Source organism: Gopherus evgoodei, chromosome 4 (genome assembly GCF_007399415.2).
Source record: "Gopherus evgoodei ecotype Sinaloan lineage chromosome 4, rGopEvg1_v1.p, whole genome shotgun sequence".
In the NCBI taxonomy this organism is placed as follows: domain Eukaryota; kingdom Metazoa; phylum Chordata; order Testudines; family Testudinidae; genus Gopherus; species Gopherus evgoodei.
This window is the reverse complement of record NC_044325.1, coordinates 21,141,144-21,213,232: the sequence shown is the minus strand read 5'-3', so window position 1 is coordinate 21,213,232 and position 72,089 is coordinate 21,141,144. Positions and strand designations below refer to the sequence as shown.

At 42.2% G+C, this 72,089-nt stretch overlaps 1 long non-coding RNA gene across 1 annotated transcript; it reads left to right on the top strand.

The window, feature by feature from the left end:
* Positions 1 to 21,961: 21,961 nt before the first annotated feature.
* LOC115649742 lies at positions 21,962 to 55,566 on the top strand. The gene is made up of 4 exons (XR_003999899.1): positions 21,962 to 22,041; positions 22,360 to 22,421; positions 53,372 to 53,464; positions 55,366 to 55,566. It is a non-coding gene; the product is annotated as an uncharacterized LOC115649742 (long non-coding RNA).
* Positions 55,567 to 72,089: the final 16,523 nt, after the last annotated feature.

The window sequence follows — 72,089 nt, the reverse complement described above, 5'->3', positions numbered from 1 at the left end:
CTTGTACTGGAGCGCCCTCTGCTGTTTACTGCTTGAAATGCTGCTTTTCTGTTGCCTTCTTCAGGTTGCTTAGCTACAGAGTCTTTTTTTTTTAACTCCTTCTACCTAGCTATTCCCGACAGAGTTAGAAAGAAAAAAAACCCATTCATTTGCAAATGTGTTTTGCTGGAGAATGGTGACTCACAACTGGAGTCCCTTTGAACAAAAGACCCTTTTTAAACTTAATGCCTATGCTTTCAGAGTACTCAGAAGGGAGAGACCAAAAAAAACTTGCAGACCTTTGCTTTTAAAACAATCTCCTCTAGCCTGCTTTACACACAGCTAGCAGGAAAAGAGAGAGAAAAAATCCTACTGGCTTTTGCTCCTAAACCCAAACCTCTCAGTCTGCCTGCAGATAGCTAGTAGGGAGAGAAATAAAAACCTCACCGGCTTTTGGATTCTATCTATCTATCTATCTATCTATCTATCTATCTATCTATCCCACACACTGCACACCATGTTATGGTACAATTCCCCACTCTGAACCTTAGCATCCAAAAGATGGGGTACTAGCATGAATTCCTCTAAGCTCAATTACCAGCTTAGTACCCGTAGCGCTGCCACCAACCAGGAATTCCAGTGCCTGGTACACTCTGGTCCCCCCAAAACCTTGCCCGGGGACCCCCAAGACCCAGTCCCTCTGGATCTTACCACAAGGAAAGTAAACCCTTTCCTTCACCGTTGCCTCTCCCAGCCTTCCTCTCCCTGGGTTACCCTGGAAGATCACTGTGATTCAAACTCTCTGAATCCTGAAACAGAGAGGAAAATGCACCTTCCCCCTCCTTCTCTCTTCCCCTCCCAGATTCTTCCTGAGAGAGACACTAATCCTAACACAGAGAGAATTTAGCCTCTCTCTCCCCCTTCCCTCCTTTCTCCCCACCAATTCCCTGGTGAATCCAGACCCAGTCCCCTGGGGTCTCACCAGAATAAAAAAAACAATTAGGTTCTTAAACAAGAAAAGCTTTTAATTAAAGAAAGAAAAAAACAGTAAAAATTGTCTTTGTAAATTTAAAAAAAATGGAATAGATACAGGGTCTTTCAGCTATAGACACTGGGAACACCCTCCCAGCCTAAGTATACAAGTACAAATTAAAATCTTTTCAGCAAAATACCAATTTGAACTCCTTTCAGCCAAATACACATTTGAACTTCTTCCAACCAAATACACATTTGCAAATAAAGAAAACAAACATAAGCCTAACTTGCTTTATCTACCTAGTACTCACTATTCTGGATCTATAAGAAACTGTATCAGGGAGATTGGAGAGAAACCTGGTTGCACGTCTGATCCTTCTGAGCCCCCAGAGTGAACAACCACCAAAACTAACAGCACAGCACAAAAACTTCCCTCCCTCAAGATTTGAAAGTATCCTGTCCTCTGATTGGTCCTCTGGTCAGGTGACAACCAGGCTTACTGAACTAGTTAACCCTTTATATTCAAAGAGATATAAAGTACTTCTGTGCTATTAACTTTTCTTATCTGTTTATGACAGAGGCAAATAGTCTCTTTGGTGCAGAGCCGCAGACATCTTGCTTCTGCGGCAACCCCACCTCCCCTGCCAAGAGCCCCGTGGATACTTCGGGTAGGGGCTGGAGTCACAGGCCACCTGAGTGAACCCTGAGGACGAGGTGCTGGATAAAAAAGAGGAGGAGGATGGAGGACAAGCAAGAGGGAGATCTGATGGCGTGATGAGCCAAGACCTTTTTTTGACTCCTGAGCAGTATAGCCACTCCCAGGTGAGTACTGTTTTCTTCAAGACTGCAGGGATACATCTTCTCATGCACTACTTTTTTTAATCAGGCTAGAAGAGTTAGTGAAATAACCAGTACAGGTACAGTTGCTATCTGCTTCCCATTCCCTGTACAGCTAGGCAGAGGGGGCCCTGCAAAATCATTTGTTTATGCACACTGGGATGTCCTGTGAATCCTACATAGAGATCTGTAAGAAACTTTCATGGAAGTAATCTGAAATCCCCTGCTGAAGGTTTCTGGGGAGGGCTGCATTGTTTCTTCCCCTGTGGTAGGACATTTTGCCATGCCACTTGGCAATTACTTCAGCAGGCACCCTTGAAGCACACAGGCTAACAGCATATGGACCTTGTCTGCAGCCAGATGCATGCAGGAACTGCTCCCTTTAAGTCTCAGTTACACCCAGGAGTGAGAGATCAGCTACAATCACCATCACCTGTGGAGAACGGTGCCAGTATTCTATACAATAGCCCTATGTGCTTGTACTGATGCCCCAGTGCTACCCCTTCCCCCTGGGCCGTACTCACCATGGCTGGCTGAGAGAGACTGAGACAAATAGAAGGACATCCTGAACAAGCATCGTGAATAGCCCCTGAAGAAGCCAGAGAGAGGGTTTCTGGTGCTGGCTAAAGCAATTTGGGGTGGTAAGCAAAGATCCTCTCCTCTGGTTTTGGTTCCTTCTGCATTTGGAGAAGCAGGACTTTGTACATTCCCTCTAAATAAACAAGATTTCATCAAAGAACATACCAGACTCCATCACCAACGTCTACCCCCAGCTGGAACAAGCTACAGGGCCCTGCACTTTGACTAGCATCTCAGGATGAAAAGGGGGTAAACAGTAGTAACGAAGTCCTGAAATACGATAGTGATTTGTAATTAGGAGAAAATATGCTAAGCAGATTCCCTCTGCAAACTATTATTATCATTGCATTATTGCGAAGATTCAAAGACCCTAATCAGAATCAGGACCCCATTGTGCCAGACATTGTACAAACACATAGGTCTGGATTGTGCTTTGTAGGCGCTGCCCAGACCAGCGTCAGCCCAAGGAGCACAGCAAAGGCTTCCCCAGAGTTTGGGGAGTACAGAAACTGCTACATCTCTTCTGGCTGGTATGTAGTGGTGGAGGGGGGAGGCAGAGACATGACTGCACCATGTATCCCTCTGTACCCCTCCCTGCCTCCTTTGAGTGCTGTGCACTCCCAGGTGGCAACTAGAGATCAGCTCCTGGACATGAGGACTACATTTCTGCTTGGGCCTTACTCAGTGCTCAAGGGAGGTGAAGAAGTTGACTCCCTTCCCCTGCACTACACACCCACTAGGCAGAATCTAACCCCTGGTGAGAAACACTCCCTGCCCCCAGGGGCTTACTCTCTGGTTCAGCCCGGAGAGTTGTTCAGGCGGATCCCTGCACCCACATGGAGCCCCACAAATGTCAGTGGAGTTCTACCCCAGTGTGGGGGTCTCACAGGGCTGTTCTCAGTGTAGGATCAGGGCTTACTTTAACATGAAATGTAACAGTAATTCAGAAGGAGTGAGGGTGGGAGGCAGAGGTATCAGCCACGTGAGATTCGTGACTGTGTAGACTGACTAGATGGTTTTGAGTCTATCTTTTATTTTTTTATCATTTCTAAGGGTGTAAGTAAGCAAGCAAATAATTAGATATCTGCAGTCCCTACTGGCCTTCTACTTAGCTGTCATCAGCTGGAGCTGGCCATTTCCCATAGGCATGGAGCAAATGGCCTGCATTACCCTCCCCTTCCCTCCTCGCCCCCCACCTCTACACCTTTCAGCAGTTCCTTCCCTTGCTGCCTAAGCCCTTCTTCCTCTCAAGGAGTCTGGCTTCTTTTGTGTGGCAGAGAGGGGTAGAGATGAATGGAAACCATCCCTGTAGAAAACAAAAGTACTGTGCCTGTGGCAGTGGGCTGGAGAGAGGAGACTGTCAAATGGGAAATGGAGCGTGAGGATAGAAAAGAAAAGGGGGGTGGGTTGTATTTGTATTGGCACGTGGCAGGCAGCTTGCATGCTTAAGTGATGCTAACTTCCTTCCCATAAGTGCTTCTGGCAGCCTGATCCTGGCAAACACAAACAGAAGTCCCTGGGCAACCCAGCCCTTCCAGTTCCCTGCAGTATCAACATCTCTTGCACACAGGATTTTTCTGAACAAACAGGATTCCCTCCACCCTCCCCCTTGTTTGTTTACATTTTTTAAAGCTATTTTGTTTTTTCCCCTCTCTCCAAATCAAACTTGAGACAGATTTAGGAAGGCAGAAAGAGGCTTGATACAGTCTAGCTCACTGCCGCCTCCTGCCATTGACTGGCCAAGATTTTCAGGCTTTGTTTAGGTTCTTAAATAAATGGCTTAATAAGCACAAATGCTGAGCATCCAACCCTTTGAAATCAGTGGGAGCTGTTTTGGTGTTCAGTGCTTTTGAAAATCAAGCCAGTCAGGTGCTCATATATGGACTTAGGAGCCTAAAGTCAGGCTTCTATTCCTGAAACTCCATCAAAATTTCCCACAGAAACACATTTGTGGGGAATTAGAGAAACAGAATGAAGGATAAAAATTTCCAAAACAGCTAACTGCCGTGGAGCCCAAGTCAGAAGTGATGTAGGCCATGGTATGTCCACACTGCATAAAGAAGACCTGCGGCAGCAAGGCTCAGAGGTGGGGACAACTGACTGGGCTTGTGCTATAGGGCTAAAAATAGCTGTGTAGGTGTTCCCAATTGGGCTGAGACCTGGAGCAGGGAGAGGGCCTGGGCCTAGGCTCAAGCCTGAGCTCGAATGTCTAAAAGGCTATTTTTAGCCCTATAGCCTAAGCCTCATTCAGTTGACTGGGGCTTTGAAATCTGGTCTCTGCTGCTGGATCCTTGGTATTTTTGTTGATCAGGCCATTTGTTAAGGATCCTAAACCAAGACTGAAAATCTTGGCCTCTCACTAGCATGAGGTGGCAGTGGGCTAGATTAATACCTGTATCAACCCACTTGCCCTGTCTTTCTTTCTGTGTCTGTCTCAAGTTTGAGTTGGAGATGGGGGGGAAATGAAATAGTGTAAAATAATTGTCAAAAAAAATAATGGAGAGTGGAAATCTTTTGATGACCTGGGTTCTCAGGTTCCCAGCTGTGGGTTTTTTGGTTGCTGTTCTTTTGTAGTGTAGACATCCCCCTAGGCACTTAATAGCCTAAATCTAATCAAAAGTCAGTGAGATTTAGGCTTTTTTGAAAATTTTACCCAGAGTCTCCACAATTGTTCAAGTATCTCCTCTTTATTCCACCACCATATTGCAGCAAGAGTTATCAGGATCAGGTGGATAAAATAAAGTGAATCATTTTAGCCAATCGTGTTGCCAGCTTTGTCACATGGAGAGCGAGACCTTCCAATTTTTTTTAAGGAAGTCCACTCCTAGGGGCAATAGTGCACAGAATAAGGGAGAAAGCTCTAGTTTTTGTGAAGAATCTGACTCAAGTACTCTGCTTACACAAATGCTGATTGGTAGCTACAATAATTTTCAAACATCATATATTCCTTTCCAAGTCCTGCAGGGGAAAGGCGAAAGCATCCAGCGAAAGGGAAATGGGAGAGGTGGTAGTCTTGTTCAGCTGTTTAATGATACACCCTTTCATCACAGTTCCTTCCTCTAGTTGAGATAAGTAATGTTAGAAGCCAGTGGCAATATGTGCTATCTAAGCTATGAATAGGGGAGAGAAACAAGATAGGGTGGTGCCTCAACCCTAGAGAGATGGATGCCCCAATGTTGAGATTAACACATTTTTTATCTCTTTGGAACATTTGCAGAATTTGCCTTGGTATGTTCATGACCACTTTTGAGTTCTAATAATAAATCCCTTCCTTAACCAGCCTGCAGGCCTTGTGCATCAGTTCTCCTCCTTGTTTAGAGATACCAGCATTTTTGGACAGACTGGTATGTGTGTGCTTTCTCACTGTTGTTTTTCTGTTGGACATACAACTGGAGAACTGCTTAAAGCTTGTTGCTACATTTTTATGCACAGTTGTATAAACCTTAATTTTGTCTGAGTATTTTACTCTTAGAACCCCATTCTGCTTTCTTTCATGTACCGTGGAGTGTAGATTTTCATGTAATTTAAACAAGCTAATGGTGTTTAGTATCTATTATTTAAAATATGCCAAATTCAATATTTTGCTGTCAGTAATGTCAGCGTATTTCTGTTTCCCTTTGACTTTTGTATGTATGGTAAAGGGGGTAGGGAAAAAAAAAGATGATTGCAGATTTTGCCTGTGTGTCTTTTTACCATAAAAGAAGAAAAGTGGCTTTCCCTCTATGACAATATATAAAATTGTCTTAGATGCAGAACTGGCATAATCAGGGCCCTGTCATTTATTTTCTGCCTTTTCTCTAAGAAAAATCTATAACCCAGCAGATAACCCGAAATCTACACTTAGGGCCAGATTCTGATTTAATTTCCCATTTATTGCAGTGGGACTTCTTGCACTGCTTAGCTTGAACAATGGTAGAAGAACCTGTCCATTAAAACTAGCGTAGTGATATCTAACCAAGATAACACTCTGTTTGGCTGTATGTGAGAATGGAATAAATTTTACTTGCATTATACATGAAGTTAGGCTTAATGAAGTCAAAGGGACTACTCACATGAATAAAGGAAGCAGAATTTGGTCCGTCAGTGCTAATATGTTTTTATATATAGAACACATCCACTAGAATAACTGAGTTTTTCCTATTCTTTCACATCCTTCTGTAAAATGTCTCTGAGTAATAAGCTTGCGTATTACTGCCGCTTGCAAGTAAGTTATCCTTCATAGCTAGCAGCTTGAAATATTTTGCACTTCAACATTTAAAAAAATATATACATTTTCACCCAGGTCTAGTAGTAGTAACTTTGGCCCAGATTCTCAAAGGTATTTAGGTACCTAACTACAGTGTTATATCTTTGAGGATCTGGGCCTTTCAGTACAATTTTCCCATGATCTTATATAACAGGAAATATGTACCATAAGTCTGTTCCTTATTGATAGACTGTTAGAGAGACTCTTTAATTATTTTAAATAGACCCCACTGGAATTCATTTCAAAATTTCCCCATCAGTTATGTATGTTTTTTCTTGTACCTCAACTATCCATAGTCCTTAACTGGTAAACATTTAAAACTGGTTGGAAAACAAAGTAATTTTTGAGAGAATTTTCACAAAAAAGACTCTCAGTTTGGCTAGAGATTTTGACATTTTCCCAATGGCCTTCAATAAAATTAGGGCTGCCAAGCAATTAATCATACCCTTAAACAATAATAGAATACCATTTATTTAAATATTTTTGGATGTTTTCTACATTTTCAAATAGGGCTGCCGATTAATCGCAGTGAACCCCCTGTGATTAACTCAGAAAAATTAATTGAGATTAAAAAAATTAATCACACTTTTAAATGCACTGTTAAACAATAGAATACCAATTGAAATTTATTAAATATTTTTGGATGTTTTTCTACATTTTCAAATATATGATTTCAATTACAACACAGAATACAAGTATACAGTGCTCACTTTATATTATTATTTTTATTACAAATACTTGCACTGTAAAAATGATAAACAAAAGAAATAATATTTTTCAATTCACCTCATACATGTACTGTAGTGTAAATCTCTTTATTGTGAAAGTGCAACTTACAAATGTAGGTTTTTTTGGTTGTATAACTGCACTCAAAAACCAAAACAATGTAAAACTTTAGAGCCTAAGGCCTTGGCTACACTTGTGAGTTACAGCGCAGTAAAGCAGCCCTGGGTGCCCTTGCCCACTCCCCATCCACACTGGCAAGGTACATAGAGCGCTCTGACTCCACAGCTACAGTGCTGCTGGTGCTCCACCTCGGTGAGTGGAATAACGTTTGCTGTGCCCCTGCTGGAGCACCGTGGTGCCAGTGTGAATGAGGTGTTGCATTACTGCACTCTGATCAGCCTCCAGAAACGTCCCATAATCCCCTTAAGTCAAGTAGCCACTCTTGTCATTGTTGTGAAATCGGCTGCAGGAATGTGGAAATGCCCTTTTGAAGCTCCGTTTCAGAGAAGCCGACTGCTTATAAGCTCTGAGAAAAAGCAAACATTTACTGTTTGCTTTGAGTGAGGGAGGGAGGGGAGAGGGGTCTGAACTTATAAGACAGCATACTGACAGACTCTCAGCACCCCAAAAACGCATTCTCTCTCTCCCTACTTACACACAACACACTCCCTGTCACACTCCACCCCACCGCTCCATTTGAAAAGCACGTTGCAGTCACTTGCATGCTGCGATAGCTGCCAATAATGCACAGCTCCCAATGCCATTGCAAGTGCTGCAAATGTGGCCACACCAGTGCGCAAGCAGCTGTCAATGTGGACAGACTGCAGCATTTTCCCTGCTGCGCTCTGCAAAGGTGGGTTTAACTCACAACGCTCTACATCTGCAAGTGTAGCCATGCCCTAAAAGTCCATTCAGTCCTACTTCTTGGTCAGCCAATCGCTCAGACAAACAAGTTTGTTTACATTTGCGAGAGATAATGGTGCCCTCTTCTTATTAACAATGTCACCAGGAAATGAGAACAGGCATTTTCATGGCACTTTGGTAGCCCGCATTGCAAGGTATTTACGTGCTAGATATGCTAAACATTCGTATGCTCCTTCATGCTTCAGCCACCATTCTAGAGTACATGCTTCCATGCTAATGACACTCATAAAAAAAAGTGTTAATTAAATTTGTGACTGAACTCCTTGGGTCAGAATTGTATGCCTCCTACTCTGTTTTACTGGCATACTGCCATATATTTCATGCGATACTAAGCTTGGATGATGACCCAGCACAAGTTGTTCATTTTAAGAACACTTTCTCTGCAGATTTCCCAAATGCTAAGAAGGTATCAGTGTGAGATTTCTAAAGATAGCTATAGCACTTGATCAAAGATTTAAGAATTTGAACTGCCTCCCAAAATCTGAGAAGGACGAGGTGTGGAGCATGCTTTCAGAAGTCTTAAAAGAGCAACACTCCAATGCAGAAACTACAGAACCCAACCACCAAGAAAGAAAATCAGCTTTCTGCTGGTGGAATCTGACTCAGATGATGAAAATGAATATGTGTCTGTCCCTACTGCTTTGTATTGTTATCGAGCAGAACCCGTCATCGGCATGGATACATGTCCTCTGCAATAGTGGTTGAAGCATGAAGGGAGATATGACTCTTTAGTGCATCTGGCACGTAAATATTTTGCGAAGTCGGCTACAACAGTGCTATGCAAATGCCTGTTCTCACTTTCAGGTGACACGTAAACAAGAAAATATAAACAAATTTGTTTGTCTGAGCGATTGGCTGACCAAGAAGTAGGATTGAGTGGATTTACAGGCTCTAAAGTTTTATATTTTTTAATTTTTTAATGCAGTTAGTTTTTGTATATAATTCTACATTTGTAAGTTCAACTTTCATAATAAAGAGATTGCACTACATTATTTGCGTTAGGTGAATTGAAAAATATGATTTTTTTCTTTTTTACTGTGCAAATATTTGTAGTAATAATAATAATATAAAGTGAGCACTGTATACTTTGTATTCTGTGTTTTAATTGAAATCAGTATATTTGAAAATGTAGAAAACTTCCAAAAATATTTAAATAAATGGGATTCTATTATTCTTTAACATTGTGATTAATCACGTGATTAATCGCAATTAATTTTTTTAATCACTTGACAGCCCTATTTTCAAATATATTGATTTCAATTACAATACAGAATACAAAGTGTATAGAGCTCACTTTATATTTATTTTTGATTACCAGTATTTGCGCTGTAAAAGAACAAAAGAAATAGTATTTTACAATTCAACTAATGCAAGTACTGTTAATACTGTAACAGAACCCTCCAACGGCATTGATGCATGTCCCCTGGAATGGTGGTTGAAGCATGAAGGGAGATATGAATCTTTAGTGCATCTGGCATGTAAATATCTTGCGAAGGTGGCTACTACGGTGCAATGCAAATGCCTGTTCTCACTTTCTGGTGACATTTTAAATAAGAAGAGGGCAGCATTATTTCCTGCAAATGTAAACAAACTTGTTTGTCTTAGCAATTGCCTGAACAAGAAGTAGGACTGAGTGGACTGGTAGGCTCTGAAGTTTTACATTGTTTTGGTTTTGAGTGCAATTATGTAATAAAAAAATCTACATTTGTAAATTGCACTTTCATAACAAAGAGATTGCACTACTGTACTTGTATGAGGTGAATTGAAAAATACTATTTCTTTTATCATGTTTGCAGTGCAAATATTTATAATAAAAATAATATACACATTGATTTCAATTACAACACTTAATACAATATATATGAAAATGTAGAAAAACATCCAAAATATTTAATAAATTCCAATTGGTATTCTCTTGTTTAATAGTGCAATTAAAATGGCGATTAATCGACAGTCCTAAATAAAATATATGAGAGAAAAATAATTAATCCATAGTAACTGCAGTGTGGGTGAATAATAATGTCCTCAGTCTGAGTCATCCTCCAAACCTTTATGAGGGTGGATTGCATCAGTCCCTATAGGCCATGAGATCTAACTGAGGGCAATGGAATTTCATGAGACATCAGTTAGCATTGAATTTGGCTCTTGTGTTATAGAATGGGTGTTGTGAAATCTCTTTCATGAAAGATTGTTTAATTTCAAGTGATAATATGGTTGCTTGGTTAACACTGCATACCTGAATGGATGAAGGGACTTCAAGAATTTTCATAATTCTTTGGCTTTAAATGGTCATACCTTCCACATTCTCTGTGGTTTCACAGTGTTTATAATAATTCTTTCTTGGGATCCAACGTATACAGTTTATCCAGCTGTGCCTTTGATGTCAGTCCTGTGGCCTCAAGGGACAAAAGCCGTGAACGAGTGGTTAGTGATAGATACCTCCGGGGTTATGACATCTTTAACTTATACTCATCAGCATAAGGGTTTTCCACTGCAGTGGATTAAGCAATTTATTTGGCTATAAAACAGAAAACTAGTTAAGTGAATTTTACTGATGAATCAATAGAATAATAATAAGTGGGCTTTAGTATAACTTCAGCTGAGTTAACGAGTTTTGTCCCTCTTCCCTTTATAAATCAGGTATTCTATCCTTTCTATCGTATTTATGAATAGCCACAAGTTATGATGATGAGCAAACTGAAAAAGTATATTAAGAATTCCTTCAGAACATAATTTCTGTACTGTGAAATCTTGCTGTCTTTGCCTTTGCACAGACATAAAAATGAACCCATCCAGAATTTCATTAACTCAACATTTAACTCAAACTCAGCTTTTTGTGTTCTGCTAAATTTTCTCCATTTATATTTAATAGAATAGCTCCCTAATCCCATTTGAGACATGCCTGTAAGCTAAAGATAAAAATGTAAAACTTACCTTTGAATCGAATGGTGTCTAAATATCACCTCTTTTCAAAAAATGATGATAATATGAGGCCTCTTAAGATTCTATCCTTTACAATGCTTTAGATTTTACACCCAGATTTTAATTATTGTAATGTTGTATGTAATGATGATTGGAGACAAATTAAATTTAAAAGAGATGTAATTTGTCAGTTTGTTATAAATATTAAGGAGTGATAAATTGTTAGGCTAAAGTAGGCCATCAGACATTCAGTAATTCATTTTTGCATTTTAGAGTGGATTAGCTAGCTTTAGCAATGTACACATTTAATAATTTAATATTACATGATCTTCAAAGATGTTTCTTTCTAAATCATTATCAAAACTCATCAGTCAGAGCCAAGTTATTTTTCACAAAAACGTGCTCTCTTTGAAGGAAAAAAAGCGCACTTGCACTAAATACCACATTGCTAATAATTGCAAGAAGTGCTAAAACATATTGTCACTGTTCAGACAGGCTTCGGTTTGTGTGTACTGTAATGTCTACATATTAACATCCTGGGTTACTCTTTAAAAGGGCAAAAAATAATCAAAAATCCAGAACAAAGCTAAAACAGGGAACTGACAGGAGAAATCTTTAAATGAATTTCCCTCTCTTGCTATGGACTTGAATGTCTGGAGGAAGGCAAGCTGTGGCTAATAAGAATGAGAGTAAGGGTATGGCTACACTTGACATTTCAAAGCGCTGCCGCGGCAGCGCTTTGAAGTGTGTGTGTGGTCGGAGCGCCAGCGCTGGGGAGAGAGCTCTCCCAGCGCTGCACGTAAACCACATCCCTTACGGGTGTAGCTTGCAGTGCTGGGAGCTGCGTTCCCAGCGCTGTGGCACTGATTACACTGAGGCTTTACAGCGCTGTATCTTTCAGCGCTCAGGGGGGTGTTTTTTCACACCCCTGAGCGCGAAAGTTGCAGTGCTGTAAAGCGCCAGTGTAGCCATGGCCTAAAATTTTGTGGTTAGTGATAAAGATAATTGCAGTGGAAATGATGCTGCCCTGGAATTGGAAAAAAACCTTTGTCTTATCAATGATGTAAGATAGATCACATTGGCAATCTACTTGTTTGAAGAGTGATTTGGCAGTGGAAGAACACAAGTAATTCTTTTGTATTTCTGATGGGGCCTGATTATCTTAGGAGGTATTTGTGCCTGTCTCCCGGGATAACTGAACTACAAGAATTTAGTAAGCTAGGATCAAGAAAACTAACAGCACAATATATCTTGGGTAACTTGGTGATTTGGGTAGAAATTAGAGCTCGTTGGAAAATGGGATTTTTCCCCCCATGGAAAATGATAATGAAACGTTTCATGAAAATTTTCCATGGAAAATTCCAACTTACTGGCAAAAATTAAATAAAAGGAAATATTTTGGCTGAAAGCTGAAATGTAGAAATGCTGTTGTGGTGCCTCATGGGAGCTGCAGCTTGGGTGCCTCATGCTACAATTCTCTTCTATAGGTCAGGCATCCAGGTTGGGCTACATCTCTCATGCTGTACCAATCTTCTCTTATGATGAGAGGAAGCTATTGTATGATGGGAGTCTCTGGCTATGATATATCATGGGAAATGCATTTCAGATTGACAACTCGACCTATAGAGGAGGATGGAAACTGAACTACAACTTCCATTAGGTACCACCAGTGGTCAATTAGCCACTGTGCCCACAGGGTCTGTGCCCAGGGGCCCCTGCCAACTAGAGGGACCCCAGAAAAAATCCTCTGCCAGCTGCTGAGTGGGTGAGGCGAGGGAAGCCCCTGTGCCCTGACCCTGCTCTGCAGCAATGCCGGGCAGAGGAGCAGTGCCCCTCCATACCCCATGGCTCCTGCCCCAACAGAAGCTGTAGGACAGGGGAAGCCCAATCCCAGAGGCTTCTGACTCCGTCCCTAGCCGAAGCCATGGGATGGGTAAGCCCCCTGCAGTGCACCCCATCCCAAGCTGGGGGATGGGGGAACACCTCCATGCCCCAGCAGCCTCCGACTCCAGCCCCAGCACTCAGACATCACTGAGGCCCTGATACTGGAGGAGCTGTCGCTCCCCACTGTGCCCCAGGGCCATGGTGTGGGGACAGAGCTTCTCTGGACTTGGGACCACAGTGTGGAGCGGGAAAGAAAGGAGCAAAATGGTGGGGCTGCAGAAGGGGGGCAGAATGGGGGAGATCCTGGGTGGAATAGGGGTGGGCACCCTTGGGGAAGGGGCAGAAGTTGGTGGGGCTGGAGGCAGAAGGGGTGGAATGGGAGCGGGGCTGCAGGCGGAAGGGATGGGGAAGGACCCCCCCACTTGCTCTGGCCCCAGGGAAACCTTAATCCACTTCTGGGTATCGCAACAGGATATTCTAATTGATATATGTAGTTCTTCATCCAAAATATTTAGTTTTTAATGAAAAATCAAAATTGTCTATGGAATTCAGATACTTCATATGGAAAATTGGGTTTAGTTGAAAACCCAATTTTTCATCAAAAATCAGTTTGGATGGGAAATGTTTTACCAGCCCTAGTGAAAATATGTGGGCCATAGTGAAGGTAGAATAGTTACCTGCAGAGAAGAAGAAATGTGTTAACATTGCCCAGCTGTAGGATGAGGGCTTGAAAGATGCTGGTGGTGGAACGGCAAAGGAACCAGGCTAGCCAATGAGTGACCAAATTGGAATTGTGCCAGAAATATGCACCCCCGATGAAACTGATGAAAAATCCTGTTACTTTGGGAAACGGGAGCCAAATTTTTCAGTATGGCAATATGCAGTTTCCAGAGCTGAAAAGGGTTTTTGCTTCTGTGAACTGACTCATAACAGGAAACTGTGATGCAAGCAGCACCATGATTGCTGGGTGGCTGAAATAATTGGAGTAAAAGGTTGAGCTCTAGATAGAATATATCATGCAGTGGAATTTCCCATTAGATCACTGGTATGGAGCATTGCCAGGGAAAGATATTATCTTGGGCCAGATCCTCAGCTAGTGTAATCTGGCATACCTCCATTGAAGTCAAGCTAGCTACCCCAGTATATACCACTTGGGAATCTAGTCCTGTGTGTGTGTGTGTGTGTGTGTGTGTGTGCTCGCGCGTGAGAGAGAGAGAGAGGTTGGCTTGCATGGGCCTACAACTGTGTCAGACTAAATACAATACAATGTAGTATAAAATAATACAGAGCATGGACTGTGTGTTGTTTTTCTGCTTGCAGGATGTTGGTCCAAAACTTTGCCTTGGGCCAAATTTATGCAAGAGCCGTTTTCGCTGTGAGAAATGCATGAAGCAAAAAGAGAGAGTTTTGCACAGCTTGAAGCCAACAACACAGCAAGCAAATTATGACACTAGTGTTAGCAATCTGCCAGCTGGAGCCATCACTATGGAGAGTGCTCCTGGGGGAATGGTGGCCACCTAATGTGCCAATAACCCCTGTGTATGTAAATAGTTCAGGGCTCACTTCTGCATGTGTATAGCTCTGAAAACAGGAACGACCTATGCTCAATTTCTTGTGCTCCTAAAACCATGTTAAGATGGCTATGATGGTCTAACTTGTCTGTGGCTCAGGTGTCCTGAAGGGACGTGATTTCCTCTGAAGTGGGAAGTTTCAGCCTGTGCATCAGAATTCATGTACTGCTGCTGCAGACAAGTGTTGCAGTGACCCATTTTATGAGTGCAAGATACTCCACGTGCTTGCTGGAATAAACAACACAGGGGTCTCCTCAGATGTGTAGCCCATAGGGAGCTGTCTACCTAGCTGTGATTCTACATATCTAGCAAACTCAGAAATCTAAATGTAAAATTTGGCACTTAGGGACATCACATGGATTTGAGCTGCTCTCTGGGGGACTCTGGGTCTATAAAACAATGAATGGATTACACAGTGCTCATCCATATATGTAGTTTTTCATCTGTGACAGATGTGATAGTGATAATAATCTTCATTCAATGAGTCATCCAAGCATAATTCAGTGGAAGTTGCTAATCTTCATTTGAATTAACTGTTTCAGAATACCTGTGGGAAAGAACACGTGAATAGAAACACAGTATAATGTGGGGCAAGGATGGTCTTGGGGCTAAGGCACAAGGCTGGGTGTCAGGAGAGACAGTTTCTGAGCTTGGCTCTGCCACAGATTTTGGGACTGATTCTCCTTTCACTTAGACCAGCTACCTCTGATTTACACTGATGTAGCTGAGAGGTAACTCAGGTACCTGGCTCCTTGGTAGCTGGTGCCCTGTGTGCCCCCTGCCCAGGTGTCAGTGCCTTTGCCTGTAACTCTGGATAAGTCTCACAGTCTTTGCTATCCCATGTTTCTCCTGTGTAAAAGGAAGATAATACTGACCTATTTCTTTGAGAGGGATGTAAGTCTGACTTGGGCTCAGAGAGAGGCCCATAGTGAATGTGGTCAAAGGCATGGGTTAAACACCATCTATATTTGGCAGAAGAATGGATATAGAAATCCTGGGCCAGATCCTCAGCTGATGTAAACTGGCATTGCTCCAGTGCAGTCAATGAAGCTACATACGATGTGCAGCTGACAACACCAGGCCTGTTGATGCATATCTGTCAAAATAAGCAGCACTGTTGATGATATAATTTGTGCTGGCCTTAAGGCTCATCAAGATGCACCTGATTTCTGCCAGCTCTGAACAAAGTTTACAGTCAAATTGGGTGTGTCAAAAACTGTATAGAGCTTGCTTTGACATTGCAGCTCTTACTAGTGCTTGGGCTCTCAGCCCCTTCCCCATGTCGCCTTTGACTTGAGAGCCCAAGCTCCAGCCTGAGCCGCAACATAGACACAGTTATTTTTAGTTTGCTAGTGCAAGCCCATAACCACAACTTTGTGGACCTGGGCTGCAGAGCTCGCTCCCAGATGTAGTGTACACATTGGTGGAAACAATTCCTTTGTTATGACTAAAGCAAAGATCTGTTATGAGAATCTCAATTTACATCAATAAACAGACTTTCACACTAATCTCTGTGTGAAAGATCGCACTTTAAGTTAAACAGGTGGGGCATGTATGACCTTGCCATAGCAGAGGATGATGCTCAAGAGAAATGATGCATCACAAGAGAAATTGTGGCTAATGGCGCTAGGAGAGAAGTCTATGAACTCATTGTGCAAACTGGAGCTGTTGTTCAGTGGCCAGCACATTGCAGGTGTTTAAGAAACAAACAAATAATAATAAAATGGAGACCTATATTGGAAAAGTGTCTATATCTGTTGGTAGGAGAAGGGAAGGGGAGACCCACAGAGTGAGGATAACCTGATGAGTACTTCACAACTTGCCAAACTGCGCAAGGGACCAAATTCTCAGCTTGTTTAAATGACGTGGCTCTATTGTGTTTACATGGCCTTCAACAGAGTTGCATCATCTTGCATCAGCTGAGGGTGTGAACCAAAGTTCCTTATAGATGCTCATCCAGTTATGGGGATTTGTACATATCCATGTGCTGAGAGTTGATACTAAACCATCTGAGGTGACTGAGCACTGGTTTGTTTTGCTGTGTGTTCACCATGACTAAACCGGTGTGTAATCTCTATTCTGGTGTAAACTGGTATTTACATTAGGCTATTTAAATGGTCTAGATGAAGAAACTATCTTGGAGTTTTTTTCTCTTTTATCTTGATGGCTACTAACTAGTTTCATTAAGTCCACTGTTCATACAATGTAATTTTAAAATCTGTTCTTTCAAGATTAAAAACAAACAAACAATAACTAAGTAATGTCTCTTTTAAATAATATCTAGTTTGGGGAGTGTAAGGAGGGTAGGAATCTATCATTCCTTTCTTGGCTAGAAGATGCACAAAAGAGATGGTTACAGAATCTAGGCTGTCAAAATAATAAAAGGAAGTGATAACGTTGATAATTATATTATTCAAATAATTCATAATCCTTTGAGAATACATTTTTAACGACATTGTAAACTGAATTGCATTTCATCACATTGGAGAGTCATAAAACAATAAACTAATTAAGACCCCTATTGTCTCTGCTGCTATCTGCTGATGTGTGTGGTCAAGTGGAGCTCTGTGGGCAGCTCAGCCTTAGCAAAATATTCGTTTGCAATGAATATTGCCATTGCCACTGTGTTATTGCTGTTTGAATAGCAACAGCCTTGATCAACACACAGTTGTGTTCCTGCATGCTGTAAGTTCACCAGCCACTCTCCATTCAGATTCTCTTTTCAACAGCTGAGATAAACCGCACAACCGTTTAAATTGTGCTACATTTGAAGCATGTGGTTTTAGGTATATCAACTGGTTATGCAACACCCTGACAGGGGGTGGGGGTCAGAAGCTCCTTGTGAATGGTGGGGGGCTGAGGAATAGGAGGGGGAGTGAGGGGAGTTACTGAGACTTGGTTGGAGGTAGAGTGTAGCTAGCTCCAGGCTGAGAAGGGACATCCTGGTAGTTCCTACTGCCTTTCCTATGGCAGTTCCTCCATGGTTGGTGCCCTGTGAGCCCTTGTCTCCCATCCAGTGCCCTGTCCTATCCCTGCCCTGGTGACTGGTGCATATGCTCCTGTCTCTTCCCCAGGCCAAGTGCCTCCACTAGGACCCAAAATGCCTGGAAGTCAGGACTGAGCTGGGCTGGAGAGGCCTACCTGCTTCCCCCCAGAACCTGCACAATCTCATGTGTCATGATGGCTGCTCTATCTCCATCTCTGGGTCATGTTCTGATCTTGGTCCTCCCTTCCCAGAACATATTTGAGTCCTGCTGTTGCCTCTGTGAGAATTGGGATACGGGCAGGAGGGAGACATAGATCCATCCCCCAATATTTCTATTGCAGGGGTGCTAGTTTCTGTCCCCGCTTGTTTCCCACTCCCATTCCGCCACCTCTGCCGAGGGTCAGATCCACAGCTGATGTAAACTGACATAGTTCCATGAATTTCATAGCCGAACATTGTACTTTTCTTGACTGTGTGTTTGGAAAACAGTTGAAGGTAATACCTTCCTTTGATAACCAATTCAATACTTGCATCATTCATATGCCCTATTTAGAACTGTCATGGTGTAAAATGTTGGCATAGAGAGGGGAGTGACTCAGGTTTGTGTAGAAAAAGCATTACACTTATGTACATTTTCTAATATTCTGCTTCTGTGATATTTCTGAAATACTTGGTCTAACTGAAAATGAATAAAGCAATGAAGGAATGTCAGTGGACCTACACCTATCTGCACTAGCTGCAGATCTGGTTCTGAATATTTTGGGTCTGATTCTCCTCTCTATTATACTAGTTTTACACTGAATGGAATTACAGTGCAATTATGCCAGTTGGCAGAACAAATCTAATTAGTCCTATGTTAGATTTGCATGGTGTTACAGGGGTGAATGTGGGCTTTAGTTATAATACCATTGAAATCTGTAAAGCCAGAGAGGTGAATTTGGTAGTTAAATCAAGGGACCAATACTGCTTGCCTTACTCATCTGAGTTGTCCCATTGACTTGAATTAGTCTCATCACGTGAATATAAGGCAAACCAGATTTGACCCCAAAGCATATCTGGGCTTACTTTATGCTATTAGTATCGAGAAAGCATCCTTTAAGCTTCTAGATAAATTCTGTTTTGCCACTTTGCAAAACAAACCTTATGCTCCTGTTTGAATCAAATAACTTCCCTTTGTATCCCACTGAAAAAATCAAAAAAGGTGACTTGCCTGCCATATTTCTGCATTTCTATATTCACAGTCAGTCCAGGTCTTATCAATTAAGGCTTCTTTAAGAAGAAGGGGTTCTCAACTTTGTATGAGCACCTGTGTACCCGCTAGGGATAGAGCTATATGGATTAGGGGTATGGGGATCTCTAGGAAATTATCTTTGTTCTGGGATCAACCAGTAATAGGGTTTTATGTAGAAGGAGCGGGGAAAATTCCTAGGGGATTCATTCCAATTATATCCCCAATTAGCAGAAAAGAGTTTTGGTTTGGTTTGGTTTGGTTTCTGCATTCTAAGCAGTTTATTTTAAACATTTGCTTTCTTGGTATCTGAGGCATCAGTTAATATTGTTAAAATTTACTACCGCACCACCCCCTGATAAATAAAAATGTTCTTTGTTCACAATCAACAGTGAATAAATTGTATTTTTAAAATGACATCTTAGTACCTTAAAGAAACAATCACAGTTTCAGGCTTGGATAGGAAATGTGGAGAGAGTCCTAGCCATTTACCTCTAAAGATTCCCTTTTAGGTGCTTGTCTATCATTTGCATGGTATGAAGTCTTCCTTTAAATGTTATTTTTCAGTGTTTTCTAGAAAACTGTTAGTGCTTCTTCCTCCTTTACTTAGACCTCCAAACTAGCCAGTTATAGTGTTGGGGTGGTCTTTATTGGCTCCTCAGTGAGCAACAGCTTGGGATCGTTGCTCAGCACCAGGAAATTCTCCTCATGAGTCCCTCAGCATTTTTCTCCCCAGCTTTTCTAAATAAAATATAGCTCTTTGATGGACCATTAAATATAAATTTGAGGTGCTGTGAGTTTAGTTTTAAACCTAATTGAGTATTTGTGAACCAAATGTAAAATTGCTGGATACAAGTCAGTGCTTCGGTGTCACTTTGATATCTCTTTTAAGAGATTACATTCTCCATTCTGAAGTGCATGCGTGTATGCAGTGTTATTTCTCTCTGCGTGTACGTGTAAATTTCCAGGCAAAAAACTTGATCCAGCTTCACTTAAAGTGATCAAGATCTCTCAACTACTAAAGGGGGAAAAAATCCTTAAAAGAATATAAGCATTTTCTTTAAAAGACACACATTTTAGTAAGCCTGATTAAAAGTTGAAAGTTCCACTTAAATGTTAGGAAGTATGGAAATGCATAATTAAGGCGACAAAAACACCTCAGCTCTGCTCCATAGCCCCGCTGACCTTTCCTTCTGTCCCATTAATCAAGCCTCATTGATAGAAGAAGGAAGTCTGATGGACTTTGGTTCTGATAAGTGCCTTGAGAATTTTGCAGTCTGCAGCTGTGGGCAATTAGCTCACATTCACCAGCAGGCTGCTTAAACCAAGTCTATGGCTGCTTTGTATGGTGCAGAACAGCCAGAAAGTATTGGTGAATCTGGGCTCTTAAATACACTAAATTGTGTTTGCCTCTGAAGCAAAATTTAAGCACACTCATAAGTGCTTTGGTGAGTCTGGGCCTAATTTATGAAGTCAATATGGGGCTTCATGAAAATGTCGGGATCTATCCACATAGCTCTTGCTGCAGGGTCTGGCTCTAAATTATTAACAGTGAACTCTCCCTTCAGCTCTGTTAACTACAGTGAATGCTGTGTAATATATATTTATTAGTGAAATTCCAAGTGAGTTGATCCGCCCTCCACTGAAATCTTGAAGCCGTGGATCAAGGAAAATAGAGAGTAGAAGTATACATTAAAATAATAATAATGCAAGTCACAGAAAAACATATGGAGGAGAGGAGGATACATTCCCTAGAATGAGAAATTATTGAACATTTAGAGTCAAGAGGTTTTTGGACATTTTGAGCAAGAGACTAGATCATCTAGGGTCCGATCTTGCTTGTTTGCATTGAATTCAACCTGTGCAGTAAAAGAGAGAATCTCCCAAGCTTTCCTAGTGTAAGTGCATATCTCTTGCAAACAATTTAGGACAAATCCTCTGCTGAGCACCTGGTGTGTGTGTGTGTGTGTGTGTGTGTGTGTGTGTGTGTGTGTGTGTGTGTGTGTGTGTGTGTGTAAAAGAATCCTCTGTCTCAAGCTGTGGAGCAACTGCGTGAAGACTATTCCAGGACAATGACTAGAGTAAGGATCTGAGGTCCCATATGCCTCTGCACACAGTAGAAGATTTTCTGACTCTGCCCTTTCTCTGGTCCATTCATACTCTAGCCCCGCTTGTCCCCATACCAAGAGGTATGCATGCCTTATAGAGCTCTTATTAATTTCTACCCCACCAGTCTCTTGCTCAGTAGAATCACATTGGTTCCACTACCAAGGGGGAACTCTCTGTTGCCTTTGAAAGAGGGAAATGATTTGTTCCTTAAGATCAAATCCTACTGTTCATCTGGGCCAAAGAATATACAATATATCGGCAGCTACATACAGTCTATTGCATGCAGTGGTTTATTTTTAGGAGGGAAAACTAGGGGCAATTATCCCTTAAGGTTTCTGATTTCAGGGGGAGTGGTGCCTGAGTAAGGTCTGCAGGATTTGACTAGCTATGTAAACTGACCTCCAAACGCAAGATAATGAAGCATTACACAATCTGTACTAATTATCAGCACTGTTCATATTTTATTTTCTTCAACGTTTATCTCACTTGCAAAAATAAGTTGCCAAATTATTCCCTGCAGTACCCTGGCTAACTGCCTCCTCCCCCCACCCCAAAGCTGCCCCCACATTTCATTCATTAGATGTTCCTGATTTATTTCCTTCCCCTGAGGAAAAGCAATAAAACGACTGTTATCTAGGGTTATTCAGAAAACCTGTTTCTGGTTTACTAGATGAAATCACAAGTCTCTTCGTTTTAATTAAATATTTATTTAGATATCCAAGGGGGAGAATTAAAAAGCCAGCCCTGAGACTGCACTTCCAGAGAACTTCCACAGTTTCAGTTTTTAGGTTGCATTTCTTTAGACCCAGTTGGAGGAAGAGACTATCCAAGCCGAATCTGAGGCAAGCTACCTTTGGCTGTCCATGCCTCAGAGCATGTCAGTCATGCTCTAAAGCTGTCGGCACAGCTGGTACTCTGTACACAACAGGGAGTATTTTTAAACACTAAAAATATGAGCATGACAGGTGCACATTTTATTAGAACTTTTTTGGGGGGTAATTGTGCATTCGTAGAGAGGAAAAAAGCTAGCAGCACTTTTTAACAAGTCTCCAAGTAAGCGGGGAAACAAATGAAGGTCTGTGGTACATATTGACATTTGTTAACCAAATATGGGTAATTCAGAGCAGCCGATTCTTTTCTCTGTTTCAAAAAAATCTGGATGAATTTTGAGCAGCTTGCACAGCCAGAACCACTCATTCTTTTTTATGAGCTTCATTTGCATTTATACTCTTTCCTGCTGTTGCTGAGTACGCCCCTTTCACTTGTCCTAAATCTACGACTGCACAGGGTGCATTTAAGTAGCTGCTTCCTACTGATATATTGATTATCAGACTAATTACACCCTGGATCTGTACTTGGGCTAACAGAACCGATTTATTTGAATTTTTTATAGGGAGAAAACTCTGCACAGCTAATTAATTCTACAGGGACGCAGTGAACTCTTCTGTTTTGTTGGTAAGCCACCATTGTAAGTTTCTGATCAGATAAGACTTACTCTTAAAAATTAAATAAATATACGATGGGGACTTTTTAAATGCACAGCCTTGGTGTACAATAAATTTCCTTTTCTGTGTATAGGACTACTGCTTTATTAGGAGCATTTCAACCACTTCACGGTATTTTCTTAACAGTTTATTAGCCCTGCTCCTGCAATGAACTCCATGGGGACAGACCCCTATGCCCAACTGGAGGCCTATTGACTTTAGTGAGGCTCTGCATGGTTGCGACAGTCTGCATGAGTCTTGCTCTTTGCGGGATTGGGGCCTGGCGGTTACACCTCACTATAGCTAAGGTGACATGAACCCTTTCACAACCGTTGTTGCAGACGTGCTGTATTCAGCGTGACGTAGAAATGGATAACATGGAAACAGCTTTTTTTTTTGATTAGGTGCTGTTGCTCAATAAAACTTTTCAGTGATGATTTGTTTTTTAAATTACAAAAACTTTCTGATGCTTTTCTGACCAGCTTTATCTGAAACTGCCTTACATAAAAACTCCAGCTTTAAAAGATGCAGATCATTCAGCTGGGCCTTTTTGCAGTGTGAAAAAGGATGTTCTAAAATGGCAATGAAATTGAAATTTCAGAGCAATCTATCAGGGGGAACTGAATAGCTTGAAGGATTGTCAGTGTAATGGGACAATAGAGCCTTTCACATCTAGGGCTCCAGTTTGAATCCAGCTTTGAAAGTTGCTATCTGATGGCAGTTTGGTGGCCTGTGTAAGCAGATCTACCACAGCCAAGAGTCTGCAGCTAATGGATTCTAATGGTTACCCATATTGACAGCCTCAGGCTATGTCTACACTACAGCATAAAATCGAAATAACTAAAACCAGTTTTATAAAACCGATATTATAAAATCGATTTTATGCGTCCACACTAGGGCACATTAATTCGGTGGTGTGCATCCATGGTCCGAGGCTAGCGTCGATTTCTGGAGCGGTGCACTGTGGATAGCTACTGTAAAATGATGAGGCCAATAACTTCGATTTCCGTCCACACTAACCCTAAATCGATATAGTAATATCGATTTTAGTGTTACTCCTCTCGTTGGGGAGGAGTACAGAAATAGATTTTAACAGCCCTTAAAATAGATTTAAAGTGTGTTGTAGTGTGCACGGGTACAGCGTTAAATCGATTTAATGCTGTTTAAATCGATTTAACTGCGTAGTGTGGACCAGGCCTCAGTAAAGAGGGTATGGACAGAATGGAGCATGGAGGTTGTATTATCTTCATAGTCTAAGAAAGTTCTGTGCCTTTCTCCTGGGCTGCCAGCCTAGGTTACCATTCATGAACACAAAATGTAGTTAAACAAAACAATGACTCTAGTGCACTCAGTTATTTTTCAAACTTTTTTTTTAATGGTGCCTTAGACAAGATAACTCGTTTGCCAGTTGACTTGAGAGAACAAAGAGAGCTTGGAGTTCTTTTCCAGTTCAGACACGTCAGGGAGAAGAAAGCCATAAAGATACTTCACTATCACAGGAAGATGTTTAAAACTGATACAATGATATAGCATTGGAAGGTAATTTAATGAGTACAGCATGGGAAAATTAGGTCACTGAGTTTGAAACAAGTTCAGTGAGAGGTTTTGCAACAGCATTCTGGATGTAATTTGATCTGATAATTTAGACTTGGGGATGGGCATCTTAAAAAATATTACATTTGTTTAGGCTGAAAGACACCAGAGTATAAATCAGAGAGTTTCCATCTCAGAGAAGCTTAAACAGCTCCTAAGGTTAAGTAGAAGATATAAAACTGTTATGGTATGTTCGTTATGGGTCTTCAAAGAAAGTGGTGAAGAAAGCAGGACAGCAAGGTTACTTGAATATCAGTGGGAAAGATCCCACGCAAATTAAGTGCAGCTGGTGGGAAGATCTAACATTCTGGTGGACTGGGCACTGCAGGTGGGAAATTCCAAACAGATTTCAAAAGTTATTCTAAGAGCTGTACATAAGAATAATGTTGTTTAAAGCTCAGTGCTAGGCTTAAACATATTGTGAGTCCATAAAGCTAACAGAGATACCTGTGAGAGTCTTAAACTCATTCAGATGAAGGTGCTATATGGAAGAAGTTCACTTGAACAGTGATTTGACTGTACAGCAGGTTGCGATCATAAAAAGTAGAGAAGTGGAAAAAAAAAAAAGAGACTGCTATATGATCCATGGATTCCTACTGTCATTCTGCAAATGGTTTCCTGTACAGAAGGGACTGGAAATACTTTTAGTACCATGGAGGCTATTGTAAACTGACAGCCGTTGCGTACTCACAATAGAGAGGAAGAATGGTTTAGTGACTGAGACACTAGAGTGGGACTCACGAGAAATGTTTAATTCCTGGCTCTGCCACAGAATTCCTCAGTGACCTTGGACAAGTCACTTAGTGCTTGTCTACACGGTGTGACAAATTGCTCTAGAAGGGTGTGATTTGAGAAACACTCTAATGTGCCGTGCTCTACCTGTCCTGTGTAGACCCTGCTGAAGTGCTCTAAAAGATACCTGTTTCAAACACGAATGTCAACATGAACAAATTACCTTTAGTAGCAAGCCAATAGGAGCTACAGAGGCCAGTCAGAGCTCAGCATGTTAGAATTGTGCAGGCAAGTTCTTGGGCTTGGATTTTCATAAGAGCCTACTGGACTGAGGTGTCCAGTCTGGACTCCTAACTCCTTTGAAAACCCTAGGCTTAATCTCTCTGCTCCTTAGTTCTCCATCTGTAAGTAAAATGGAGAGAATGCCTTCCTCCCATCTGTTGTTTATCTTGACTATGTAAGACTATAAGTTCTTTGGGGTGGTAACAGTCTCTCATTACATCTATGTACAGCACCTATTATGGGGTGGGCAAACTATGGCCCGTGGGCCAGATCCGGCCCGTGGGATTGCCCCTTTGGTGCCACAGGCCCTGCACCGCTCTCAGAAGCTGCGAGCACCACATCCCTGTGGCCCCTGGGTCGGGGGGTAGAGGGCCCATGTGTTGCCCTTGCCTCCAGGCACTGCCCCCTGCAGCTCCCATTGGCCAGGAATGGGGAACAATGGCCAATGGGAGCTTCAGGGGAGGTACCTGGAGGCATGGCAAGGGCAGTGCATGCAGAGCCCTCCACCTCTCCTCCCCCAGGCACTGCAGCGCTTCCTGGAGTGGCGCAGCATGGGGCCAAAGCAGGCATGCAGGGAGCCTGCCCTGGCCCCTGTGCGCACTGCTGCCACCCCGGAGCTGCTTTAGGTAAGCAGCACCAGGCTGGAGCCCGAACCCCTCCTGCAGCCCGTCACTCAGCTCCCTGCCCTAAGCTTCCTGCCTGCACCTTGCATTCCTCCTGCACCCCAACCCCCTTCCCTGAGCCCTCTCATGCCCCTCCTCCACTCCAATCCCTTGCCCTGAGCCCCTTCGTGCACACCGCACTCCAACCCACTATCCTGGCCCTGCATACAATTTCCCCACCCATATGTGGCCCTTGGCCCAAAAGGTTTGCCCATCCCTGACCTAATACAATTGGCCCTGATCTTGTTTGGGGTCTCTAAGCACTAAAGTAATACAAGTAACTCAAACAAATGATAATTAATAATTGTGGTTGATAGCTGGTTCTTGGTTTTGCATGGCAAGCAGGTAAATTATTTGCTGGAAAATGATGGTAGACATGCAAACAGCTGAAGAAAATTGAAGGCACTCACTGCCACATAACTATTTTTTTACAGTGATAGTGTGGTATAAGTACTTAGCATGATGGACAGGGATTTGTCTGCACTAGTTTCATTAAGATTGTGGGAATCATGGAGCTAAATCTTAATGCATCATGCTGAAAACTAATCCCACAATAGTTGCTTATCATGGGCCAGATTCTCTAACGCAGATTTAAGTTGACTGCTACCATAGTCATCCTGAGAGGGTGGCAGAATCTCACTCTATGTGATGGTTTAACAGATTTGCAGTATCCCAGTGCATCTTATTCTGAACCCTGCATCCCTGTTCTCCTTGCTTCTTACTTTCTTAAACCCTCTGTTCTTTTTCCTCCCTCTCAATTTTCATCTCTACCTTTCTCTTTAGGCTTGTTAGAGTTACACAGCTAAAAACCCTGACAGTTCTTTGCAAATGTCTTTTTTTTTATCCCTAGTTCCCTTTCACTCTTTGGACTGAAACAGGCTTTTTTGAAAGCAATCATCCCCTCTCAGAGTATGAAATTACATTTTGAGGGGCAATTCCACACAGCAGGGGAGAGTGGAAGGAGTGATACAAAAATATATGGTTAGAAAGGCCAAAGTTGCAAGAATGATAAAAGGATAGTGGGAGGTGTGATGTCACTAAACAAGTCCTAGGAGAGGAAGAGATGGGGGGAGAGATTATGAAAGAGAAGGGGAGGATTTTATGCAGAAGGAAGGAAAGAGAGAGGTTGGGAGAACAGATAAAAATGAGATCCATACGTTTTATGAAATAAAAAATAGAAAGATTATTATTATTTATTTATTTGCATTGTGTCAAGTGCCTAGGAGCCTTAATAATGGATTGGGGCCCCATTTTGCAGGGTGCTGTACGCACTTAAGAAAGGTATGGTTTCTCACCCAAAGAGTTTACAATGGAAGACAGTATTATTGAACATTGAAATACTGGTCTGAAATTATAGTAGGGTTCTGGTGACTAGAGCTGAGTGGAGAATGGACGTTCCATGTCACAATGGATTTTGAGGTTTCAAAATTTGACTTTGTTCTGAATCAGAGTAAAATCTGCAAAGGAAAATTCAGAAAAAATATTTTCCATTTGGTGAAAAATTTCAATTTTGACTTTAAAACGTTGTATTATTATAAGACAAAATAAAAACAAAGCAAAAGGTTTCAAAATGGAAAAAAAATGAAATGCTTCATTCTAAAAACGTGGAAGGGGATGTTTTAACATTGTCCAGAACTCTCTTCTCCCCACCCCCATTTTCTTCTGAAATTAAATTCCGGTGAAATTGATCCAGCTTCATGAAGCATTTTGATTTTGACAGAGCCGCATATTCGGACGGAATGTGGTTCTGTCAGAGTTTCTCCAGTTCACTCTTTTACTGGTTACAACAGCAACCACTCATACTCCTGGTTTGTGAAGCCACTCTCTCTACTCCATAAAGTCAGAAGGCCAGAGACAGTGCTATGATGATTTACATTGGCTGAGGATTTGATCCAGATTCTTTGAACTTGCAGTTGACAGTTTAGTCTATATGCCATTATCAGTCCTAAGCTTCAAAGACTATCAAGAGTTTTCTTTAACAGAGTTGGCATTCATTTACACAGACTTCTCCCTATCTTTATTGCTTCTGAGGTATGGCCTCCCATAGTGAAATTGGGTAAGGCTATGATGTACCAGGGCTTTTTAAATTTTGCTAAGCTCATCTTGATGGTTTCAGAAATGTCTTTTTATGAGTTTGGGCCCATTGCAAGTTGATTACAATAACACATATGAGTTAATGGTAAAAAACCATTAGAACAATCTTTAGAAATCATAGTTATTTATTATTATGGCTTAATAGAGTTCTTGTACATATAGCTTCATCTACCAGCTGAGAGACTGCTATTCATTAGCTGGCTTCAGCAGTAGGATCTCAGTGAGCCAGGCAAAGCATTTGTGCCTGTGAGTGAGTGATTTTGAGGGGTAGGGAATGCCAGAAATAAAGGCCATTTACAGTGGCTTTGTGGAGCTGTTACGTCTATTTGGATCAAAGCCTGGATGTGCCTGGGGCACTCATAGTGGTTGTGCCACTTGTGTTACTCTTCTGCAGATACAAAAGGGGAAGGGACTGGGACTGAATGTGAGAAGTAAGAGGTGATGGTGGGGAAAGCCACATAGTTTTCCGAAACAGCCTTGCAATGGTATGTATCTGCAGACAGTAACACTGAGAGTTGGATTGTTAGTGATTGTTCTGTCAAAACGCTGATAGAATTAAGGGTTTTGATACTGTGGTGATGGGCAGCAGTACAATACCATAAGAGCCATAAGGTAGAATTAGGGATGGGCTAGAACAAATCACCTGTTGTTTGAGGGGGAAGAGTTGGAATGCAGATCCAAATCAGATTCTTTTTCACTGGCCTCTGACTCAGAAAATTGTGATTTAAGCTATGACAAAACAATCAAGACACTCCCTGTCTGTTTTATATTTGGGGAAGAGGGGCATTGAGAGATCCAGAGAAGGGAGTGACTTGCTGTTTTTTAATTTTTTTTCTTCTTATGAGCTACAGAGAAGAAGCAATATTTTAAGGGGGATCTGAATGGAGAGAGGCTGGTATCTTGGGCAACTGGAGATGGCAAGGCATTCTGTACATAGGAGATGGACTGGAAAAAGACACAGAGAAAGCAATAGGAGGAGATGAATAAGGTGTTGAGAGTGGTAGTGGAGAGGACAGAATGGGATGTGGTATGAGAGGAGGTCTAAGATGAGATGGGGTAAAATGTGATGAGAGATGAGGTTTGAGATGGGACAGGGTTGTATGTACTAAGATGCAAGGACTGAGATGGGATGGAGTATGAGACAAGGTCTAAGATAGGATGGGATATGAGATGAGGTCTGAGGTGGGACGATGTGAGATGAGGTTTGAGGTAGGACGAGGTGGGGTGGGATGTGAGATGAGATCTGAGGTGAGGTGAAGTGTGATGTAGGAGATGATATGAGCCAAAGTCTGAGATGTAGGCCATGCCAGATTTGGGCAGAGTGTTAAAGGCCAAACCCCAGATCTGAACTCCTTAAATTTAAAAATTCAGATATTGGATGAAGTGCTGTAGTTTGGGCCCATCGCTAAACCAACCCAAAACATTTTCTACTTCAGCCAAATGCCTACATATAATACAGACTTTTGACAGGTTAAGGAAATATACCTTTGCATTTTGGAGAAACGTTCCTTACATTTAGTTTTATGGTGATTGAAGGTCCCTCCTGGAGAGTAAATTGATTTTTGAAACATTTGTCACAATAAAAAATGAATAATGCTTCTACTAACAAAGACAGAAATCCTGTGAAAGAGGCATTCCCTCGCCACAGCAAACCGAGGGAAAACAAACATAAGGTTTTTAGATTTGTTTACTACCATACACTATTTGCCCTTTATTTTGCTTGTCACTGTTGCTAATTTTATGGTTAAACTGGGACTTTCTCCCTCCAACTACTACAAGCAACTGAATCACAGTTCAGAGCAGCAGCACTGAGCCACATACTGAACTTCATCATCCAGCAGGCAAAGCCAGAGGTCCTTTCCTTTTCCCAAAAGGCAATTGAAACTTCACCATAAATTGTTTTCCCACATCAGACTTCCTCGTTATTGTGTACAGAGGATGGGATTAGGAGTCATGTTTCTTGGGTAGCCTTTTCAACTTTGCCAATGACTTGCTGTATGACTCTGAGCAAGTCAATTTTTCAGATGTTTAAGTTGACAGCCACACCAAATAATGGAGAGGAAAGAATAATATCTCCTTTCACATTGCATGCTATCAGTATGGATCCAGAGGACTGCCCCAAAGAGAGAGCTGGGCAGCATCTTGTGTGTATTCACAAATTGGTAGATGTGGTCTGAATGTATCTGTCACCAGTTTAACCAGGATCTCACTTCCAGTTCAGGAGAGGAATATTATTGGAGGGCAGCCTTCAAAGGCTGTATTCCTGCCAGCCTCTGAATAGTCAAAACGAGGGAGTACAGTAACTTGCCCTTAGGATCTAAGCTATTAAAGGTAAAGGCAGTCTTTCTACTGACTTAAATGGGGTTTGGATCAGCCCCTCAGTGCATTATATGACAGGCATTGCTACTCCAGTGGCACACGGCAGCCATAAAGGCACCACAAGTAGCTTAGGGGAAAATTCACTTAGCACAGAAGCTGCATAAGAATTTAATAAGTGGGACAGCCTATCCCCCAGGGTAGGAGGCTTCCCAGTGTAGGAAAGCACAGGGTGTGTGTGTGTGGGTATAGTTTAGCATTGACTGCTAAGGGGTATACTGGGCTATAGGCAGCCCTGGAGGCTGCCATAAATTAAAACAGCTTCTAGGGCTGTGTAGAGAGTACAAAAGAAGCATAAAAGCTACGTTTGCTCTTCCTCTCCTGGACCGAGTCTGTGCCTCCCAGGAGCACAGAATCTGTCCCATTATGTATGAAAGATTCTGTGCCAACATAAGATGGATTGTTCCTTATTCACAATTAACTGGAGAGTGGTAATCATGGCCTCTGATAACAACAAAGTATTCATTTATTAATTAACCTTAATACTCCATCCTGATAGCAGGTTAGAGCAATTAATGTGTTATGAGATACACAGACAAATGGGGATGCAAGTCTATTTGATGATAGAGTGACACAAGCAAAGAGTGACTTTGCTAATGAATATGCAAATAAAATGTAAATGATATTTATCATAATACTGCAAATGCTCATTGTGAGGATAAAAAACAGCAAAGGTCGGGATAATGACAGGAACTGGTGTTTTATACCTTCTTCTGGAGAGTTTTAAGCCTGGAAAATCTGTGTGTAATGTGACACTAATTCTTTTTCAGGAGGCCCGAGAGTCCTCTTTAGGAAGCCACTGAAGTGTCAGATTTTGCAGCACTTTCTTTTGAAATAAGGAGGCTGGGTTCATATCTACATTAGCTGCAAAACAGCAATCATGTTTTTTATGTTTGCCTCTACAGTTTGAGATTAATAATACTTTTAGGGATATAGATATCTATATTTTTTAATCCTGGCCCATTAAAGACATTGAGCATTTTGCGGCTGCCTTCAGTGGAGCCAGTATTTCACCTACAGTTTTCATGTTTGAGATATTTTCCTCTACTAACATAATCGTTTCAGGTTTTCATTAGTATCCCCATTAGAACTGGGTCAAAATTTTCAAAAATTTGATTTTTTCATCAAAAAATTTAAATTTTGCAGCCATGATGTTTGATGAAAGAAACATTGAAAAAAGTGTTGGCAAAATTTTTGCAATTTCTTCCCCCCGCCCTCACTTATGTTTTTTGACTAGTTGTAGATATTTTGCAGGGCATAGAACTAAGCATTAGTGTCTTTGCAGAATCTTGGTCATAATTTTTCCCGTTTCCATTCCTGTACACTTCTATTTTTCCTAATTCTGGATGTGACTGAAAGCAAAATGACCAAAAAACCACAGGAAAGTGTGCTCTGGACACAAAATACTGGAAATATCAGAAGAAGTCTTGTTCTTGTGAGCTTTTAGTCCACTTACACAGATTCAGTTTGTTCAGATGATTTTTGACAATGTTCTGTTACATTTTAGAAGGGTTGGGTTCTTCTAAATGACTTGAACCTCCTGAGTCCTTGCAGATTTTGCCATCGCGAGTCTATGTAGGAACAGAGTAACTCGTTGCTTTTCCAGACTCTCTTCTTGGTGGGTTTTCATTATTATGGTATTAACTTTAATACGTCAAAATCTGTATTCAAAACAAATCTTTGTGTGTTCTGATTTCCAGACTTAAGATTTCATCTTTAAGAATATAAAATTGAAAGTTGATACTATGTTAAAGAGATTTCACTGACTGAATAATTTGAATGTTCATGTGAAATGAGTCAATCCATAAGAACTGATGAGGTTAAATTATTCACTTGTTGATTGTGTCAGAACTATAGTGTGGGAGCTGACAAATATGAAACACCAAGCTAGAGGCTGATTTTGCATGGTGCTGAGAACCCTAAGCTCCTGTTGAAGGTGATGGGACGTTAGAGACTGGAATACTTCTCAAGAGGGGTGTGGTGTCCCAGGAAGCAAACTCACTTCAGAAAATAAAGCCCTTCCATTCAGAGTGAAACTAGAGAAGGGGAGCAGATAGAAGGGGAGTGACAGAGAAGAGAAATTTCTGAATTGGCCTTCTCTTTTTTTAAAACGCTTCCTATCCAGCCCATTAAACGAGCATATGATTTTTGCTGGCAGATCCACATTTACTTCCGTCTCTTCCTCTCCTTCCCTTGTCTACACAGGAACATCTAGGAAAATTAACCTGAATTAATTAAATGGGTGAATTTGAAGTGGAATAGTTAAACCCCATAAAATCCCTGTATGGGTGCTGTTATTCAGAATTAATCCAAAGTGAATTAAACTAAACTAAACTAAGGCCACCGTAATTCTGAATGAAAATGTTTACACAGCAGTTTAATTAAGCTACTTCAAATTCACACTCCTTAGTTAATTTGGATTAATTTTCCCATGTAGAAAAACCCTCAATCTCTTTTGATATTTCAGTATCAGCTCCTTGCAATCACTCAGGGTCCATCTACACAGCAAGGAGGATCCTGTGACAGTGAGTCTCAGAGCCTGGGTCTGTAGACCAAAAATAGCCCACCCTACTCCCTAGGCTTCAGAATCCGAGCTAGAGCCTGAGCCCAAATGTCTACACAGCTATTTTTAACAATGTAGTGCAAGACCTGCGAGCCCAGGTCTGTAGACTTGGACTCTGAGAGTCACTGCTGCGGGATCCTGCTTGTTGTAGACTATACCCTCAGTCTTTCAGTACCCATCTGTAAAGTGGGGATAATAGCACTCCCCTACCTCATAGGAGATTTGTGAGGATAAATACAGTACAGATCGTGAAGCACTCAGATCCTATGGTAATGGGGATCACAGCAGTGTAATAGATAGAGCTCTGTCCATAACACACATTCGCCGCCTCCTCCTTCAGAGAGGGAACGTTTGCTCTCATTAGGAAAGCCTGTCTCAGAGGAAATGTTTCTGTGTGTTTTCAGCAGTTTCACTGACTCTCATACTTGAATCAGTTCGAATTTCCAGAGTGCAAACCTTGGTGAAAGTTTTTAGATTTGTTCTGCACCAGAGCCCTGGTAATGGAATGAATGAATGACAGCTTTATCGACTGCTTTGTAAGGGGTGTACCTGGCTGGATGGCAGTCAGGTTGCAAGTTTTGCAGAGTTCAGACGTATGTGTGGCTTGAATTTGGTCATTAAATCACAGATATTTCATTGAAAAAGCTGAATGTGCACAAAGTCACTTCTTTCAGCATACCATGTCTAATGACTTGGGGGACAGCAATGACTGCATGGAGTAGCTACTTGATTTAAATGCGTGTTTGGTCATTTAATATACAGGAGACCTGACATGTGGCTGTATTCATTAGGACAAAGGAAATGATGCATGGTGGTTGAAGATATTTATGTAAATACTTTTGTTCATTTGCATTTTTTCATTATTTTTAATAAATATCTGCTGAATCCACAATATCATTGATCATAAGTATACATGAGGTTAACAGATAAAATCTGAAATATCAAACAATTAAAAATGTTAAACATAAAAATGCTGTGTGTGTTTAAACAAAGATCATTTGTTGTAGAACTGATCATAGAATGGAATCTTATCTGAGGTGAGAGATAGAGTAACTAGTGTATACTGCATGCTCCCAAATCAGTGACAATAATATTTTATATATAAACACCCCCCCACCACAGAAATTGACACACACACTCATTAAATGTGTGCAATGGAGAGAGAAATAGCCTTTTTTGTATACTTTGTCTTAAGTTTTTGACATTTAAATGTGTAATTGACAGGCACCTCAGAAATGGCTCAGAGTAACCCAGGAACAATGGTTCCAGAGAAGAACTAGAATAATTTCCCCATCATAACCGTATGCCAAACCACACAATATCAGGTGCCATCTCAGCCAAAGTAACGTGCCTTCATACAGTGCACAAACACACACATATATACAGAGAGAGAGGAAAAAAACACCATAGCACCCCACAGGATCAAGCACCACATAGGCAGATTTTAAATGTCGAAGGAAATGATTTTCATTTAACAGCAAGCTGACGAGCAAAGTCATATAATTAAAAATTATAAAAACAGCTCAGGGCCTATTTAAGAGCAACATATTAATAACAAGGATTGTTTGTTTTCCTCTGAACAGAACACCAAAAAGTAACAGTTGGAGAGCAAGCCTACTGTTACTCTTATTTATTATTGTAATATTTATACTGGCTAGGTGTTCAGGGCTCTCTATAGGTAAATAAAAATGACAAGTCCTTGCCTTGCCGAGTTTACAACATGGCAAGGGATGACAGTCAGTGCTGTGAAAAACATTTAAAAAGTTTTCACAACATTTTTTCTTTCTGTCTTTGACATTGACAAACAATTTCTTTTAAATTTTGAAATGTGATGAATGTTGATCGGATAAATTAAAGAACCCTGTAATGTCACATAAAGATAATAGAAATGGACTTGGTCCTAGTCCTACTAAAGTCAGTGGCAAATCTGGGAACAGGTCCAGCATTTGTAACTACAGGTGCTTAGATAAAGGCAATCAGCTCTTGTGCTTCAGGGTAAAAGTCAGCCCCATGCAGATGAGAGCATCAAGCCCTATGTACTGCTGAAACCCTAGCGTAAGAGTTGAAGCGGGAATTAAGTGGTGCATAGGCTTTTGTGTAAGTCTTATTTGTACTCAGGGGAATTTCACTCTGTGTGTGTGTGTGTGTGGAGGGGAGGGGTTTCCAAGAAGGAATTTTACTTCTCTCTTCTGTCATGGGGTTCACTGTGACACCTCCTTGTGGCTATATATGGGGATTAACTCTCATCTAGTCGGTAGCCCCTCCTGTGGTTGCTCATGCTGTAGCCTCTCTTGCTGTCTAGGAGTTGCAGTGGTTTCCCCTTCATGGCTTGGCCCTCTGGCCAGGTCACTGTAGGGTTTTCCCCTTTTGGGGCATCAAAGTCTCAGCAGATCAGCTCTCTGTATGCCATTCCAGGCAATCTTCCAGTTCATGACTGTGACACCTCCCCAGTGGCTGATAGGGGAACCAGACCCACCTGCTACTCTGAGTTCCAGCTCAGGGAACCTACATTCAGCAGCCAAGGTCTGCTCTGTCTCACCCCTTGCTCCCATTTCCCTGGGCTTCTTCCTACTCTGCCCTCTGCAGGCTTCCTTTCGACCACTCCTCTTGGTAAACCCCTTCCTTCAGGATCCCAGAGCTTCTGTTCCCCGCCACCTGGTTTTCTCCCCTCACTAGGCCCAAAGAGTGACTGCAGACCTCCACACTGCAGCACCTTCCATTCTCACTTCCTGGCTTTCTACAAGTCCCTGCCTCCTACTGCCCGGATGGGCTCCATTTTCAATTAGTGCTTGTGAGTCAAGCCTAAGTCTCCTGCTAGATGCAGCCGATCAGGTTAATTAGCCCCTTTTGAGACATCTTAGCCCTTTCTGAGGTGGTGTGGGGTGAACACGCCATCACACTTTCCCACTGTGCATGGCATTCTATACCTACCTACTGGGAGTTCTCTGAAGCACCAGGTACTGACCACTGCCATATTCAGGTTGCCAAACTGTAATGGAGCAGTGGTCTGTTGGGCTGTGGTGAATCTCATGTGCCTACTTTATGCTAATTGTTCTCCTGTTTTAGACAGGTTTCTTCTATGATAATGTTAGCTTAGTAAAAAACACTTCCTTTGAAAAGTTTAAGATGGAACTGATACATTTTCCCCCACCCTCCAATTGGTTTCTCTATAAATAACCCCAGATCAATTACAGACTGCGATAATTAACATCAGAGTTTCTCTGAGAAACAAGTTACTTTCCAAATGAGGAAATAATTAAGCCTACATAGAACTATCTGAGCGGAACTCAAGGAGGGATATAAAAAACTGTACCAGCTTGGCCAAGTTGTACAAGCAAAAAAATCCAAGGCACTCTGGCTGTTTCTAGTTTAAGTTGTTTTATGGAGTGTCATTACATCTGATAGGCAACGTGTGTGTGTGTGTGCTGTGTGGTATGAAGAATGCAGCACTGGATAGGATGCTATTATCATACATGAATCCAGTAGCAGCAAGAAGGAAGGCTTGATCTTTTGTGCTCTCTTTCTCTCTCTACCAGATACCAGAGAAATTGCTTTAAGAAGTAAAACACCAGATAAGATACTTGGAGAAAATCGAGTTATATTTAGCTTTTTTTTAAGTCTCAGCATATTTCCTATTATACACTAATGAGGGATTTTCTTCTTCTGTCTGAATGGTATTTTTGGAGCCACGCACCCAGTCATTACTTGCTGCACAGTCTTCCTATCTCCTACCTAATGAGAGTGTCACACAGCCACTGATAGCGGTTGAGGCTTTAGTTTAGCAATGTCTTGTTTCCAATGCTTTCTGCAGGGCCGGCTCTAGCCACCAGCAGAGGGGCACATGCTTGGGGCAGCACATTTTCAGGGGTGGCATTCCGGCCCCCCTTTTTTTTTTTTTTTTTGCTTCCGGTGGCAAAAGCCTAGAGCCAGCCCTTACAGCAGCAGCAGCGCGTCGTGCGTGGGGGGCACCCTGAGGCTGCTGCAGTTTGCGCCGCGGGGGAGCAGTGCTGCACCTTGTGGCTGGGCCGGGCAGGCTCCGAGCGGGGGACACTTGGGCTGTGGGCTGCCCCACGGGTCACATGGAGCCTCCTGCAGGTGCTGCAGGACAGCCGCCCCCCAGCGCCGCAGCTGAGATTGGGCAAAGCGGCCCGAGCCACCCAGGAACTGCAGAAGGGTGGCCAGAAGCAGCAGCAGCGGGGCCATAGAGGGTAGGGTGCTGCCATGAGAGGTCTGCATCCCGCTCTCCGGGGCTCCACTTCCTCTGGGGCTACCCTGCCCTGGCTCCTCAGCCCCCTGCTGGGGCTACCCTGCCCTGGCCTCAGCCCCCTGCTGGAGTGGTCCCCTGGCTCTGCCCTCCGAGGTCCCGGCCGGTCCTGGAGGCGGGAGCCCTGTCTGGAGGGACTCTGGGCTGAGGCGTGGCCTTGGGAGCCCCGCTGCTTACCCTGACCCTGCCAGTGACGGACTGGCTGGAGGTGAGGGGGGAGCGGGCGGAGTCAGCACTAGTGGGGGGGAGCCCAGGATTGGGGTGGCAGGAGGTGTGGATGGGGAGAGGGAAGAGAAAGCCCAGGGCAGGGGCAGCCGGGGGTTGGGGGGTGTGAGAGCCCAGGGCTGGGGTGTGGGGCAGCCAAAACTTTTTTTGCTTGGGGCAGCAAAAAACCTAGAGCCGGCCCTGACTTTCTGCAATGGCAAACATGTGCCTGGTCTTATTTTCAGACCCCTCTTGGAAGCACAAAAAATATGCACATGCAGTTGTGTGATTGCACACTAATTGCACAATGTGGCATTTGCACACATCTACATTTTTGCACAGGGACCTCCTAAAGTCAGTACGTACTGCTTTCCTGTGGGCTTCTTTTTTGGGAAAGGCCCCAGAATATCCACAGCGACTCGCTGAAATGGGACCTCAATTATGGGGAGTGGCTGGAGAGGGGCCTTGACCTGGTCTTGGGGTTTTCCCACTCGTTGGCACACCTCACAAGACCGAACATACTTGGCAACATCCTTGCCCATCCCCTCCCAGTGGAAGGACTTCCCCAACCGGTCCTTGGTTCTGTTCACCCCAGCATGGCCACTGGGATGATCATGGGCTAAGCTTAAGAGCTTCCCCCGGTACTTAGTTGGAACCACCAACTGTTTTTGCGGCTGCCATTCTTCCCGGTGTCCACAAGAAAGAATTTCCTTGTATAAAAGTCCTTGGTCTATAACAAACCGGGATCGATTAGAAGAGCTGAGAGGCGGTGGGGTGCTCCGTGCCGCCGCCCAAGCTTTCTGAAGGCTGTCATCTGCTTCCTGCTCAGTCTGGAACTGTTCCCTTGAGGCTGGGGTTACCAGTTCTTCCTCAGACTGTGGACTTGAGCTTGGTCCCTCTGGAAGCAATGTAGATGATGGGGTGGTTTCCGTTGCTGGTGAACCGCTCTCCGCTGGTGCACCTGAGGGTATTTCAGGCTCTGGCTGAGCCTTTTGGGTATGGCTGTCTTTTGCTTCTGCCAGTTCTGGCTCGCTGGCGCCCTCTGGCGTTGAGTTTGAAGCTGTGGTTGCAATTGCTGGTGCTGGTTGCTGTTCCAGTTCCGGGCCTTGGACTGGAGGAGCTGTGGCTGTTTCAGTGGTAGGCATGGAATCCGGGTCCACTACCTCTGTCTGGGTCTCTGGTAACACAGACGGGGCCTCTGTGGACGGCTCAGGAACAGGAATAGGTCTGGAAGCTTGCCTAGTTTGGCTACGTGTAACCATTCCCACTCTCTTGGCCCGCTTCACCTGGTTGGCCAAGTCTTCCCCCAGTAGCATGGGGATACGATAATTGTCATAGACTGCAAAAGTTCACATTCCTGACCAGCCTTTGTACTGGACAGGCAGTTCAGCTGTAGGCAAGTCTACAGCTTGCGACATGAAGGGGTGAATTGTCACTTGGGCCTTTGGGTTGATGAATTTGGGGTCTACGAAGGATTGGTGGATAGCTGACACTTGTGCCCCCGTGTCTCTCCACGCAGTAACCTTCTTTCCACCCACTCTCAAATTTTCCCTTCGCTCCAAGGGTATTTGAGAGGCATCCGGGCCTGGGGATCTTTGGTGTGATGGTGGTGCAATGAATTGCACTCGCATGGTTTTCTTGGGACAGTTGGCCTTGATATGTCCCAGTTCATTACACTTAAAGCATCTTCCATCTGATGGGTCAGTGGGCCGAGGTGAGTTACGGGAGACTGGTGAGGTGGAAGAATAGGGTGTCTGTGGCTTTACTTGGGTTGTATGTGGGGTCTTTGGCTGTCCTCGGTTGTAGGGTTTATGGTCGGTGTGCCCCCTGGGGTATTCGTTCCCCTTGACCATAGCTTTCTTGCTTTCTGCCACTTCCATCCATCTGGCTCCAATCTCCCCCGCCTCAGCGAGATTTTTGGGTTTTCCATCTTGTATGTACCGTGTGATGTCCTCAGGAACACCATCCAAGAACTGCTCCATTTGTATGAGGAGGTGCAGTTCTTCCAAGGTTTTAACATTGTGTCCTGATATCCAGGCCTCATAATTTTTCCCAATGTAGTAGGCGTGTTTGGGAAATGACACATCTGGTTTCCACTTTTGGGTTCTGAAACGCCGACGGGCATGATCCGGGGTTATCCCCATTTTGTATCTGGCCTTGGTTTGAAAAAGTTTATAGTCATTCATTTGCTGCTTAGGCATTTCAGCTGCCACCTCTGCTAAAGGTTCACTGAGCTGTGGCCTCAATTCAGCCATGTACTGGTCTTCAGGGATGCCGTACCCAAGACAGGCTCTTTCAAAATTTTCCAAGAAGGCCTTGATGTCATCACCTGCCTTGTAGGTGGGAAATTTCCTGTGCTGTGGAATCATAATTGGCGAAGGGTTGTTAGGATTGGCTGGAGTCTGTTGCTTAGCCTTTTCTAATTCCATGGCCTGTTGGTGGGCTTCCCTCTGGAGTTCTATCTGTCTTTTGTGGGCTGCCTCTTCTTCTTCTTGTTTCCTTCTGTGGGCCACCTCTTCTTCTTCTAGTTTCCTTTTGTGGGCTGCCTCTTTGGCTGCCTGTTCTCTTTTGTAGGCTGCCAGTTTGATGCTTTCTTCCTTTTCTTTCAGCTCCACCTCTTTTTGTCTTTTTTCCAGTTGTCGCCTGTGTTCAGCTTCTTTGATTTGTTCTTCGGCCTCCATTTTTGTATTGGAAGGCATGGTTCCTGTTTTCTTGTGTTGGGGTGCCCTCCGGTGTTTATCTTCTGAACTGCAGGCTCTGTTGCCTCCTGGGGTCTGCCTAGCAACAGTGCCTTTTCCCTTTTTTTCCTTTAGCTAATCTTTTCAATGTTAAGTAAACCAGAAAAACCACTTTATTTGCATGTATATAGTGCTGGTATTTGCCTCCTAATGGGAGTGCTATTGTGTGACAAAAGACCCTTTGTCACAGCTTAATGGTTCCTTGCTTAATATGCAAGCCAGAAACTTGCCAGAGAGAGCAGAAAAAAAAATTCTCTCTGGTTCCCTTTTAAAACCAAACTGTTCCTCTCTGCTCAAAAGCCCCTAGAAGAGAAAAGAAAAATATAATATTCCTACTGGCTTCTGGATTCTATCTCACCACTGAACACCATGTCATAACTCTAGTCCCAGATTTGGACCTTAGCGTCCAAAATATGGGGGTTAGAATGAAAACCTCCAAGCTTAGTTACCAGCTTGGACCTGGTACTTGCTGCCACCACCCAAAAAATTAGAGTGTTTTGGGGCACTCTGGTCCCCCCGAAACCCTTCCCTGGAGACCCCAGGACCCAAACCCTTGAGTCTCACAACAAAGGGAAATAAATCTTTTCCCTTCCCCCCTCCAGGTGCTCCTGGAGAGATACACAGACACAAGCTCTGTGAATCTAAACAGAGGGAGTCCACCCTCTGTAATTTCAATCCTGGAAACAAAAGCACTTTCCTCTTCACCCAGAGGGAATGCAAAATCAGACTAGTAAATCTAACACACACAGATCTCCCTCTGACTTCTTCCTCCCACCAATTCCCTGGTGAGTACAGACTCAATTTCCCTGAAGTTTCCCAGTAAAAAAAACTCCAACAGGTCTCAAAAAGAAAGCTTTATATAAAAAAAAGAAAGAAAAATACATACAAATGGTCTCTCTGTATTAAGGTGACAAATACAGGGTCAATTGCTTAAAAGAATATTGAATAAATAGCCTTATTCAAAAAGAATACAATTCAAAGCACTCCAGCAACTATAGACATGTAAATACATGATCTCTGTACTCACAACTTGGAAACAGAAGATTAGAGAGCAGGAAATAGAAATCCCCTCATAGCTGAGAGAGAGCATACAGGCAGAAAAACAAAGAACACAGACACAACCCTCCCTCCACCCAGAGTTGAAAAAATCCTGTTTCCTGATTGGTCCTCTGGTCAGGTGATTCAGGTGAAAGAGACATTAACCCTTAGTTATCTGTTTATGACACCTCTGCCTTCTTTTTTAAATAAAAATGTACCCACACTAGCCAAGAATGATAAGGTGCTGATTTACTAACATAATCTTGCTTTTTTTCTGAAGGCTGTATGAAACTCTCACAGATTAAATGGTGCTATATACCCTTTCATCAATTTGTTGCTGTGTTTGAGGCTAACATATGTTCATTGCAATTGCAAAGAACAGTTGGAAGTGAAACAAGAGGATGGACAGTTGTGGAGCTTATGTTTTAGACCAGAAGTGGGCAAACTATGACCCGTGGGCCACATCCGGCCCACAGGACCATCCTGCCTGGCCCTTGAGCTCCTGACTGGGGAGACTAGCCACTAGCCCCTCCCCTACTGTTCCCCCTCCCCCACAGCCACGCGGCTGTGTGGGGAGTGTGGCTGGCTCTGGCTGGGTGGCGTAGCTGCCAGACACGCTGCTCTGAGCAGCATGGTAGGGGGCCGGGGGTGAGGGGTTCCAGGGGGGCAGTCAGGGGACAGGGAGCAGGGGGCGGTTGGATGGGGTGGAGGTTCTCGGGGGGTGGTGGTCAGGGGATGAAGAATGGGGGGGTTGGATAGGTGTGGGGTCCCGGGAGGCCTGTTGGGGGCAGGGGTGTGGATAGGAGTCAGGAGATGGGGAACAGGGGGGTTGGATAGGAGTGGTGTCCCCGGGGACCTGTCAGAGGGTGGGGTGTGGATAGGGATTGGAGGGGCAGTCAGAGGACAGGGAGCAGGGGGGGGTTGGATAGGGGGTGGGGTCCTGAAGTGGTGATTGGGGTAGGGAGGGAGCGGTCAGGGGACAAGGAGCAGGGGGATTGGATGAGTTGGCGGTTCTGAGGGGGGCAGTCAGGGTGCGGGAAGTGGGCGGGGTCAGATAGAGGGCGGGGGCCAGGCTGTTTGGGGAGGCACAGCCTTCCCTACCCGGCCCTCCATACAGTTTTGCAACTCCAGTGTGGCCCTTGGGCCAAAAAGTTTGCCCACCCCTGTTTTAGGCCCCGATTCAGTAAATCATCCTTATTCAGCACAGTACTTACACACATGCTTGATTTTAAGCGCATGGTTAAGTCCCATTAAAGTCAAAGGAACTTTAGGTTTGTGCTGAAACAAGGACAGACTGAAATATGTTCTTGTTGCATAGTTACCTTGGACTCTGATCCAGGCAAATCACTTAAGCACCTGCTTAAGATTAAGCACAAGAACAGTGCCATTGACTTTAAGGGGATTACTCCTGCTTAAATTTACGCATGCATTTCTATGTTTTGTTGAATTAGGGCTTTAAGGGCTGCAATATCAGAGTAAAATGGAATAGATTTTAAGGTGGTTTCCTATCTCCACCAATGGTGAGGTTATACGTGCACCATGACATATCTCATTACACCATCAAATGTTTAACACTGCACCTAAACGTGTTTGTTTTCCTTTTAACAATATGCCGTAATATAAAGGAGAAAGAAACATTAAATAGGGGGAGTGAAGTGTTAAATGAGTGGATGCCTGAACTTTCTGAACTTTCCTTAGTCCTGATTAAATAAGGACCAAAGCTTGAATCAAAATCTGAACTTTTTTCCTGGTCTGAAAGTGTTTCAACAAAGGCTTATTTGAAGAAAAAATAAGTTTGCCAAGGTTTTAGCTCTTCCTGGTTTCATCAGGGTCTTAAAATATTAATACTAGAAAGTATTCTTCGATGACCCTAGAAATGTATACTTCAATGGCTCTTCAAATCTTTTGATGTTGTTGCAACATAAAAACAAAATATATAGGTTGATTAATAGCAATATTAAAATGGCCACAGATCATTCTATTATTCATATTATGTCAATACCGTTTTGCTTCTCATGTTGCAAATGATAAGTGCTGTGCAAATTCCAAAGGGTTTTTAAAAATCTTGCTCCACAATCAGAGGACAGAGCATTTCACTTTAGGAACTGTGGCCTGGTGAGGACCATCACTGGTAATAAAGCTTGGAGATGCAAATTTGCAGGCTAGAGCGCTGAGCTTTTCCAGTCCCACTTCAATCAGCAAAGGGGCTAGCTTTGCAGTAATGATGAGATGAGTAGATGGTCCCTAAGACAGAAGAAATATTAAAGGTTGAAAATCCTTAGGGTATCACATGTCCTCCTTGTGCACTACTGGAAATAAGCTTGAACATCAAGAGCGTTGTGGGGGTAGATGCCAATTATATGAAAGCCCATCTCTCCAGGATCTGTTAGAGCCAACTTACTGCTTGAGGCCTGAAGGAGAATAGAATATGCTCTTTTCTTCTCTGACTAGTAAAGCAGCACAAAATAGAATTATTAGTATAAATACGTGTTGCCTACAAAATGTAAATCCAGCAATTAGACTTTTCCCTTGTGTAGCACTCTAATGAATGTTACCATATTCTTTGTGTTGCTGTAGGGAAGCAGCGGGTGTATCAGAGGGGGCTTGCTAATTTACAAAGGAATCCTCAGGATACATTTTTAATTTTTTTTTATAATCCAGGAAAAAGTATCTCACATTTGAAGTAACATTTATCTCAGCATTTTGCCTTTTTAAAGTATAACACTGAAAGCCTTATAATTTACAGCATGTCATACGATGTGTCTCAGGCCTTCCTACATGAACGTGCTGGATGACACTTTATGGTGGAGATGCTAATCCGCTTTAATCCTGAGAAATGTCACATAGGTGCCTGCTAGAAATATCTCATCATTCCACCAAAAGCCTTGACAAAGGAAGAAATTGGACTCTTTGAGATGTTTGTGATTCCTTCTTTGTGTTGAATGTATTACTTTAAGTCTTCACTTTGCAGAAATGGTATATTGCTCTGTGGCCATATGCCATGGTCTGTATTTTGTACAGTAACTGTATTGTAATTATGAATGTAAAATTCCTTCGATAAAGTTACAATAGAAAACATCCCTAATATAAAAGGAACATGCTGGGCCTGCCTTGTCATGCCATGTCACATACCCTGGTGTGACCTCTCAAGAAAATCGACCCATAGTAATCTGATTATCATTTGTCATGATGAGCAAATAATAAAGTAAGTATTGAACCAGGCCGATTGCCATGTCCACTTTAAGAGAAGGCTTTTGACAGTGTTATTTCACCAAAACCAGCTACCCAAGCTGTTTTTTTGACTAGAGTTAGTATGCTGGTAGTAGAAACCTGCTGGTGTAAGCATCGAGTCTCATAGGCACTGGGTGACAAATATTCCTTTGCAAGTCAGCAGTTTTCACTGTCTAAAACCTATCTTCAGTCTCTGGAGAGTTTGGTCAATTAGAAGTCTATGGGAGCCATGAGTGCTTGGTGCCTCTCAAAAACAGATCCAAAGCTGAGGGGCTGGGGACCCAAAAAATTGAAGCACCTCAAATTAGTCGCTGCTTTTGAAAATGCTGACCATTGTTGTCAGAGGTGTATTGTCAGATGCTACCGATGTGGTGCTCTGCTCTTTCCAATGTTGGTATCACTCGACTGCGTGTGTGTGTTCCCTCTGTGTGCTGTCCCAGCTCTTTGAAGATTGCTGCCACAGCAGACCCGAAGAGAACCCCCAATGATCACAGAGTCTAGTAAGGTAAGAAGGCACTTCAGCCAGGTTTATTGCCGTATTGGACACAATAATAGTTCCCTGTAGATTTCTTAGTCTAATTCAGGGCATACTACAAGTATGTGCCCATGGTCAATGGACTCGGCTCAGTCAGTAGTGGGACTTTCCACTGCCCCCTAGGCTGGACAAAGACATCGCCCCAGGGATGCATTCTTATACACAGGTACAAACAAGTTACACATCACTCCTGACGTATTGAGGTGCAACCCCTCTACGTAGCAAGGTACAACCCCTCTACGTAGTAAGGTACAACCCCTCTACGTAGCAAGATGCCACCTCTCACCTCGTACATGTTGGTTAGAACAAAACAACTCTATCCATCATATTACCCTTTTGGCCCTGTCATTGGGATGGGTCAGCCTGTTCCTTGTTATCTGTGTGGAATGTGCAAGTATGTGAATGTTCTGATCTCTAGTGTTCAGTACCTTTTAGGTATGTATCTTCTTGCAACATTAGCCCTTTCCTTGCCAGCTTCTGTGAGCAGGGCCTGCCTCTGGCTCACAGCTTAACTTTGCTTTATGTTATCAAAGTCTTGACCATTACTTTAGTTCAGGCCCCAGGCCTCATACCGGGCCTCTGATACCAATGTTTATGTCTCAGGGCCTCATCTTACTACAACCATTATTGAAAGATGAATATTCTCATCATAAATATAAGGTAGATACCAGTTAACGTAGCATAGGAGAGTTAAGTGTTCATGCATTATAATAGGACACAGTAGGAATTACAGAAGGAGTAAATGGAAGCTGAGGAGAATTTTTGTTCTGAATGAGAATGAATATATTGGTCAATTAATTACCAAAGGCCTGTGTAGACTTCATCATACCTTCCTAGAAACTCTATGTAGCCTCTCCCCCTAGATGAGGCTCAAATTTCCTCCCTGGTGTCTGTGTTACGTGGTGTGGCTTCTCCCCTCATCTCACAGGGTGTTGTGTCCTGTTGGGCTTGGTTCTTTGTTGCGACGCCTTGTGCCTCCACCCGTTCTCCTCTCCTTCTCCCACCCACCCCCTATGTCTGGGACACTAGGAGTGCTGTCCCTTGGGAAAATAAGTAATACTACTGTTCTTAATGAAGAGTATGACCCATTACACAAACAACAAAATCCTTTAATACAAACTCCAACACATGAAATAAAACACCCCAAATTAATAATGTAACAATGAGGACTATATGGGGGTGAGGAGACAGAGGCTCTAGGGAGGAAAGAGTTAAGATTAACTAAGATACTAAAACTTCAACAATATAACAATTTCCCTGCCTCCCACTATTCACAAATGTATCACAACCCCAGTCTCACTCCTGGGCCTCATTCCAGGCATATGGGAAGTGTAGGATGAGTCTGGAGATGAATGTAGCAGGGCTACAGATGTTGGCTGGCTTTCACAGTATTTTCACCTGAGTTAGGCAGGTCAAATCTGTGCCTCTCAGGCCACTGGCCTCTGCAGGGTTGGAGCAGTCTGACCACATGCTAGATCCCTCAGCAGTTCAGTGTCTCCCTTTGAGGGGAGGGAAAGTAAATCAGAGACTCCTTGAGCTGTTCTGCTTCTCTATCAGATCCAAGCTTAAAGCCTGAAAAAGCAAAACCAGGTCTAGTCTCTTTGTCTCGGAGTCTGGCTGTCCACTCGCACTGAGGGATTGAGCAGCCCTGGCTCATAATTGGCCTGGCAAACAGCCTGTATAGATCACTGCATCAGAAACCTCCCTACTGGCTTTTGCAGGAGTTTCCAGTCTATTCTGTTCCCACCCTAGACTCTATGGTTGCTGAAAATGGTGGCAAGAGGACCCTAGAGCCGTTGGTGTTGTCCATAGGATAGGTCCCCTGGAGGCTCAGTCCAGCATTCCAAGAGCAGCAGACTCTAAAGATGGGATTCTTTCTATTATGTACCCTGGGGACTAAGCCCCTCTGCAATGTGACATTTTCTTCCTACAAAGAATGCAGACACACTGTACAGACAATGATTGCCAGATAGGGTGATACAAGTATTTTGTATCACCCTATCTGGCAATCACCCACTATGATGAGGCTGCAAAATTCTCCCCATATTTATAGCACTAGAGTTGGGAAAACCTGAAACCTGAATTTCAAGCAGATCTGTGCCGTATTTCGAGTGAATTTAGGACAAGATTTAAGTAAAAAGCTTTGGTCAGCCTGAGTCAAATTTCTAGCTAGTGTGGGTCTAGTTTTGAGTGAGTCGAGCTGGTGATATTCCAACAATTACAAGACCTGGCAAAATGTGATGGCTTCAGCTATGCTTTGTTTTGTGATTTTGGATTTGTTTGTAATTCAGGAGGTGAGGACTAAAGATTGGCCTGAACCATGGTCTGTTTCTGCTCCCATGGAAGTTAATAGAAATTTTGTCTTTGATTCAATGGGAGCAACATTGGCCTTCAGGACTTGGATCTGAGTTCTGGATCCAGGTCTGTGATTCAGTCTGAGTTTGCAGCTTGAAACCATCTTTGTAATGAGACAGATCTGAACACTGACTCTACACACTCCTAACTTTGGAGACAGTGACGTTGGAACAATTTATTTAGTGGTGGTGCTAAAAGCCATTGAACCAAACTGTTAACCCTGTCTATGTTGGTGTATCCCACCACCTCCTAGTTCCAGCACCCTGTTTGGAGATGTTTAGATAGATCCTGATTTTGACATCTCAGGCTTGGAAATGCCCTGATTCCAGGTTTTTTATTTTGCCTATTGTGGAGATAGCAAGTTTGTATCTGGACCAGGAAGTGACATTTTATTCAGTAAAGAAAGATGAAGTGCAGGTCTGGATGAGAATTTTGGATCCAGGGTTTGACTAAACCACTTCTGAACCAAAACCAAAAAAAGATTTGCATCAATCCCAGCAAACAGAAACTGCAGAGTTTTGTACCGAAGCCCATTCTCTCCTAAGCTTCCCTTTCCAAACTGACACAGATATCAATGCTGAAATTGAGTAGCAAAGAAAATGGCCCTAATTTTCACCAGCTGAAAGTATCCATAGTCTCTGATGAACAGACAGTGGCAGCAGTGGTCAAAGGCATTAGCTCGAGCTGTATCACAGAGGAGGGTCAGAAAGACCATATGGAGGGCAACTATTAATGAAGTGGGATGGGCGGAAATTCAAAAGGCATCTGCAGTCAGTTCTTTCCAGGCTAGGATTCTGAATGAGTGCTGCGACTGAACTTTGCCAGATGATAGGTGAATGTTGGATATGATGCATTCCCCAATTAAAAACTGCATGGTGCATTTCTGTCATAAAGAGCAAACACCAAGTGACTCCAGACACTCTTGACTTCTGGAGCCCTGCAATGAGGAGGAACACGGAAGACAAATTATAGTTGTTGCTTTGATTTCATTTTTATTGAGAAAAGGACTGTGATGCAAGCAGATAGCTGCTCAGATACATTAGGCTGCCTCCTCCAGTACCTGCAAACATTTCCCTACCTTGTGGCAGTCACCCACCCTGGGGATATTTTTAGGCTGCTTGGAAGCGAAGAAGTTGTTCTACATTTGCCGTGCACTGAATACCTACTGGGTGGGGAAGCTGGGAGAGACCCGAGATTGATATAATTTATTATGTGTAGCCATTCCTATAGTGCTCATCAGCACAGCACTATAGACAGGGCTGTGAATGTGAGCTGCAGTTTAATAACGAAATACTAATGTGGGCTAGTCTGAGGCAGCATCAGCAGTGGCAATGACTGAAACGACTTAAAAAGCGAAAGAAAACAGAACTGCTGAAGCTTTGTGAGGCTGCTGGGTTGAAAATCTGCCACTGTTTATCTGAAGGCCAGGAACAAAGGGGGGAAAGAGGGTGTTGAGAGAGAAGAGCTCAGGTGACTAGACAGAGGCAAGGAATAGAGGAAAGACCCTGTGGCTGCTGCAGAGTGCTGGGATCTGGAGAAGAGCCCATGCATGACAAGAAATTGGCTGATGGTTTGTAGCTTTAAAATGAATTATTTTAAGCTACGTATGCAGAAGTAAACTGAAATGAAGTCAGAATTAAGTATTAAAGGCACTTCCTGCCCACCCCTGGCCAAGACCTGCATGACCTCTGCTCTGGGGTAACCATAGTAGATAACAAAGCCTGGAGTTCCCCTGGTTAAATGGTTTGAATGCAAGCACTGCCCTGTGCTTTCTGGTGGTGTGCTATTTTAGAACTTGGTCTCTGTCCTCCCCCCCCCATGCCTCCCTTGTGGCTTGCACAGCTCTGTTTCTCCTCCCTGCCCCTGATCCCAGATACTTCCATTCAAATCCCTCTGCATCAGCACTAGATAAAAGAGCCATGAAGGAAGAGTTACTGTAAACATGTTTTATGGAGCAGAATTAAAAAGAAAAACGATGCAAACAGAATGACAAATACATGGTGTCTGATATGTCCTAAGCAATCCTGTTTGCTGTCAAGTTTCCATCCCAAATTGCTGGTGGAGGTTCCTTTCTTGTTCAGCTCTTTGGGGAAGCGTGGGGAGACTTTGCATAACAGCACCGTGGTCTCAGAGGCTGATCATTTTGCTGTGTTGCTTCTTGTTTAAAAATCTTGCACTAATGGCTGTAGCTCTGGCAATCAAAAATTAAAGGGAGCTGACGGGATCTGGGAAACAAGTTATTCACATGCAGATATTTGGATGCAAAACCAAGCTTTGTAGAGGCTGTTGACACTCCTGCAGTGAGTGTTGGGCGTTTCTGTCTACAACGTCCTCTGATAAAATGTCCCTGAATCCTTCTCACTTGTACATGGGGTGAATCACCTGTTCTGTGTAAACAATTTAATTTAAACCAGTGTTCCAACTGTTACGTGACTCCACAAGCAGCACCATTGCCTTTAGTTGAACTATTTGTGGAATAAATCTCTATGCAATGTGAGCAGAGACATTAGAATCTGGCTCATAGTGATTTGGGCTGAGTTCCACAAAGGTATCTAGACTCCTAATTTCCACTGAAATTCCCCCATTTCTGTCTCCCAGTTCTTTGCTACCACCACTAGAATACACTGTCTTCCACATACTCTACACCTTGCATCCTTACCTCCCCTTCTCCACACACTCGCTTTCCAAGGTGACAGTGTAACTGCAAATATTCCTAACAATTAAAAGAACCAGAAACAAATACTATAGTGCATGTTTAGAATGGCTGTTTCAATATTAAGGTCTAAAAGCCCATTTCTGCTGCCCATAAATAAATAAAGCTAACACAGATTAGAAGCCCCTTTGAAGTTTTTGGGACTTCTCATACAAGTAAATATTATATGCATGAATAGAGGTTGCAAAATGAAGCACCAAGAGCTGTTAGTACCCATGGCTAACTTGCCTAACTCTGTTTTACACCATTTGACTTTGTTCCCATTGTACAGAGCCTTTCCATTTAAATCCTCAGTGATCAGGCAAACTCCAATATACTATCCAGCTCCACTGAAGCCCATCATCCACTCATGTGCAATCATAGTACAAAGCGTGAATATCTTTACAGAGAAGCTGTGTCACATTATGAATATCTTTAGTCAAACGCTGTGTATTTATTATCCTTCTACTTCCTGGGCACATGTGACAGGGTTCCATTCCTCTGAAGTGGCTCAGGATGTGACAAATCAGCAGAAAGAAAATCCTGGGATGTTGAAAGCAAAATTTATTGTGAAGAAACGGTGCTCAAACTATTGTAGGTTTTATAAATAGACTTTGTAGGACATAAATCCACAAGCTTTAAGGTACCAGATAAGCTGGTGCAATGCATCTGTAGTAGTTCTAGAATGACATAGTATGGAGCTCGAAGCAGCCAGAGGTTTTGTCAGTATGACGGTGCGGTCAGCTACCGATGCTTTTTAAAAACACGAAGACTGATTTCCTCTTTCACTGGGTGGCTTTGGCTAAATGCTAAACTCGTGACCGAAGGCCATATTTAAAGTCATCAAGAGCCATGTTTCCCCTGAAGGCTGCATTTAGCTGTTCATAGCGGAGATTATAGAATTATATCTTACTGCTCCTCTTCCTAGTGTTCTACAGAAAAGCACAGGCCAGATTCTGTCCTTAGTTATGCACAGAGGCTCTGCTGTCAGTGGCTTTGCATGGGCATGTCTGGTTTTGTTTGGATTGCTCCAGGGTCACTGAGGTCAGAATTCCTCTGTTACAGTTTGATCCTGATCCTGTTGAAGTCAATGCAAGCAGAACCCAGGCCCTTAGTGTATGATGCTACCTTAACATGAAAATATGACGACAAAACATTTGCTGGAGGGAGAGGAAGAGACAAATCTAGGGCCAGGTTCTCTTCTGTGATCGGACTTCTTTGTTCTGATCAGGTGGCACAATGGGTCTGGCAACTGGCTATAAGAAACCCGATAACAATTACCCTGGTGAGGGCAGTTCTCAGCTGTGGTAAAGCCAATAAAGCAATTCCTTTAACAGACATCTCATCCCATTCCACCCTGGCATAGCTGTTTTGGGGAAGGGAAGGAGCATATCGGGGGTGGACAGGGGCAGGGCAAAGCATAATTCTACTTTGCTGATTCTCATCTGGCATTTGGTCCCTTAAAAACCATGCAAACTTGCATAAAGCTCTGTGAATTTGAAGACACAGCTGCTTTAAGTTATACCAGGTCCAGAGCAGCTGTATCTTCAGAATCAGGGAGTCCTAACCAGCTCCCTGACAATCTCCTCGCCATTAACTCCTGTAGGCAGCAAGCAGATTTTAGTTCAGGAGAGAATCTAGTGCCTGAATTTAGATCTTTCTTTTCAGCAATGTTTCATTCCATTGCCAAGAATTACTGGCTATTGATCATATACGGTGCAGAAAGTGCACTGCAGTTTCAGGGCCATAGACGTCCCCCATCTCATCATAATTCCAATGTGGTTTCATTGCAATCAGACTAAAACACATAAGAGTCATAAAAACGATGCAGGGCAGAGCTCATGGTAGCCTTTCTGGAAGTAAAATGCAGAATTGATGCATTCCAATTGACTGGTTCTCCTTTTAGGTATTTGATAACATGAGCTCAGCAGGGTGATGCAAATGTTGGCAGCAAAAAGCAGTGTTTCATTTTTGCTGGCTCTATCCTATAGCCTAAATTTGCTAATTGCAATAGTTTTCGCTACAAGAGACAAATTACACAGGCCTTCTGCCAACCTGGAGGAGCCTTTAATTTTTGTACACACAAGGGATTTGAACAAAGAATTTTTTATACGAGTTTATTTGTTTAAACATAAGAAGGATGTGGGGGTTCAGAAGTCTATATATTAGATTACATTTTTTGGATCTCATTAAGCTCTACAACTAAAATGGTCAGAGTTGTTCTTTGAGCATGTTGTGTATATATGGCCTGATAATGATTCAAAGTCAGAGATAGGCAGTAAGATTAAATGGCTTTGCCCTGAGCACTCTCTGTTTTAGAGGAAGAGTATGTCTGCTCCTGGCTAGCAAATGCAGAATTAAACACCTGTGTTCCACATATGCATGTTTGTATGTTTACCACTGCTGATCCATCTGTGGAACATGGCAAATGCCAGCAGGGGCACACACAAGGGGTATGCAAAGCATGTGGCACATGCCCAGTCATAAAGAGACTGAGCAAACAATGCTACATGCCATTAAGTGACAACAAGACATTCAAGAGCTGGTTTTATCCTCTCAGCGTCTCAAGCTCTGAACACCGCTGTGAAGCATGTGCCTGGCCTGGGGCAAGTACCTCATGCTTCATGCCCCTGTGGTATTACAACTGCCAGTCCAGTTTCTCCTATTCTTGAATTGAAGCCATGGGTGGTGGGGTGGGAATTTAATTACCATGATTAAATACTTTAATAAATATAAGGAGAGGTGTCTTCCTCAGCATGCCTTGGTTAGGGCGTAAGGAAAAGGAATTGAAGGGGCCGTTGGAAAATGATGGCTTGCATACAGTGGAAACGTGTTTGACCTAACTGTAACAGAATATTTAATTTTTCTTTGACATGGTATCAAATACAACGTGGTGGATGAGGTCAGGTGGGTCAATGAATTGGGATTGCCAGGACCCAGACTTTCCTGATCAAACTCGACAGCTTAAATTGTGACCAAAAGCACAAGGAATGTTACAGCAGCAGCCTATGCAGAGGCATTATGCTCTGTCATATAACTTACACGGTTAAGCAAATGTGTTGCTATACTCTGTACAAGATGATGCTTTCATATAGATACTGTAGGAGGGGAAAGATGTTCCAGTGGTTACAGAACTAGCCTAGAATTAGGGAGACCTGGTTTCAATTCCCTGTCCTGCCACAGACTTTTTGTGTGACTTTTGGTGAGTCACTCAATATCTGTGCCTCAATTACCCATCTGTAAAATGGCTGTAATAGTATTGCTTACCTCACAGGAGTGTTGGGAGGATTCCTAAATTAGCAATTATGAGGTGCTTAGATACTCTATGGTAATGAAAGCAGAAGCCAGTTTAGTACCATAGACTTTTTGGATACTCTTTGAGGGCAACCTTAAATAGAATGCACTGCCGTATGTGTATATTTCCTACTCACATTGATAAATATATGATGGCAAAAATGTGTTTTCATTGATCCAGGGTGTTTCTGAATCCTGAGATCCCTTTGAAATAGTAGGAATGTGGTTATTTTAGCTCCTTCATTCGGTTTATTATTTAATCCCACAGAGTGTAGCTTCGTAAGCCTAGAAACAATCTACTTTGCACTCAGTGGGAGCAGAGAGATATCCCAGAGCTGCACATCTGAAACAGAAACCCCAGGTACAAATATTTGGTTTAAAAGAGTCTTGGATATATTTATCATGGAAAAGCTGTCAGAAAATGCAACAAAATCCTAGTGCTTTCTATCAAATTTGCCTTCCCCTTCTTAGACTTTGAACAAAATAATCTTAAAGTTTACATGTTTTCTAGTCATTTCTTATCTTCTATTCTTTATTCTGAGTTAGCAGTAATCTTCCCATGACAGTAATTAGACCACCTGTTGGGTTCTGGTCTCTTCTTTTTTTTGCCATATCCACACATCTATTTCTTGGCTTTTCTGGTTGAATCGATCTCTCACATTCTCCCTGTTTGCTTTAATCTGTTATTTCTGGAAAGACATAGAGATATTTTAAAGAACTAGTCTCCTGTAGGGAGCAGAATTTGCAATACTGTTTGTTGAACGGACACTGTTAAAAAGTAAAAGACTTGCAAATGAAATGCTGTCTCATTGCATCCCCCTTTTCTGAAATCTCTGTGGCTTGATTTAGAATGTATTTTTCATGTCTGGATTTAAAGAAAAGGCCTCTCAGGAGAGTTAAACAGAAACCAAATAAAACCACAACATCTTTGTTTGAAAAAGTCTCCGGGAAAGATTATGCAGTGTTTAAATCTGGCTCCGCAGTGGCAGCTTTTGTGGATGTCAGGTTGGTGGAGTATTTTTTTAAACAAGAAAAAAAGTTCAACTTATTCCTCTATCTGTTAAAACAAACTGTGGAATCTTTAATGTTGGGAAGACAGTTCTTTTACTCTATTTGCAATACAAATCATTTTCTTTTGCATTAAAATGGGTCTCAAAATATGCAATCATATAAAAGATGGTGCCAAAGTAAATGTCTAAATGGTGCCTTTCTCTGCATGGCGCAGGAAGGCTCTGCAAGAAAGGTTAGGGAGTCCTTCACTCCCAATATATGGAAATAGGAAAATGACTAATTCTCACAGTAGCACTTAGCATCTAGGGAAAACCTGGTGCTGCAGGGGCAGCTCCAAGACTCCTACTTTGCTAATTTCAAAACATTTCATTTTGATTCTTACCTTTTTAAATTTTTCAGCCTTTTTAGTAGAAATCCGTGAAAATTTAGAACAAAAGGTCATTTAGAATCCCCAAAAGAAACTTTTGGTGTCTAAAAAGTTGGAATGAGATGTTTTTGACAATTTCAAAACTTTTTTTCAAAATTTTTCCAATGAGAGATTCAGCGAGAGTGCCCAAAAGTTTGTTTTGATGAATCGACATTTTTGACACAACGTTTTTTTGGAAAGTTCCCAAGCTAGTCTGTATGTCTATTTTCCTTCAACTGCTTGACCTAGCACCGAACTCAATAGGAGTTGGATCAGGATGTGTATGTTTACAGATTTGTTTCTCATACCAGTGTCACATTATTTCACAAAGGGTAGAAATTGAAATTAGGTGCTGAACTTTTCAAAGCTTCCTAGACGATGGCCAATTCTCATGAAATGCCTTGGGACTTGGGTGTTCAAATCTCTTAGTCAACACTGAACATCTCAGGCATGGCATGGAAATTCCCAGGACCACTCTTCTTTCATGACGTAAAAATCAGAACTATATTTCCTTCCTTCTTCTCATGCCTCATGCCACAAATAAATGTAAGTGGCTCAGTAAATCCAATAGCTGATTTCCTTAATTTCCTAGGATGAATGACATCTGCAGTCTGTTTGATTTGTATATCTGGTGTTCAATTTGTGTATGATGCCTCCCTTATTACCTTGATGAGCAGGAACTTATTTTCCTTTTTGCTTCCCTAATTTTGTCCCTAAAGTATCAGCAGACTACAAATAGCTGTGTTTTGCCTCCTGCCTTTTCCAGCACAAGTTTTCATTTAGTTTGAGATCTTTGAGTAGCAGCATCCATACTGCCTCTTATTTCTTGCATCCTTCTTTTCCAGGTGTTGCTCTACCTTAATGATAGAGTCTTTTCGGATTCTCCAGACTTCTTCTATGTGGGTGGAATTTAATGTTGACATTGCAGCTTACTCAATTTGGGCCAGACCATCGCATGTCTAATGCTTCCTTGCAGAGAGCATAAGAACATAAGATTGGCCATAATGGATCAGACCAAAGGTCCATACAGCCCAGTATCCTGTCTGAAGACAGTGGCCAATACCAGGTGCCCCAGAGGGAGTGAGCCTAACAGGTAATGATCAAGTGATCTCTCTCCTGCCATCCACTCTCTGACGAACAGAGGCTAGGGACATCCATCCTGGCTAACAGCCATTACTGGACTTAACCTCCATGAATTTATCTAGTTCTCTTTTAAACCCTGTTACAGTCCTAGCCCTCACAGCCTCCTCAGGCAAGCAGTTCCACAGGTTGACCGTGCGCTGTGTGAAGAACTTCCTTTTATTTGTTTTAAACCTGCTGCCTATTAGTTTCATTTGGTAGCCCCTAGTTATTATTATGGGAACAAGTAAATAACTTGTATTATGGAGGAGTAAGCTCCTCTTTATACTCTTGGGCCAATTACATGCATCATGGTGGTGATGGGGGCAGAGCTGCTATTCCTCATCCTGCACTGAAGATGTGGAGATGGGGGTGAGGAGAAGACAGAGTCTTGGCTCCACCCGCACATTGTTCCAAGTTGCACTGATGCACCTGGGCACATATTTCTTCCAGAGATGGGCTAGTTCAGGTAGGCCAACCAACCTGGAATAGAGGGGAATGAGGGGATAGACTGTGACTCTGTCATAGCCCAGTTTCGGGGTTGCTTCTGGCGCCATGCAACAATGTGCTGGCCCTTACACAGGGCTTGTCCAAAGCCACAATTTTAACCTAAATATTTTAATTACCCAAAATTTGCTTTTTGAAAAATCAAAATTCATATCACAAATGTAAAGCTAGGGTCATTACATCATTTTAAAGGGTATTCCATGGCCTGCTAGCCAATCTTCTGCAGGACAGTTTTTAAAATGAATAATATATAAAAATGCTCTCTATAATAATAATTAAAGTCTTAATACCAGTAGACCTCAATGCAACTCTCTCTTATTAAATCTTTGCTAAGCAGTGAGGAGAGGCCATTGGGGTTTTGTCTGCAAATTATGGGGTGGGAAGTGCAAATTAGCAAGGTTCTATCGCATACACAATTTCCTGCAGCACATACTAGAATAGAATTATGTGTGTATCGTCATCATCAATGCATGCGCATACACAGATGATTTGGAGGCTCAGGTATATATTCCCTCCCTCTTTCAAGGGTAGGAAGCAGTTTTACAGCTGTCAAGTGCACACACAGTCTTCTGTGGTTGCAATGGGGTCCCACCTACTAATACAAAAGCAGAGGTGATGCAGTAATAATTGCAGCTGCTACGGTAATGCATATATTAGGGCTGGCATGCTTGTTTTATCTTTCTTTTACAACTGTATTAATGTTTGTGATTTATATTACTGTGGACCTAGGAGCCTTGGCCATGGGTAAGGGCCCCATTGTGCTAGGTGCTGTACAAACACAACAAAAAAGATGGTCTCTGACCGCAAATGTAGCCCTTAATATTATTTTAACATTCTTAAAAAATCAATTTCTGTTTTTATTGCTGATAGTTAATAGTAGAAAAATAGGCAGAAGTAGTCGCACTGACATTACGAGGAATACTTAAAAGGTGTACAGAGCACCACAATGAGAAGCAGGAGACCTGTGTTCTATTCCCAGCTCTTCCTTTGATCTGTTGCACAACCTTGGGCAAATCAAATCACCTCTCTGTGGCTCTATTTCTCCTTTCTCCATCCTATTTAATTAGATTGTAAGCTCTTTGGGGGTAAGGGCTGTCTTTTAAAATGCCTCTGGACAGAGCCTTGCTCAGCAATAGTAACGCCTGCCTCTTCATCAGTGGCTCTCAAAGTGCTTTACCAACAAGGTCAGTATCATTAGCCCCATTTTAGAGATGGGGAAACCAAGGCACAGAGCCACAATGTGCCTTGGCTCAGGTCACCCGGTGGCAGAGCTAGGAATAAAATTCAGGCCTCCTGAGTCCAAGGCCAATGCTCTGCTCACTAGGACACACTGCCTCTTGGATTGCCCCTTCTTGATTGGGGCATCTAGGTTGCTACCATAAAATACATAATAATTAGGAAAGGGTTGTTGACACAAATAATGGTTTAAAGGGTTAATCTCAGCTTTTGTTAAAGATAAAGTAACTTACTTCTCGGGCGAGTCCTCCATAGCTGTTTCGTTCACAGTTTAGTGACCCCCCCTCATTGTACAAATGGGATGCAGGCATTCTGTTAACCACAGTATTACATCAGTGCTACAGTACATGACATTTAATCAGAAAGCTGCTTTCATTTCTTTCCATTTCCATCTCCAACCCATTTGGCCGTCTCTTAACACCTTCAAATCGTCTGTGAGGAATGAGGTCAGAGATGTGGTCACTTCTGCAGCTGCCTCCAGCGCTCTTCACTAGCTGGTTAGTAAAGACTGTTCCTGCTGTCGGTGGCCAAACAAGCTGCTTCTGGCTCGAAATGAAGAACATTATGATTTCACATGTAGTGAGAAGGGAAGAAAATCTACACAAAGTACCTCAGGGTGATATGATGCTGCCTTTGTCATCTTATCTGGTTGACAGTGTGTATCTAATGAGTCTTCTAAGTTCATATCTGACATTTATTCTATCCTTCAACAAAGCAAAGTGAGAAATATATACTATCCTCCTCTAATAAAACATATCAGTTCATCCAGAAATATCCATAAGCTCATCAAGTATCACCAAAACACTAACGGCCTGATTCAAAACCTGTTGAAGTCAATGGAGAGTCTCACACAGACTTCACTGAGCTTTGGATCAGGCTATAATTCCTATTGAACTACAGTACTTAAAGCAAAGGATGGTGTCCCACATTGTTCTAGTAAACTGTGTTACGCCAGAAATGTTTAATGAAAAGGGCTTTTATTTTGATAGGGACACAGGTACATTTTTATGCTGGATAATTTATTTTAATTATGTAATATATTTCCAAGCTCATTCTGTAGCATACAGTGGTTCTGGACTAATCTTCTGCTTTGGCTTGATGACTGATGTAAAGATTCAGAAACACTGCCTGTGTTTCCTTTCCCCATTTAAAATGTCCAAGGGAATTCCCTAATGGCACAAATTAAAGGAGGCGCCAGTCTTGACTCTGAGAACTGTCTCTCTCTCTTTTTTTTTTTTTTACTGCACTTGTCAGATTCTGAGGAAAAGATAATCTTCCTTTTACACACAGGGAATTGGATGCAGTGGAAATGTACCACAGCCGTAAAAAAAGAATTGACAAATTACTCCCCTCAACACTGTGTTCAGATGTGAAGTTTTTATTCTTTCCACCCCATCCTTGCTGTTCTTGTTTCAGAATGATGAGGAGAGGAATAACAGTACCTCTTCTGTCTCAGAGCAAGAAATCGGCAAGTATAATACATATATATGCATAAAATTCAGCAGCAGGGATGATAGCTAATTTAAACCATTGTTCTCCTAATTTGGAGAAATAAGTCTGTCTTACTGTCCTTATAATAAAAGCCTCAGACAGATTAGGTCAGACGTCTACAGACAAAGTAATTCTGTGGTGCTTAAAATGATAGGAACTAATCTCCATGAAAGCTGAGTCCAGGGGTATAGGCTATTAAAAATATCTATATGCTATAGGCAGAGGAGAAGATAAGAGGTCCAGCTCATAATGAGAAATGATAACTCTACACACTTTGTTTACAGTTTACCCCAAAGACCACAGATTAACACAAATCTCAGAGCATCTTTATTATGGCACTGCATTGGAGAGGGGGCTGCCAACAGAGGATGGAATTGCTAAGTAGGCTGGGACCATCTGTCCTCTCAGGGAGGTGAAAACGTGCATGATTGAGTGACACCTGCTTGTCAAGTGTGGCCTGCTGGGAAATTTTCTCTTGGATCACTGAGCTCTGAGTTACATTACCTGCATTAAAATCAGACAAACAATCTCATAAGCATTATGCATTTGAGCCCACTCATGGAAATATCAAAATAAAACACACACACACATAGATAGATAGATAGATCTCAAAATCTCTGCTATAGGAACACATTTTTGCCTCTCATATTGACATGGTTAGCCTTTGGTATGAACTGAGCATTTTTAAAAAAATAGTTATTTTAAAGAACTTTGATGGGGAATCAACAGGCAGTACAAGATGGTATTTCCCTCTTTTGAAAACAATGAGTTCTCACCAAAACTGGTTGTTTGTAGACCAAACATGAATGAAAACCTCACCCTCTGAAGTTGAATGATTTTTGTTTGCACTTTGCCTGACACAAGGAATGGTTCCCTTGTAAATATTTAACTACCTCAAGATATATTTAAGCAGTGGTTAATAAAACCACATAAACAAGGATATGAAAATAGGGGATGACATTTCAGCCATAACTCATGCTGTGGGGACAAAACAACCCTTTGTCCCTCCCTTCCAAAAGGCACTCTAGCATGAGTCAAGACCAGAGTGTCATCTTGAATTTCCAGCATAAATCCTGAATTTCCTATCTTGTGAAGTTGTAATTTGGGTCACAACAGCCAAATCTTGATCCCACTGAAGTCATAGGTGGTTTTGCTATTGGCCTCAGTGGAGCCAGGATTTGTCTGATAACATGATTCAATTAGACATTCTTCTGTTTTTTTCTTTGAAAAATATATTGCAGTGATTTTCATACCACAATAAAATACACAATGCAGACAAAATTCAGTGCAAAGAGTTAAAGATGAGGAGCAGAAGAGCCTCACTTTTACAATGAGCCACTGCTTTTTATAATTTAAACATAAAGGATAATGTGCTGAATTCCTTACGTAGGCTTTAGCACCATTAAAATGGTGCCACAACAAGGACTGCAGAATTTGACTCAATAGTAAAACACAAAGAAAACCCAACCAGTTGTCCAAAGAGCAACAACCCAAAGCCACTCTCTGTGTGCTAACTTTATCATCACAGTATATTCACCAGGATAGTCAAAGCTTTCAGTAATTGGATTCCATCCACAGTGTCCTTTACAGCTACCAGCAGACAAAAATTAATATGAAATAAAAAAGAGAAATCGAAAACCAAGAAGAGCTATATAAGAATCTGATCTGAAGTGACCACACACCTACCATAAATGCTCTCTCAAATAAACCTGCATTTCTGTCATTCATTTATTTAATAAAGAAGAAATCCCTTAGGACCTGATCCAGAACTCATTCAAGTCAATGGAAAAACTCTCACTGACTTCAGTAGGCATTGATTCAGGCGCTTAGTGTTGGTTCTATTTCGGTTTTCTATTTTCAAGTCAGTAAATAACACATTTCCTGCCTGACAGCACAATGGATAACCATTTACATTTTTTGATTGTTCTAGATACTGCAGCAACCTACTTGCTCTGTGAAATGTAAATTCAGAAGCTCCGTATTTCCTTCTGTTTCTTATGGTACAATGGAAAACCAATATAACAACAGCAGGACCAGTCCTGCCTTCAAATAGTCCATCCATGTGTGCATCTCCCATTGACTTCAGTAGGGGTTGTGTGAGTGTACAACTTTGTCTCAAAGTACTTCTATAGGCATTTTATTTTTATCAGCATGTTGAGCCCAATTCAGCAAAGCTGGTGCTGTGCCACATGAATTCCCAGTGGCCAGGTTCTATAATTGAATAACCCCTATCCTAGTTCCAAAGTTTTTCTCACTAAAATATCTAACTTTTAAAAATAAATAGGTGGGAATAATTAATATCTATCAATTTCCATGACAATCTGAATTACAATTCTGTAAAATATGAAAAAGATGTCTTTAAAATTTTTGATTTTATTCTATATAGGTTCTTATACCTCTTTCATAACTAGAGTATAGGAGGTCCTTTAATTAAGTGATATCTGTCACATGTGGTATGTTTTCTTGCTCATCCTCTCCCATGAGAGAAAATCCTGTGTGCAGAGTAGTTGTGGTCAGGTTTTGTTTTTGTTTTTAAATGTACATGCTGCCATGTGTTTGCGGCGCAGAAGGAAAGTTGAAGAAGTGTATCTTATCCTTGGAGCAGAAGGTGGTGACTAGATCTACTTGGAAATTCTTTGACAGAACATTTTTCCATCAGGGAATGCTGAATAACTGAAATTGAAACATTCTGTGGCGATTGGGTTGATTTCAACATAGGTCCAACGGAAAGCAGGAGGGCTCCCATTGGAAACCTGTCGTGTTTCCTGCCAGCTCACTTGCCTTGCTCTTTAGCAACCTGCCTGGTGAACTGATTGGGGGCCGAGAGTCTGGAAGTCCTGGGAACCCTTCTTTCAATCTCCTAGGCTCCTCAATTCCTATACAGCTTGCCATGCATGTTGCTACAGAATGGGGTTCCTAGGTCTTCCAGGATGCACAGCTCCAGGGCAGCCCAGCAAGCAGACTGCCCCTGAGCCAGGAACCCAGCCAGTCAGACAGGCTGCCTTAGAATTACGGGTCCCAAAGCTTCCATGGTCCACAGCTGTGAGGCAGCCTGGCCTTGAGTCAGAGATCCCAGAGTTTCCTGGGTCAGTGAGTTGGATGCAGCCAGCCAGGCAGAATGCCTCTGTGTTGGGGACCTTAGGGCTTTCCCTTTTGTGGAGAATTTTGAAATGTTTGGGTTTTTGTTCCAAATCAAAACCAGATTTCAAAGTATCTAAACCTTCTGTGAAATGAAATTACTTTTCTCCACACCGCTCTAGTGGTGAGGTTTGTGGTGGCCCTTTGTTCCTATGGAGTGTCATTCCACAACTTCAGACCAGCTCCTGAAGAAGGCTCTGTCTCCTGCACAGATAAGCTTTAATTCATGGCTGTTGGGAGTTATTTTTAGAAGTATTAAATAGTAGGCAAATAATAGTTAACCTATATCCATTAGGAAAGTCAGTGTTTTCCTCTGACTTTGGAACTCTGGACCTGATTCCTGTTTACACTGAAGCCACTTTACACCACTCTATCTTCATAAAAGGGCCATACAGTGTGTGAAAATATAATTTACTCACACACTGAAGTCTCTTTAGCTTGCTAGAGCGTGTAATGTGACCTTAGTGTATATGGGAGTCAGTTTCTCTGATTTCAAACACATTTCATTTAGTAATGAAACAGAAGGACACCATGGGCCATGTTCTTCTCTTATTGGCAATAGATTTACACTGGCCTAACACCAGTGATTTTAATGGACTTTATCCTAACCTACACTGGTGTAAGTGAGAGGCCCTTTGTCTGTCTTTTCAGTTCTAATACAGTCACTCGTGAGAGAAACATGTTTTCCTTGACCACGTTAGTGACATCCTCATATTGTCCCGTGCTTGTATTTAGCTTTTGTTCTTGTTTAAATGAGTTTTCATTTGTCTGAATAAATGGGCCTTTAAATAAAACTGCATTCAAGCAGATGACTCTTGTTTGAACAAGTCTAAATGAATACGGCCACGCACTAAACAGGCTGAAACATGCTATCAAAGCTGCTTGTCTCTGAAATGCTGGGACTTTACTCCGCCCCCTCTGTTCTGCTGTTGTGGGCTTGAAAGCACCTCAGGCAAGAGACTGATGGAGCAGTGAGAGCTCTGAAATTTTTGTTTGCATAAATTCATAATTAAATACTCTGGTGTGAAAGAGAGAGAAGATTGTTTTCCCTGCTGGTTTACAATTCTAAATTACTTGGCTCGTTCAGGTAGTTGAGAGCTGTGAGAGATTGTCAGAGCTAAAAAAATTCAGTTTATGTGGGAATGCAAGGAAGATCTCGCTCTTGTTCTACACGTACAGGATGTACATTGTGTGATGAGTTGAGGGACTGTATCATTCAGGGGAGGGCGACTGTGGAACAATTAATAATTCAGGCCCATTGTACCCTGACATACATAATGGTGTGGCATCAATCTGCATGAGGGGAACGCTGGCCCATCAATCACTTTGTGCTCTCAACTAAATGTTAACATTTTTTTCTGGTTTGCTCTGGACAACAAACCACAGCCGACTCTCCAGCACCCACTTGCACTCAAGCTAGTATTTAACCCTGTTCTAGTTCAGCCCCCCAGAATCCTTTTTCCTCTGGTATTCTCAGGTTAGTTACACAGAATGACAGTGTGGTACAACATCTCATAACAGTGAGAGTCCGGATTTAGTTCTGTTGGACACTGAGGGGAGACAGCTGCTTCTGGAAACACAGATAATATTTGAGACTCTATGGTCTGAGAACAGCCTTACCATTTGAAATGGCTGGAGAACAAGAAGTCTGTTTCATGGCTGCTTTTGGGGCTTCAACATTTGTTTTGGTTCTGCACTCGAATGAAAACAAAGCCTACTGAACAGTGTCACCAAAACACGACTTGTGTCAAAATGTTCACTTTCAGATCAAATCCAGAACCTTCTGATCTGAGGAGGAAGGTACATGTGTGTCCAGGCCTGGTTAAAGTGCTAGTGTAAGGTTATAGAAAATCAGGGTTAGAAGGGACCTCAGAAGGTCATCTAGTCCAACCCCCTGCTCAAAGCAGGACCAATCCCCAGACAGATTTTTGCCCCAGGTCCCTAAAGGGCCCCCTCAAGGATTGAGCTCACAACTCTGGGTTTAGCAGGCCAATATTGAAACCACTGAGTGATCTCTCCCCCACCTTGGGAGACCTAAGATCAAATCACTGCTCTACTTGGTTCATAGTTGAGTTTTTCATGCTATATCACTGCAAATCAGCCTGACTGGGTTCATGAACCTAGGTCGCCCTCTAGTACTGTAACCACACAGGTATCTCTTGGTTTTTTCTCCAATATTTTGTTCAAAATATTCCAACCAGCTCTGCTTACTGTGCCCTGCCCAAAGTAGAAGCCTCCTATCCTGGGGAAGAGCTCACTTTTGAAAAAGTTTATTAAGATGCACAAAAGAGACCACTGCCTTTGGGACATGCTGCTGAGTCACAGCATGATCCAGTGAACAGTGCACTGGACTTGGGTTATATTTGCAGGTCTGCTTTGAGCAAGAGGTTGGACTAGATGACCTCCAGAGCCTTCCAACCCTGATATTCTATGATTCTATGATTAATCTGCTGTGTGACCCTGAGCATGTAATTTCACCTTTATGCCTTTGTTTCCCCTCCTGCCCTTTATCTGTCTTAAAATAGATTGGAAATTCTTTGGGGGAAAAGAATATCACTTACTGTGTATTTGTACAGCACCTAGCACAATGGAGCTTCCAGGTAATACTTTAATACAAGTACACATAATAATAGCACCAGTGTTCAAAGAATCTAGGCTTCTTCCTTGGCCAGTCTGCAAATAAAGTCTGTATTTCACTGGAAGTTTTACTTTGAATGATATTAGTTGCATCCTGAACTCAGGCATTTTCAGACACTTGTGATCTCCCTCTCTCTATCTCTGGGTATTTCTACACTGCAAAAGAAGACCTGCAGCAGCGGGTTTCAGAGCCTGGGTCAACTGACTAGGGCTGATGTGATGGGGCTAAAAATAGCAGGGTAGATATTCCTGCTCAGGCTGGAAACTTGGACTCTGAGACCTTCCCACTTGCCAGGTCTCAGAGCTCAGGCTCCAGCCTAAGCCAGGATATCTACATTGCTGTTGGTAGCCCCGTAGTCAAGCCCGCATCAGTTGACCTGGTCTCTGAGACTTACTGCTGTGGGTTTTTTTTGGCAGTGTAGCCGTACCCTCTGTTTCCTGGACATGCTGCAGCCCTCTAAGGATTTGTTTAATCAGTGGCTGCTTTCAGTCACATCACCCAGCTGAATTAAAACTTGGGTCCAGCAGAGGTGACGTACTGCTGGTAAACAAGACAAGACAGATGTCCACCTTCTCTGGACATCTCATTCCTTATTTCAGATAGTACCTGAAACATTCTGGAGGAGAAAAAATAGAGAAAATACCAGGTTATGTTTGCAATATATCTTCTCCTATGCATATGAAGTCGTGAGATAGACAGCCAAAATCTGTCACATGTCAATCAAATAAAGGAGAGGAAGCATATGCAGTACAATTAATACTCTGAGAAGAACTGGTTTTAGGGTATTAATTACTAATAATTTTGAGCCTCCTCACCAGAAGCATAACTACTGAAATATCCTATCTTTATCTACATGGAAAATAAACACAATTAGGAATAAGGCACCTTCCTAGAGTGGGAGATTAGTACAATATTAACCAGGCTAATATGTATAGATTTGCTGGCATTGCACCTGTACAAACATTTCTGCCCCTTGAAGGTGGATCACTTGCTGGTAGTGATGCACACTAAAGGTATATTGATCTCTTTTATCTTCAAACCAGTAGTAAAGTCTTAAATACCAGGTGAACCAAAAGACCTCATTAACTTTAGCTACCAACAACACAGAATAATGTAAAAAAAAAACAACCCACAAAAAAAAAACCATTAGAAATCCCAAGCATCGTCTCAAACAGTCTCTTTCTCATTATCTCAGGCCTTCCTGGCGAAGATCAATAAACAATTTGCATATTTTTATCAATATTTAATGTAATGCAGCAGGATGCTTTTGATGACTCAGGTCCTTCTGTGCACTCTTTTAACATGACAGAGACTAAGAGCCCAGCAGGTGCTCAGGTGCTGGGGTCAGTTTCTAGTTAAAAACATTAGGGATTGGTTTGGCTAAATAATCTACAGCTGCCCATCCGAGGGCAGGAGTGAGAGCTCACGGAGCATGGTGATGAATTTTAACGATCTGGGAAGACAAATGAGCCTGAGCTGCCATGCAATTAGTGGGCTGTGGAAAGATGTGTTGAGTCTAAATGAGGGACATGATCAGCTCTTGACTCTCAGTGTGGAAGAAGCCCTCCCTCTGAAGGCCATAACGAGGAAGGTAGATGAGATCCCAAACAGGTTGACAGAACAATTAAGAGGAAGATGGGAGTTGATTCAAAATGAAGCAGTCTCGTCAAAGGCAAATTTAGATGCAGAACGACAGAAACATAAACCCTTATTGGTGTTCTGTTGCTTTAAGAAATATGAGTATGGAGAGCATTCTGTTCACTACTCATCGATTCACATTGTATTTGACTTGTAATTTATATAATTGAATTTGTACTTAAATAAATACAAAAATATTTCAGAATGATGGGCCTGATTCTGATCCCACTTACACCAGTTTAAATTAGGAATAACTCTACTGAACTCAATTTTAATGAGAACAGAATCCATCCCAATTTGTCTTGTAAAGAACAGAACTTGTGCAATACACAAAAGATCATTTAAAAGCAGTGGTCACTGTTGTTTTAGGATAACTGATCAGTACTGTAAAGCTCTTTGATATATGTGAGATCTCAGAATTGCTAAGGGAGAGGTTCCGTGGGTCTGTCAGGTGAAAACATCAAGCTTTTCATCCAGCTGTGAATATATTTTTAAAAAGGCATATTTTTTAAATGTACTGTAAGAAAAAGCACATTCTGCTGTTAAAAGTTGAAATTAATAATGCTTACAAATAAATCAACACAGATAATATTTAGAGGACCAAACCGTTTTATTGGAAAACAAATAAAACTAGAGTTCTGCAAATAATTCATAATACGTGGTGTATTCACTGAATTTAGTCTAACTTTTCTGCTTTCAGAACATCATGAAAAAGTTTTTGATTTTCTTGAACATATTAATTATTTGAACTTCATCCAGTTTTGGATGAAGAACTGATGAACTGATTATAATTATGTGATAATTGAATTATGTCACTTAGTTGTGATTGGTGATAGAGATCACATGGTATTGTTTCCATTTGCTGGGTGAGCTCACTTCCAATATGAACACTTGCATACGCAAATTTAAAGTTTGCAGTTTGGTTTCTACAAATATTTTTGCATGTTACTCTATTGTAGTCCATTCTGCTCTAGTTGTTATGCTGTGTCCATAATCATCTGGTCTCGTCAATGTACTTTTCATAAATTTGGCAGTAAATGACAGTGCTGTAATGTTTGTGTCAGCAGATACACAGGAAAAATAAATATGGCCAAACTGATTCATTTAAAAATTCAACTCAGTAATCACAGACAAGTGTTTACTATATTTGCCCAATCTAAGGACACATAAAAAAAGATGAGCTAGATTGTTACTTCAGCCTCAGCAGTCTCACAGAGGAGTAAGAATCCCATTCCCATCTTGCTGTGGCTATGTGGGACCTCCCTGGATCTTGGGTCTGGGTCAGAAGAGGCGAGGCTGTGTACCTGGTGTTCACCCTCATGGTCAAGTAGGTGGGGAGGATGTGAACAGTGGCCAGGTAGGGACAGAGCAATGGAATCTCTGCAGCATGTGCTGGTGAGAGAGCATTTGGATGCAAGGTGGGGAATATGCTTCATCTTGTAAAGGGCTGACACAGCACACTTCCTCCAAGCCCCAGCAGCAAAGCAGAACTTCAGAGAAACTAAGAGGGGAATGACTGAGGCACAATATCTTCCCTGATCACCTCTGATTGGCACCACAACACACAGCTCCATACACAGAGCTGAGTCTCCTACAGGTTAAGTCTAACATTATGAGAGCAATTCAGGCCTCATACAACATTAGTTTGGTAAACCACTCCTTTAATATATTGTAGACTAGCGACTTAAGGTACAAAGCAGCCGAAGTATTGGTCCATCTGTAAAATACTTTGCTGAAAAATCAAACCCCAACCAAATAAAAGGCTCCCTCAAGTCACATTCACTGTTATAATAAAATTATCACTTCAATGTAGGGTGAGTTTTCTGACAGGTTGATTTAACAGACATGTCACTTAAAAATGGGCCTGCTTTTGTTCCCTGAAAAGACTTCACCTTAATAAACAGTATTTATAGTAGAGAGACAAGGTGAGGTCATCTCTTTTATTGGACCAACTTCTGTTGGAGAAAGAGAGAAGCTTTCGAACTCCACAGAGTTCTTCTTGATAGTACTCTTTCTTTAGGCCAGATAGCTAGTTACATACTCTCATGCATGCCCATTGCCTTATTTGTTACACATTTTCCAGTCACCTCACTTTATATCCAGACACGCTGATTAAAAACTAGTGAAGATACCTGTGATGCTCAGGGATTTATTTCCATTTAGAGCAGGAAAAATACCCCAAAACAAAACAACAAGCTCCATGAAATACAAAATGCGTCAGGTTAATTTCATGCACCCCTTGCCTCAGACCAATTAGTGCAAATTAAATTTTGTGCTAATTGAACAGAGTAGTTAGAATGTTGCACAGAAACCTGTGATTTCCATTGTTTGCAATACTACTTTTTTTTGCACTATTTGCTGTCTGACTAGCGGGAAAATATTTTTACCACAATAATGAAGAGACTTACAATAATTTGTCAAATGATGGGAATTTCCAGGGACTGGAGCACATTCATATTAGATCTCAGCACAGTGGCTGAATGAGGCTTATTAAATGGACTAACTCATACATCTTGTAACATCTTGTAATCCTTAGACTTATGACACAATTAGCTCCTGAACATTGTGTCTTAAGTCAAAAACATCGTAACTTGAATTTCCCATAGTAACAATGGCAGATTGAGCGTCATAAAGTTGAAATCAACATCATAAATTTGAAACACAACGACAATTTATAAATGTCATAAATGCTGTTCTTCGTAACTTGCACGTTGTAAAGTCGAGGACTGCCTGTAGCTCTGTACATTTTTGCCTTCCTCAGTAAAACTTTTTATATATTTAACCAAATCCAAGTTAATGACACTCTTGGCCAGTGATGTCCCCTAGAGTTTACTGCACCCTGAGGACAGCAGTCATATGTAGAAGTCAAGCAGAGAAGAACTGTGGTCAAGTGACAAAATCTGTAGGAAAGCACAGAGCTGTGCACAAATGAGGCTGCAGGCAAACTCTGTGGTTATCCAAACGTTCATTTGTCACCTGAGACCTCAAGTAATGGAAGTTTAACTCTATTAAGAGTCATATTTACATCTTGCATCAAGTGTGCTGGATGTCATCCAGAAGGGTATTCTTGAATCAAATAATGGTTTTTCTGCAAGTGTTCCCAAACATATAGGTAACTATATGCTTTGGAAAAATGACTCACTGCTGGAGGGAATTCCTAAAAGTCTTGTGAAATGCCAAGTGCCTGCTATCAGATATTTAGTGCTTTCCATTCCTGTTAAGACAAAAAGAAAGAAGAAAAGGAAGAAAAAGATTGAATATTACTGTTCCTGTTTCCAAGGCCTGGTGATGTCAATATGTTCACTGAGTCAGCGGGAGCTGAGAGACATAGTCTCTCACAGTAGCAGCTCAGCCCTAATGTTGCAATCAGTGTGGCAGTTCCACCAAGGTCTGTCTATGGAAATACATGACTATTATGTGTGCCATCCAAATGTGAAATTAAGTGGATCCTTAGAGTGTCAGTGTTAGCAAAATGGAAAGCATCTGACTGTGGGACCTGATCCAAACCTCTTTGAAGCAACAGGAGACTTTCCATTGACCTCAGTGAGGTTGGGATCAGGGATTGAATTCTCTGCTGATGCTGACCTCCTTCTTAGAGTGCTTTGAGATCTACTGATGGAAAAGTGCTATATAAGCGCTAGGAATTTATTAACATTATTATTATTATTATAATTACTGTTACATTGAAAATTGAAAATAATTTTTTATAAAATCTAAAAACCTACAAATATGAGCCGATCTGGAACCATTTTTGGACGTAACATATCGAAAGAGTTTAATTACATGCCACGTTGAAGCTGCCTTGCTAACTTATGGGCACCTAAATTACTGTAGTCCTCCACCAGTATTATCTATATTAATTGTGGTCGATGGTGGTTCGGTTGCATCTTGCTTGACATTACTACTCCCTATCTTTTTATTTTCTCCAGAGACACAATGAAAGAGACTGTTGTTTTTTTCCTATTTATGTCTCATTTTTTTCCAGACATTCTATAATGTTACTAATGTTATTTTATCTTTAAGTCATGGACAGCTAAACTGTGAACATTTTGGTGCTGTTAGTGACCCCCTTAATTACCAGAGTAGTCCCAGTGAGTCCAGTAACACTACTCTTGTGAGTGACTTGTTCTTCACTTGGAGTATGGGTTCACCTTCTGGCCCTAAAGCATGATGATGTACTTATGTTACTAACAAATACACCAAAATGCAGATCAGGATGCTTGCTGTAACACATAAGAGCTAGATTCACACATCCATATTCACGTTGAGTAGTATCTTATGTTGCAAAAGATTTCCTTTCAGAGGAAGATGAATAAAAGGTGGTAGAATCTAGTTCTATTATACTTAAGGATGTACATTTCAAATACCCAAAGGTTCTGTACAGTATAGTTTACAAAATTGTCTTATGTTCAATTTATTATACTAATAGTATTTAAAATGCAGTAACATTTCATTACAAATACACATTTGTATTTTCCATGCACACATTATTAGATAAACCTGTCCATGTGCTAATAGCTTGTGATTCAGCTTTGAAGTTGTAATTTTTCACATACAATTTTTAAAATATGACAAGGGAAGCTTGTGAATTACCCCAGTTGTATTAAAGCCATATATATGAATGTACCAAGGTCTCCCTGCCTTGGACCTGTCTCTACCTCCATTTTTTTTCTCTGACAATCATCTACTGGCTTCGTTCACTAAGGTGACTTGGCCTCTGAAGTATAAACCAAAATCTGAACACAACCCAAATCTTCTGCCTCATCATGTGCTGGGCACAGCCCTTCCTCTTCAAGGGGCTATTGTCTTATATGCACCTGTCTTTTGCCCTTCCTCAGGGCTCTATTCAGTCCCTTCTTCCCTTTGCACACAGGGTTGCTGTACCCCCTCACAAGGTGGGAGCGTAGGGGGAATCCATGTCCAACCTCTACTATGGGTTCCCAGTCTGCTAAACAACTAGGCTGTCTGTCCATAATCCAAAACTGCCATGCCTTCTTCTAAGGGGTTGAATACATATAGCATATCCTTACTGAGTATAGGTATGTGCATGGTACTGTGCAGGCCAGATTCTGTTGCCCTTATTCCTGTCAAGTTGTACCTTACTGTAAGGTACACTTTGAAATCTGCCCTGCATGAGGGGCAGCATGCAGTTGCCTTGTTACAGGAGCCCAGAAGGACCAACCTGTGACACAGCCTCACAGTTCTAGCCTTACTTTTCTCCTGGTACCCATGAGAGAAGTAATTGGTACCAGTTCTTTTCATGGCACAGCTCACTTTTGCCTTCAGCAATGGCTTAGCTATGCTCCCCAGCACTTTATGAGGGAGAAGCCAACTCCTCATGGCCACCTGTTTATTTGCTGCTCACCTTCTCGAAGTGGGGACTAATCAACCCTGGCTGCTATGGGAGATTGGCCTATTGATGAACCAAACGAAGAACTGCGGGACCTAAAGCTTCCTTTGCCCCCTGCCTTCCTCTGTTCCCATTCTGCTCAGTCTAGGTCCTGTATCAAGTGCAGTTAGGCCAGACCAGAGCATCTGACCCCGAGATACTAGGGGTTCTTTTCCCTGCTATTCTGAGAGAGAGCACACATAATGAAGCCCTTTCCCCTGAGAAAAGAAACGCAATGGCTTCTTTCTGAGCTTTCTGAGCTCGCGAGATGGATTTAATCAGCGAGCCAGCAGATATGCAGTCTAAATTCAAGTAACAAATCATTAACAACCACCTAATCTCAGAACTCAAAGTACACTGCTAACCCCCTGTCCCAACAATTTGTGTATAAATTTGGCCCAAATTTTGTGCAT